The sequence below is a fragment of the Herpailurus yagouaroundi genome, unplaced genomic scaffold, assembly GCF_014898765.1.
Source record: "Herpailurus yagouaroundi ecotype Mexico unplaced genomic scaffold, PumYag 199, whole genome shotgun sequence".
Classification (NCBI taxonomy): Eukaryota; Metazoa; Chordata; class Mammalia; order Carnivora; family Felidae; genus Herpailurus; species Herpailurus yagouaroundi.
In genome coordinates, this window is record NW_024412430.1 from 5,722,931 (window position 1) to 5,795,019 (window position 72,089).

Consider the following 72,089-nt stretch of genomic DNA (forward strand, 5'->3'; position numbering starts at 1 on the left):
AAGTGACCCAGGCCTGGGCAGAGAGTCCCTTTGCCTCTGGCTACGTCTGCTCCCTTTTGCAATTCACAAGAATGCAGGCTGTGGGAGTGAGAGGAGCCAAAACAGGCACTGGTGTAATTTTGCTATGCTTACCAGCATCGTTCTCATTCCTGGGAGTCTGAGTTTTAAATAATTGTAATAAGCAAATGCATCCCTTTCCAAATCTCCGAGGCCTATTTTATTGTTCGAGAAATATAACACAAGGGCCTGCTGACGTCCTTGGAACGCCGCTCCTCTCCCTCGGAAGAACAGAGCAAGGGAAAGCCTGGCATTCTAGCTCTTTGGCCACTCATGTGGACTATGCCGTCATCCATGTCCATGGACTGCGTTGCTATCTTATCTACCTTTCCATTTGGGGATCAAGTGTTATTCATAATATATATATATTTTTTTTTTTTTCCGTTACTCCAAAACAAGAAGTGCTCACCCTCTGGTGCAGTGCCCTGGTGTGTGAGATCACATTATTGATGGCTAACTCTTGTCAACTCCTGGGGACGGACCACAAGCTGCCAGCAGCTGCCTGCAAACGGCCTCCACGTGGGCAGAGGAGGCCATGAGGGGATCCAAAAACCGAAGAGGATTTCGACACTCGGACTGTAATAAGTGAACGGTTTCTCAACAAACAAATAATATAGAAAGAAAGAATGCAGGAGAGCTAAGGTGGGGAGCGATGAACTCAGCACGACCAGGCTCAAAGGTACAAGCCTATTGCAAGCCTCTCTGGTCAGCAGAGGGAAAATGGAGCCCGGAGTCACTCTCTCCCGCTTGTCTGTGTCCTCCCTCCCTCTCCAACCCTCTCTCCTCGCCTCTCTCCCTCTCTTCCCTGAGTCAACACTTACATGAGCACCTTTTACCCAGATCCAAAAGGGGGGTGGCGAAGTAGAGTCAATATGAAAACCACAGTTCCTTTGGAGGACCTTGCAAAGAGTGGGAGCCTGATAGCTGAACGATGACAATCAGGGAGCCTGATAGCTGAACGATGACAAATGTCATAAAAGTGCTTTAATGAAACTAAGTGCCACAGGAGCCCAGAGGAGCAAGTACCTTGCTCACCACAGGGAGGCTTTCTCACCTTCTCCCAGGAGTCCTCATCTGGGGGAGATCTGGCCTCTCAATAGGCATTTGGCCATGTCTGAAGACATGGATGGTAAAGGACAAGACAGCAGGAGGAGAAAGAGAGACTTCAGGTGGTGTTATAGGTCTGTCAACCGCGAAGGGAGAGAGGGAAGGAAGGGGGATTGATCAGGATGAGCCACGGACCACAGTGTGGCCCTGTAAAGGTCATGGTCAGGCTGAGGAGTCCACGAGCACCTGCTGCCCTTCAGAGAAGTCCTAGAATCAGGCCCTTCTCTAGTTGTGCCTACCACGCTCGCTGGCTGAGAGCGTCTGGGAAGACCATGGCCTTGGCGCGAAGGCCACGATGGATCCAGAAGTCTGGCCGCAGAAGCTGTCAGCTCACAATGCTCCTCCCAGGAGGTGCTCCCCAGGAGGGACTGAGTGTGCACCTCCACGGCCACCCCACATAGACAGTGACACTGTTTCAGTTGCTAAGCCAGATTCATTATAGGTCTCCATCTTCCTTCCAGAAAGCTAGGCCGCTCACCCGCCCTGAATGAGGAGAGTGCACGACGACTCTAAATTTTCTTCCTAAAGCCTTTTTGTTCTTAAAGCTGCCGGCCTGATCTTTCGTTATGTGTACCTGTACAATACTAGCAAGAGACTTGTCCTTCTGTGTCACAAATTAAATGAAGCAAGGTCAGCACACACACACACACACACGCACGCATTTTTTATAATATCTATTATCTCCATAGTGCATTGCCTATTGGTTTCAGAAACCACCTTTCTGGGGCACCTGGGGGGCTCAGTCAGTTAAGCGTCCAACTTCGGCTCAGGTCATGATCTCGCGGTTCATGAGTTCGAGCCCCATGTCAGGCTCTGTGCTGATAGCTCAGAGCCCAGAGGCTGCTTTAGATTCTGAGTCTCCCTCTCTTTCTGCCCCTTCCCCACTCATGCTCTCCCTTTCAGAATGAATAAAAATTTAAAAATTAATACATATATTAATTATATAATTATATAAAAATTAATATATATATGCGCGCACACACACACACACACACACACACACACACACACACACATATAAAGAAACCACCTTTCTGCCAGGATTCAGGATCTTTCAGATGTTTGAAGAATCCTCTCTCGGCAAATAATGGAAAGCAGTACAGGAAATATCTGATATTTGATGTCATTTTATTTGGAAGGATACAGTGAGGCAGTAAAACTCCTCGACTAGTTTTGGCACCTCGACTCCTGTCTTGGCACCTTGATTTTGGCAGGCCGAAAACACCATCACGTGGGGAGCCATCTGCCTTCGGTGCTCGCCCCTCGAGAAGAAAACATCGTTCTCCTATCATGCTGTTGACTGCACTGGAGCCTCGTGGGTCCCTTAGGAAAGGATGCCCACGTACCCAAAACCGAAATCTGTGCTCACTGCGACCAGTCAGAGAGCATGCTGTCCCTGGGGTTAACGCAGCCCGCGCTCAGGCACAAAAAGACCCTACCCGTCACTAGCCAGTGTTTGGGCGCATTCACTGCTGGACCGCAAGGAGCCGCTCCGGTGTTGTGGGTTTAAGAATCGGGTGTGGAATATAAGGTGACCCCGGGTGGAATTTCTTAAGATCCAACCGCCGGGAAATAACTCTTCCGAACCAGAAGGGAGAAGGTAACAGGAGGAAGGAGACACAGTGTTTATACGAGCTGTGATGTTCAGGTTTCATCTTTTTTTGGTGACATTTGGAGGAAAGTAATCCTAGCATTAAACCTCGCAGTGAGAACGCTCCAGTTCGCACCCAGCTTCAGGAAATGCGAAGAGAACGGCGCGCAGTTTGGTCGGCATGCTGGTGGCATTTAGAAAACCCCATCCCGTTAACTGGTGAAATTCGCAAAGGGAAACGACCCCACGTCAGGTGCGTTCCTTTGGGGAACACCACACGCGCACGTGGGCGAGTTTGCAGGCAAAGTCCCAAGTTTCCCGCTCTCGTGTCCCAGAAACAGCCAGGGAGCTGAGGAAGGGGGACCCTCCCAGACTACTATTTTTCCAGAGGATTCAGCGTCTTGATTTTGTCTGGAAATGATTTCGAGGAGAAGACGAGTTACCGCACCACGCCTCATCAATGTCAGAAGGCTTATCATACACAAACGGTCAATAATGACTTTAAAAAGCGATTAGGAACCAGTTCCTTTCTCGATGCAGCACACACTATAGTAATAATCCAAATTGCCTGTGACTTATGGGTATATTTGGCAACAACCATAGTTCCCACTGTAGTGTGAAATTAACACCACAGACTGGAGCTGTGGCATTTATTGAGCACGAGGGAGCCGATTATAGCCTCATAAATTCAAAGGCAACCTCTGCTATTACTTAATTAGAATCAGTATCTATGCATAAATTACAGCAGCAATAACTAGTACTATTAAAGATTTGTCAGCTTCCTTATTATCCAACAACCCCTTATTTATCGGCGTAAACCTATAATTTAGGGAGGTTGTAAGTTGTCTGTAAAAATGGTTCAGAGGGGAAAATTGGCACATGGTATCCTGGAGGCCACTGGTGTTTTGTTTCTAAGCAAATATTTAAAATATTAATCTTATGCTGTTGCTTTAAATAATAAAGAATAAAACCACGAGATCCCGAATACGTCCCTAATAATAAATTTTTCTGGCTACATATGCATGTTTTTTATAGTACAGAACTTCATTTTAAAATAAGTGTTGTCTTGGTTCTTTTCCTCCTAGAATTGTTTTCTTTTTAAAATTATTGTAAACCAAACTTGATACACATACACACGCTCCTAACGAACATTAGATTATTACCCTCCAGATCCATTTGTATTCTTTGTTCCTGTGTCTATTACTTTTATGTAGTTGTAATCGATGTGCGCATTTTACTTTGGGTCTGGCTTTTTAAATTTTGGGCTTAACATTCTTTTCAAATGGGCGTGAGCCTCATCAATATAGTCCATATATAGCTCAGTTTTCTATCATGTTAATCTTCTAGAATACTTCAGAAAGATGAAATAATCATAGTCAAATATCTTTGAATCAGGCAAATATATATTCCAGCCTACGAGGTCATTTTTCGCCATAGGAAGAACCAATTATGATAAATCTATTAAACTACGAAACTATTTCAGGGAAACAGTTGATTGAGAATGTGGAAGAGGCTCATGAAATAAAATGAATTCATTTTTTGATGCTATCCTGTTTTTCATTTTTATTTTTTTTTAACATTTATTTTTGAGAGACAGAGTGAGACAGAGCACGAGTGGGAGAGGAGCAGAGAGAGAGAGAGAGAGAGAGAGAGAGACCCAGAATCCGAAGCAGGCTCCAGGTTCCGAGCTGTCACCACAGAGCCTGATGCGGGGCTCAAACTCACCGACTGCAAGATCATGACCTGAGCCGAAGCTGGCTGCCCAACGAACTGAGACATCCAGGTGCCCCGGTGCTATCCTGTGGTTTTAAATATCATTTGGCTAAATTAACAATTTTTCAACTGTATGCTTTTCTACTCTGTAGATGCTACGTATTTCATTTACAGAGTTAGAGCCACATAATTCACAAAATGAGAAATTGCATAGAAAGGAGCAGGTAACTCTCTACTTTCAATTACAGTCAATATATATTTTTTTTATTCTTCAAATGGATATAGTCTAGCCGTTAGAAGTTCAATATTTTTAAAAACCATATTTAGGGGCGCCTGGGTGGCGCAGTCGGTTAAGCGTCCGACTTCAGCCAGGTCACGATCTCGCGGTCCGTGAGTTCGAGCCCCGCGTCGGGCTCTGGGCTGATGGCTCGGAGCCTGGAGCCTGTTTCCGATTCTGTGTCTCCCTCTCTCTCTGCCCCTCGCCTGTTCATGCTCTGTCTCTCTCCGTCCCAAAAATAAATAAACGTTGGAAAAAAAATCATATTTAAAATTTTTCCTCTGTACAATTGTTTTTGGTTTTTTTTTTTTTAAAGATTTTGTCTGAATGGGGCGCCTGGGTGGCTCAGTTGGTTAACTGCCTGACTCCTGATTTCAGCTCAGGTCATGATCTCACAGTTCATGAGTTTGAGCCCCACATCAGTCTCTCCCTCTCACTTTGTCCCTCCCCTGCTCATGCTCGCGCTCTCTCTCTCTCTCTCTCTCTCAAAATAAATAAATGAACATTTAAAAAAAAGGATTTTATTTGAAGTGATCTCTACCCCCAATGTGGGACTTGAACTTACGACCCCAAGATCGAGAGTCACACGCTCTCCTGACTGAGCTCTCCAGGAGCCCCTGTACAATTTTTTAAAAATTACAGGGTAATCATTTAAAATATGGGATATACTACTGCTAATAGTAAATTATTATCATTATTGCTGTTATCATCCATCCCAACAAATGTTTTCCAGCCTCCCTTTCCTTGTTGTGGTGTGGGTACAGTGTGGGCATTTTAATGCTAGGAACATTAAGTAAACAAACGTTTATTCGGGGCAAATGAAAAGGTAAACAGCCAGTTTCAAGCCTGCACCTGACTGTACAAAATTGAAAAAAAAAAAAAAGTCAGGGGCAGGTTTGAGCAAAGGAATTCAACTACTAATATCATAGTTCATCTGCTTTGCTACATAGGGTGTCTATCTGCCTCCAAAACTTAAAACTAAAAACTAGGCTGACCCACCCACACAACGTACAGATGACAGCCAGCCAGACTGGGCTTCTGGATATTGTTATCACTATATACTGATGCCTGGACTCATGAATTTGGTTGCCGGAATGACAGAATTGGGTTGGCTCTGTTTAATCCCATCAAATACTTATAAGCTGTTATGATGATGAGTGGGGGAAAATATTGCTGGACTATGGCAGCTGTAATAAGTGCGTGGGTACAGAAACGCAGAGAAATTACTGTAGACAGGCTCAATTTATCCAGAGGGAGGGCAGAATGTGGAAATCTGCCTGCGTGGAATAATTTCTGGGTTTCTGGTATGACCTTGCTAGTGAAAAAGAAGCAGGAGAGCTTTCTGCTTTCATATTTTAAGCGAGAAGTCATCACCTAAGACATTGAAGGACAACATAATTGCAAACGATGTCGAGGGGGGTATATTTGAAGAAAGTCAGACCATCTTAGTGTTGGAAGGAGAGTTGAAAAAAAAGAGTTTAAATTTCATCCTACTTCCTAGTCAATAGAATCATTACACGCATTTCATTCGTAGTAGCGTTTGATGTGTGTATAAAGGGTGAGGGTGTGTTAATTTAAACCTGTACCCACAGAATTTCCTCCTCTTACTTCCTCCTTCCTCCAGAGCTTCTGGGATGTGTGTGAGGATGGACATGGCAGACGCCCGGAACAGATGAGAGAACGGCACATAACTGGGGCAGGTAGAGGGGTTGGGAGGAGCTGGGAGAGGGAAAGCAAGTTTGGGCAGAAATTCTGCAGAGTACGACTTTGGAGAGATACAGGAGAAAGAAGACATTCTTGGAGAAGGTCAACTGTGTGATGTGGTATGTAAATTCAAGGGACTGCTGGGAAGGATTTTCCTCCCTTAAAGGCTGGGTCTGAGTCAAGTAAGCATATAAGATGTCCAGTTAAATTTGAATTCCAGATACCAACGAATAGTTTTCTGCAAAGGTCTGACCCAATTACTGCGTGGGACGTACTTAGACTAAAAAAAATTTTGTGGGGCACCTGGGTGGCTCAGCACTTAGGCGTGTGACTCTTGGTTTGGGCTCCGGTCATGATCTCATGGTTTGTGAGACAGAGCCCTGTGTCAGGCTCTGTCCTGACAGCATGGAACCTGCTTGAGATTGTCTCTCTCCCTCTCTCTCTACCCCTCTCCCTCGCTCTCTCTCTTTCTCTCAAAAATAAATAATTTTAAAACATTGTGTTGTTTATCTGAAATTCAAATTTAACTGAACATTGTATATTTTTCTTTGCTAAATCTAGTGCTCCTACCACGAGGTAGAATCAAAGATAGACCTGTCAAAGACAGACAGGAAGGATGCCCAATGGGCATTATCTGTCTTCTCTGTTTATAAAATTCAGAACATAATTCTGGCAGTGTTACAGTTCTTTCTCTGGTTTGAAAAAATTAGATCTTTAAAGTAGGGACGATGAATGTTACTAAGTACTAGGCGTCTGGTAAGAAGGATAACATGTTAACATGAAATGATGAAGGCCCGAATGCATACAATTTAGAAGAACAAAAATCTAGTTTTTCAAAAGCTGACTTAATACAGTTTATCACCAAGAGCCATAAAAGCTCCAAATCATTTTCTAATTTATATAAAGTAGAAATTCTATGATGTGTCTTTGTGAATTTGCCTAAGTATACATCTGCATTTATTGAATTTCCAAATCCACAATATACTAGGAGAACTGGTTGTCATGTCAACGTTGATGTATTTTACCGAGTGACTATTTTATTTTTTATTTTTAAGAAAGCCAATTACGCAATAAAGTCAAAGAAACATTGCTGCAGAAAATGGACAAATAGGGATATTTTGTATGTCTTCTAATGTACATGGATTAATACTAACCAACCGCAGCCAGAAATATCCCTTCTGTCGTCTTATTACCGAAGATATGACATATAGAATATGAGCTATTAAAAGATATTGCCTTTGCTCCCCTGGTTCAAGAATTATATTGAATTCACGTTCAGTAAATAGCCACAAAGCGCACCAGGCTGTGTCATATGGGACGTGAGTGTCTTTCAGGTGAGGACACTGTTTCCGGGAGCCCTTGGCCCGTGATATTTCTGCGTATCTAAAACATTTTTTTGTGAAGCTTCAACCCCAACTCGCCCTACTATTTTTAGATGGATCATAATGCATGCCATCGGTTAGCAATGATGGTTTTTTCCTCTTAATAAGGAGATACCAGTTGTATATGCTGTTGCCAGAGAAGGTAGTTCAATTTTTACTGTCAAAGGGGCCAAACGCCTACCTTTTATGAAGCCCATTTCCCTTTGCTCTTGAATGTCCCCATGCCCTGAAAGTCGGTGTGACAGCCAATCACAGTAAGGTATATTCTTCCTGCAAGGGTAATGAGGGTTACACTTGTGATGGCAAATAATAATAATAAAAATAATATAAGAACGAAGGGGATGATGATGATGATCATATCAATAGCATCTATTGGTCTACTCAATTTTGGTCTACTCAAGCCTCCCTTCCCACCATTCTTTAGGTAATTGCACCTTCTATCCTTTGGGAATGGCTGCCTCTCTCCTCATACAGATTTAGTGCATGCGCCAATTACGCCGTGCAAGAAATTCACGCGCATGCATGTATTCATATACCTCAGAGACTGGCCCAGCCATGATCAAATGACTCAAATCAGAACAACCTGAGTTTTAGGAACTTACGGTTTGGCCTTCAAGGACACTGGAAGACACTTCACAGACACTGAGAGGAAAATATGTTCTCTCTTTCTCCTGGGGTTGCTAAACTGAGATTATGAAGACTTACAGTTATCTCTGGTCATGTCCGTCCCCATCTAGTCACTCATTTGCAGTGGGGATCGATCATAAAGCAAATGGACATTCAGAGAGCAGGGGTGACACTCTCGGACTTCCTGGCATCTCTAAGGCCAGTCCTTTGCCTCGACACACCATCCTAGTTCCACGACACACGAACCGGTATGTTCGACTTTTTCTTAAGCTAACTTATGGATGACTTGACATGGCTGCCATTGTTATCAAAATCTAATTTAGTGCCCTGTATCAGAGACTGCAAACTTGCAGCTTCGTAGGCATGCCCAAATTCCACGTTATGAGTGCCAGGACACCATTATAACCGTTATTCCCAAAGTATGCAACACATTGGATAAGAATCATAAAAAGATCATTCTTTTTGTCCATGGGCCTATTCCAAATGCACTAATGAAAAGAAAATACATTTTGGGGGATTGTCTCATCAGATTCTCTGGGAAGATTTTAATGGGCTAGCCATACACAGAACTCTGGCCCCCTAGGTAATGAGGCCATTCCTATTGTCAAGTCACGTAGAATAAGAATAGGGAGGGTGATTCCCTAAAGAGATGCTGGGTAGACCAAGGAAATAAATGGATCACTACAACAGTATCATTTCACTTATTATTATTCTCGTCCCTATCAAGTAAGATCTACTTTTGTTTTTGCAGATAAAACAAACACCGAAACAGCCTCACAAAAGTTCAGTCATTTGCTCTAGCAACCCAAGTAGTCAAGAAAAGTTGGATTTCAAACTCAGGACCATCTGGTTCCCAAACTCCCTCTCTCTTTCACCATGATGCTGTCCAGGAGGACGATGGCAAGAGGCGCTAAACTTCACTAGTAGCTGATTGTCCCTGGTGGAGGAAGCAGAGAAATTGTCATGTGGCAGCATGGTGGTATAAAGTCCACCCTGGGGAAGAATCTGCTTATCAGATTTAGAACCAATCATCCCCTGTCCAGAAAAGTGACTGAGGTCACTACATGAAAGAAGGACTTTAAACTGGTGCCTATGAAGACAGACATGGAGAACAGAGGAGCAGTGAGACTAGGTCATCAGATAGATGGTTTCGTACCGAATTAGTGAGGAGAATGGGTAAAGAAAAAGAAGTAGGATGACTCCGGGCAGCCCCTAAGGAATTTAACTCAGGAGGCAAGTTATAAGCACTTCTCTTCCTAAGATAATCCTAAAAGGTTATTCCCTTTCCTAGTAGTTCCTAAAGACGCTCTAAGCATTCATTTCCTACCAGAGTCAAGAGTGATCATCCAAAAATGGTTTTTACCATATTTAACCAGGGATTGAGCCCAAGACCCACAAATCAAAATGTTAGACTTCTAGTTGCTGGAGGCACAAGAGTAACCTGTGAAGGCAGTCAAGCCACCAGGGCAACAAGAAGTGGGTGGAAGAGGTGGGGCAATGGTTGTTTGCCAATTGGTAGGGCAGTGGTCCTATATTTTAAGGCACCGTAAGACCATTCTGGGTGTTTTCCTGCTGATTGGAGGCTTTTGGCTCTACCCTTTTCCTCATGAGAGCCAGGAACCAGCAGCTACTTTTCATTGCAATACCCTACTTCCTGCTGCTAGGCCTCTTGGGAGTCTGGTCTACCCCAGGTTAGACTAGATAGAAAGAGGTTAGAATCAAAACACACGAATGTTCAAATGTGTCCAAAGCAGGTTCTTAATGTTTTCTAGACATGAAGGCATTTCTCTGATGTTTGTTCTCATTAATCTTGCCTTTTTCTCTTTTGCTCAGAAGACCTGTCTTCATATTCACTAGGGGCTGAAGTTGAACAAAAGGCTTACCCCAGATGTTCGTGCATATCTCTGCTTGTGTACTTGAAAGGAAAACCTTCTAAAGGAAGCATTCTCTACCAGGTCAAGCCATGGGAGGAGAAAATAAAGTCTGAAAGGTTGAAATGAAAGACAGAGGTATGGGCAGATGCCCGAGGGAAGAGTTAGGATAAGAGATAGAAAACGACTATGTTGGTTACAGTTAGAGAGTTGGGACAGGCAACAGGTCATGCCTGAGTGGATTAGAAAAAATCAATAATGTATACAATCTGGTAATTATAAAGCAGAATCCGGGATGCAGGAAAGTATCTAGAAACCACGTTTCTAGGTGTTAAGTGGGAGCGAAGAGGTACAGGTATTACACCAGAGCTGTGATATTTTATGAGCTGAGCTGTGGACAACCTGGTGTATGAGCCCCCAGTGCACTTAACTTCTTGATGTTCCTATAGGTCTCCCCCCCCCCCAAAAAGGTGGATGAGGCCAAATTGGATTAGATTAGAGTGGATTGGACTAGACTGGATTGAATTGAATTGAGTTGACCTCCAGTGGCTGAAGAGACAGGCAGTTCCCAATAACCAAAACCAGAGAGTCAGAGAAGAAAAATCATATAACTTTCCACACTCTGAGAACAGGTTGGAAGGAGAAAAAGAAAACATTTGATTTCTTAATCACAAGATTTGGCCCCAAGTGTCTTGTGTTTAATGTCTGAAAAGACTATCTGGTTTGCCAACTTTCTGTTTTGCACGACTGCCCAAATGGGTTACAGCTGTTCAGTTTAAAAGCTCCTGACTCTAAACCAACTACATATCTTATTCTTATGATTTGAATGCCACATGAATCTTTATGTACTTTTTGGGGGGAATTTCGTATCTTCCCTTTCAGAAGGGACTGAAACTCTTCTTCAATGAGTTGACTCTACCTCAATGAGCCAGAGTTGTGCATGTCCCCAAATGCACTCTATGACTACAGGAGCAAGTCATGGTATGACCCTTTAAGGCTTCCACTTCTAGTGCCTTCTAGTTTTCTCCAGGATCTCAGAATATGTCTGCACAAGGACAATCCAACAATATGTCCAGCAATAAGCTGAGGTTCACCAAAAATAGAATGGAAGAGATTTTTCTGGTTTAGTAAAGGTTATTTTTGCATTTCTTCTTTCACTTTCTGCTTCTTTGTCCCTATATACAGAAGTCATCTGAGGTTTCCTTACAAGTCTTATGAACTTGAGATGTCTCTACATGGACCATCTACAATATGAGTAATGTTAGAGCTCACTTGGACAGGAGACGTGAAGTTTTATGGATCACATACAATCGAATACACCCAGAAAGAAAGGAAGACTAGAGCAGGGAATTTATAAAGTCCTGTTCCAGGGCCAGGAACTGAAGAGATGCTGCTGGAGAGGTCATCTGCAGTAGAATGTAGGATGAATTCTACCCTAAAAGTTATTTTAATGGCTATCAGTCCATTCCAGTAGCTTGGTAGACAAATGAGGTAAAAAAGCATAGGAAACTTGGATGTGTGGGAGAGCCAATATCAACAGAACCAACTGGGTGGCATCATCATCTAGGTCTATGTATGGATTCAGGACTCTTGCCAACTTTTTTTTTTTTTTTTAATTTTTTTTTTTCAACGTTTATTTATTTTTGGGACAGAGAGAGACAGAGCATGAACAGGGGAGGGGCAGAGAGAGAGGGAGACACAGAATCGGAAACAGGCTCCAGGCTCTGAGCCATCAGCCCAGAGCCCGACGCAGGGCTCGAACCCACGGACCGCGAGATCGTGACCTGGCTGAAGTCGGACGCTTAACCGACTGCGCCACCCAGGCGCCCCTCTTGCCAACTTTTTGAAGGATAAATGCCAGAAGCAAGGAAGGCCGACTGCCCCCACAATCACTTTTTTGGATTCAGAATAGGGTCCTGACTAGAACTAGCAATAGAACCCCAAAGAGAAAACCACAAGAGGCAGAGGGCAGGAGCAAGGTCTTAGTGTTCATACTGATGCTGCTTAATCTAAGGCATAAATAAACAGGATTAACATACCAAAATTTGTCCCAGGATATGGATGTCAGCAAATGACACTGGATTCTATGTAGCATCCTTGGAACATTCAAATCCCGCTTGAGGAGGGCCAAGGATATTCATAATTATTACCAAGACAGGAATTGGCATTATAGGTCATGGGCATTATGGCACCAACTCTGAGAGCAGTTAGAGAAGTCAGGGACAGCAAAACAAAGCAGGTGCTGCTACTTAGCTCGTTCCAAGTGCTGTGATGTAGATCAGCATCGAGGAAGAAACAGTTAAATATTAAGGAAGCAGCAGACATCCGAATTTAATACTGTGCATCTTTTCAATCAGTGATTTTCAAAATGTAACTTGCATAAGAATCATCTGAGGACCTTGTCAAATGTCAGATTCTGATTCCGTACGCCTAGGGGAGGGCTTGAAGTTCTGTGTGTTTGAGAAGTTTCCAGGGGCTACTGCTGCTGCTGATCCACAGGCCACGCTGAGAGTAGGAAGGGTCTAGAACAACTCTGGCTGCTCGTTAGCTTTAAACAATGCTGACGCCTGGATCCCATTCCCAGAAACTCGGACTCCATTGGTTTGGACTGGGCTTTGTGTTTGGGTGGTCTAAGAGCTCCCCTGGGAAATTCTTTTTAGGAATCCATTTAGAGCCACTTCAGTTCTCCCATGGATAGTAGCACAATGCTCTTCTTTATCTCTTTTAGTTTTTAATCCTCCCAATAAGTTTTCTATTCATAGTCCCAGGGGTTGTTAAGTATCCAAACGGCTAGTCACTCTGGGTGTTTTTTCCATCACGAAACATCTCAGGGTAATACATCTTGTTTAATTCTTTGTTCAGAAGTGATAACATTGTGTAACTCAGAGATTTTTTGTTTGTTTACCTTTTTTTTTTTTTGACCTCACTGTAAAAAGAACCTTTCAAAGTATTCTCAGAGTAATAGGTAGATGGAAAATTTACATGTTCGCATTCTCTTACAAGCCATTTCTTGCCTTCAGCAGTCTTCCTACAGCCCTCTTCTGTTGTGTTCATTTACTCGGGCTGCTTGGATTGTGTCCTAATGATGTGTTTGTTCTCTCATTACCCTCATAGGCTCCAGCCAACTCCACGAGCACATTCTTAGGAAGTTGATGTCTTTGTTTAATTCCGCATACTTCTCCTCTTAGAGCAAGAGGGCAGATGAGGACAGCTATCAGTTACGAGATGTGTGGAACACATAGATAATCTAGCTCTCTATTGAGAAAATCATCTGTGTGAAGAAGATCCAGTAACTTTCCACTTCCATCATCCATTCTCTTAAATCTTGCTCCTTCCCAACCCCCCTCCCCCGCCTCCTCCAACCCCATTCCACCCCTACTTTCTATCATCCCAGAACAGAACGTTTACATCATTTGAAAGGTCGGCTTCTGAGGACTTTGATTCTCTATTAGGCTGATTTTTTTTCTTATTTGCTGTTGTGCTGTAGCATTCCAGAAGCAAATTTATCCTAGACACTATGCCTGCCTACATCTGGGGTGGGCTGCCACCAAAAGGATTTTGGTTTTGGCCTTGGAGTGTGAACAGCTTGGTTTCCCCTAAGCAGAGATGAGTGAAAGATAAGCGTGGTTTTCTTTACAAGATTGTTTTAAAATATTTAATACAAAGATCTAAGGTTTTTTCCTCAGGGGACCTTTCAGCAATGTTTTCCAGACTACACATATTCCTCATTAGTGGGTTGTGAAATAAATTTGGTAATTCTTGACCAGCACTGTTTTTAAGAGATGGGAAGAATGAAGAAGAGAAGGCAAAATATCAGAGAATATCTCACATTCTAAGTGTAAGGGTAATCTTTTTCTTTCTTTCTTTCTTTCTTTTTTTTTGACAGAATTCCCATTTCAATTATATAACTACAAATTGTATTACTGTGAGCTGTGTTTAAAAAGATTGAAAGCCACTGTCCCAAAGCGATCATCTGTCAGCCCACCTTTATTCACGATCTTCCCCAAACTATTATAACCTAATGATAATTTATTATGATTTTAAGATCTTCGGATAAGACATCAGTCTGCTGTTTTGGCACAAAAAGACAGTCTGCACAAAAAGAGCCCTCTCAAGATGAAAACCTCTAATTTCCATTTTTAATCATATTGGGACATTGGATTTTATTTGGTTCACTTTCGTGCAGTCTCCTCCTGGTCTATCAGGCTTCCTGAGCAAAGACCTTTTTCTTTTCTTCAGTTAACATTTATTTTTCCCCAAACACTTCAAGACCCTCTTTAAAGTTTTTTATTGTTATTTTTATTTATTTTTTATTTTTTTGAAGCTGCTGTGTCCTTTTTAGGAGAAAGGAAAGATCAATGGCTCTTAAAATCAAAGGCTCAAAAGGAACTGAATTCCCATAGTTCAATAGTGTTCTGGACTGCCACTATCCCTGGGAGTTCACAAAGCCTTCCCAGTGGATAGAATAGTTTGAAGGGAATCAGATTGGATCTTCACCCTTCACATATTTTCCTTCCTAAAACTGAATAGACTGGGAATATATTACAGTCAAGCCATCCCATTTACAAATGCCCTCTTCCACTTTACAAAAGAGGCATACAGTCTACTGCATCTTAATATGGTGCACTGCTCCAGGGTGTTAAAAACCCATCAGACACCAAATGAATTCAAAACACTGGTCTAGGTCTGGGAAAGTGAATGACCCTAATGACTGAGTAACAAATGTACGTGCCTACCAGGTAGTTTCCAAGTCATGCTTTTGAAAAATTGAAAAGGCAAAACTCTGTTGTTGGATTGTAGGTCATTAACAATAATTTTTCAAAATATATCATGGAACTTTTGACAAATAGCTCAAAAGGAGCTCCAAAAAATTAGAAGAAGCTCTGAGTATGTGAATGGGGCTTGCCAGTTAGAAGGTTTTGCTTTAGGCTCAACAGATAAGGAACCAGCTATTACATTTGGACAGCCCCAAGTTTCAGATAAGAAGGACTTTGCTCTAGGGTCTTAAAACTCATGTTTAGAAGGTAAATTGAGAAAATTTCTAAGAATATAGAACAAAGAAAAATATGAGAGTAAAGAAAAATGACAATAAGGATTTATCTAGGAGGCCCAATGTCTATCTGATATAAGTTCTAGAAAGACTGAATAGAGAAAACAAGGGAAAATTTCAAAGAAACAGAAGCAATTTTCTACAGCTAAAGAAGAACATGGATGTCCACACCGAATGGGCCTCTTGGGTGCCCAGCTGAATGAATGGGAACAGCCCCCCAGATGCACCATCATGATATTTCAAAGGATCAAAAATAAACAAAAGATCCTAGAAGCTTCCAGCTCAAACCCAGGCCCCCACAACCAAAAAACAATGTGTCCCATCAACGACTAAATGCTAGAAAACTAAACAGGCTGTTGTCAATGTTCTGAGAGGACTATATTCAGCCAAACTATCAATCCTGTGCAAAGGCAGAATAAACGTATTTTGAAAAATAGAAGATTCAGAAATCTTCCCTCCTAGTATGCTTCCTAGAAAGTAATTTGAAGACATGTTGTGACATTGTAATTTATAATAAGAAATATATATATGGTCTTTGTCCTTGTTTCTGGCACAGATTTCTAAAACCCCTGACATTTCCTAAGTGAGGAGAGGATAAAGGTATCTCCTTATGTAAATGAGGTGACTTCTGGAAAGCACTTAAGGAAGGGGAATGGTTGGCAGGAGAACCAACCATGTGGTTAGAGGGTTATAACTTTCAGTTTCGCCCCCCTGACTTTCCAGGGAATGAAGAGGGGCTGGAGGTCAAATCACTTGCCAATGGCCAATGATTTAATCAATCAAGATTGTGTAATGAAGTGTCCCATAGAAAGCAAAAGAAAAAAAAAGACGTTTGGACAACTCCTGGGTTGATGAGCATGTGGAGATTTGAGGAAGTTGGCATACCTGGAGAGGCCACAGAGGCTCCACACCTTTCTCCCACACCTTTCTCTGTGCAACTCTTTTATCTAGTTATTCCCGAGTTGTATCCTTTTATAATTATCTGGGAATCTAGTAAGAGAGATGATTCTCTGCATTCTTGGAGCTGTTCTAGCAAATTAATCCAATCCCAGGAGGAGGTTGTTGGAAACTCTGATCTATGGCCACTTGGTCAGAAGCACAGGTGACAACCTGAACTTGCAATTGAGTTCTGAAGTTGGCAGTGGGGGTTGGTGGGGAGGCCTGTGGGCCTGAGCCCTTAACCTGTAGGATCTGATGCTCTCTCTTGATAAACAGTATCAGAATTGAGTTCAATAGTAGGATACCCAGCATGTGTCAGAGAATTGTTTGTTGGTGATGTGTGAGAAGCTATCCCCCCCTTTCTCCACCATACACACACACAGACACACACACACATCGGAAATTGTCTCAGAATGTCTTTTACACTCTGGGTAACTGAGAGAGTAAACCCAGAAAGAAGAAAACATGACATCCAAGAACATGACAAATCGAATCCAGGAGAGCAGAGAAAGGAAGAAAGTCCTGACATGGTAACTTTGAACAGAAATAGAGTAAACCTCAGATTCTAGGAGATCTCTTTGGGGGTGGGACGGGTAAAATGTTGAAAGGTTTCCAGTACCTCTCGACCTTTCTCATATCATGGCACACACACAAAAATGATACTATATAATGTATATCTAGTACACTGAAGTAAACGAAGAGGGTGTATGCCCCTGAAGGCCAACCGATCTGTGTGCCTTGAGCCTTGGGCCTGCCTGGCTGACCTGAGGGCTAAGGGATCAAGAACCTGGCTGACCTGGAATCCATTCTTGCAATCAGTTGCTGGGAAGCTATAAATTACACAACGTGATTAAAATCTTGGTATGACTTGGTAATAAAATAAGATAATGGGTGGCTTATTTTTCAGAGAATGAGAGAGAGAGAGAGAGAGAGAGAGAGAGAGAGAGAGAGAGAGAGAATATCCAGTCAAATTTTGGGCTGGAATAATTATTTTGTAGTGACATTGACCCATGAAGGAAAAACATGTAATCTGAGCACACTCTTCGAGTCTTCAGCAAAAAATATTTACAGAGTCATAATATGGTACTTGCTGATTTTCACCTTTTTAGAATCAAAAACATTACCATTGTCAAGGAAAGGGTGTAAAATGTAAATATTCTTAATATTGTCTGTATTTTTAAGACAAGCCAGCTAATGGAGGTTGAGGGATGAAAGAGGCTGAGGATCATGGAAAGAGGACTAACGACTTTATTTTATGAATTTGGAAGCTAAGATGTATTGTCCATTAAAGGGCGAGCCTTCCCTCAGATGTCTGTCATCTACTTCAGCTGCTGGCTTCTCAAGGAAATGAAATATCAGTCTTTCACCCTTGGGATGTCCTTGATTGAGAGAGAAGGAATGTGAAAACAAGTGCTACCTACAAGGCACCAAAGGGTGAAAATTAAAAGCAACTAAAAATGGCATTGGAAAGCTCCCAAGAAATGAAGACATGAGCAAGATTTCATATTTCTGTTGCCAAATTGCTATTAGGAATTCAATAAATGCTAAATGCTGAGAGAGAGGTTGAGAGTGAGAGAGAGAGAGAGTCTGTGGTCTATTAAATAAGAACCAAAAAAAATAGGTTTAAAAATCCCCTTTGAAAATTCATGGAGGGACTATATAATATGGAGAGAGGTAGGAGAGACGATAAAATAATTAAATCCTCATGATTCATGGCAGGAAGTCAATAGGCAATGCCTAAATTTGATACATCAAGGAACTGTATCATAAGCATATAATTTAGCATATGGAGTAACCACTAGAAGAAGTAAAAACTGAAGAACTTTTCCACCGTGTCCCCAGGACCTAGAACAGTGACTGGTTTACTGTATATACTCAATAAACATCTGCTGAACAAATGAATTGGCTGAATAATGGGCAATAATGAGGAAGGGAAGAGGGAATTTGATACTGATGCTTACGTGCTTTATAAGCCTGAGGGGTTTCATTTAGGTGCCTCTTTCCTTGCAAACAGAACTCCTATTTCTACTCCTCAGGGAATGTGATCCCATCTCTAACTAAGGGGTAAGTCCTGACTAGTCCAATGAAGGATAGGTATTATCTCTGCTTTAAATGTGTGGTAGAATTCTCCAGGGAAGCCATCTGGTCCTGGACTCTTACTCGTTGGGAGATTTTTGAAAACTGATTCAATTTCTTCACTGGTTATGGGTCTGTTCAAGTTTTCTATTTCTTCCTGTTTGAGTTTTGGAAGTGTGTGGGTGCTTAGGAATTTGTCCATTTCTTCCAGGTTGTCCAGTTTGTTGGCATATAATTTTTCATAGTGTTCCCTGATAATTGCTTGTATTTCTGAGGGATTGGTTGTAATACTTCCATTTTCATTCATGACTTTATCTATTTGGGTCCTCTCTTTTCTTTTTGAGAAGCCTGGCTAGAGGTTTGTCAATTTTGTTTATTTTTTCAAGAAACTAACTCTTGGTTTCATTGATCTGTTCATTACCCATGGTAATTCTATGCCACCAGCCAGTGATTGAATTAGAGGATGTCACGTGGCTCAGTTTTGTCCAATGAGATATTAAGGGAGGATTCTTGGGAGACTACTTGCCTCTTCTTTCTCTCAAAGTTATCCTGAATTTGATGCCTGGCCTGACAAAACTATCTCAACACCAAGAGGGAGCTAGTCTGAGGGAAAAAAAAAAAACAATGTCCACACAATGGCAGGGCATGGAAAGAACCTGAGTCCTTAAGGAATGTCAGCGAGCTCACAGTTCAACCATCTCTCAACATGATTTATATGCAAGATAATAAAATTTCCTTTTTGTTCCAACTAGTTGAGTTGGGAGCTACTGTCATTTGTTTTCAAGGCATAACAACAGATAAAAGTCTCTCAGCATTTTTTGGTAACAGTAAACATATGCCTGTGTTAATGTTTATGAAAATAAAAGATAAAATGAAACTGCATAATTTCATCCTATTACAATAGAAGAGTATTTTTAAAGATCTGTGTTTAAATTGTCATGTCCTCCCAACTTTGGTGGCCAGGTTTCCAGCCCCGGTCGTCCTCTCCTCTATTGTCACTCTGATTCTTGTTTTCTAAGACAAATTTTACAAAAGCTCTTCTCCTCCAGGCTGATAACCTCAGAAATTTCACAATAAACTCTAGTTGAAAGGGGAGACCTCTTCCTGGAAGCAAAAAGGAAAGCAGAGAACATGGCTACATTTGCCTATTTAGTTTTCTTATCATGGTATTTGTTCTTTCAACAAAGTGTGAGACAAAGTCAACAGCTGAGAGGGAATGGAACATAATGAGCGCAAGATACGAAGCAAAAGGAAAAGACGTGAATGAGTCATCTCGAGGACGAAAGGAAATAAATTACAGATGTAGAAGGAGTTTGAATGGGATATTTCCTATTATTTCAGAACTTCACTTAGAGCCCCAAAGCTGAGAGAAATCGAAGGGTCTGCTGGATACTTGTATGAAGAGTCTGCAAGAAGGTAGCAAAATGGCCTAGTAATCACGATGTTGTACAGCCTATATAACCGTGGTCTGAGAATTCACAAAGGAGGGTTGTTTGGAAAGGAATCTAGAGAAAAGGGGTTTAGAATGAATCAATTTAGGTTAACTGTACTGCCTTCTCTATAGACAGTAGAAGGTTTGGAGGGCCCCAAGGGAGCGATCAGAGGGCATCTTCAGTAAATAAAATGTAGAGCTACGGTTGCTTGCTTCTTGCTTTCACCTGTTCATGATGAGAGCACAAGAAAAGAGCTCAGTTAGTGGAATCATCCTGAAATGGGCTGATCCAACAGACCAAGCATTGTGCCGTTTGCTGCAGGGTAAGTGGTCATCAAAGCGGGGAGTCAGATATGAAGATTCTTACAGCATTTTTGCTGAAAAGAGTTCTCTCCCTTTTTTTTTTTTTAACATTTATTTATTTTTGAGACAGAGAGAGACAGAGCATGAACGGGGGAGGGGCAGAGAGAGAGGGAGACACAGAATCGGAAGCAGCCTCCAGGCTCTGAGCCATGGAGGGCCCAACGCGGGGCTCGAACTCACAGACCGCGAGATGGTGACCTGAGCTGAAGTCGGACGCTCAACCGACTGAGCCACCCAGGCGCCCCAAGAGTTCTCTCCCTTTAAGGCACAATGAACCCAAGGTTTAAAAGGCTGTTTACTTATCTCTTGGGAAGGTGGTGGAGAAGGTGGTGGGGTACGGAACCTGAGGTGGTAGGTTTCTCTCCACTGGGGGAGGGGGCCACTACAGACAACAGAAAAGCCAGCAATTTGAATATCTGACCTGACAGAGGTCAACTGACAGACAAGTGACAACTTCCGTCAGCCTTAGCTGAGTGAAAAGTTATTTCCTGATCTCCAATTCATTCATCTTCTCTTGATCTTGAGGCTTCCAGGAGCCCAAAGACACCTAACAAGGGTTTGGGGTGGGGTGGGGGTAGAGAGGAGAGAAATGGAGAAGCAAAGTGAAGAAACATTGAAAATGTGCACTCTGCTCCTCTTAACCCACTGAACATCCTCCTACTATGGGTTAGTCCTGAGTTGGGGAATAGGAGAAACTTTGAACTGGGTGATAAGCTTGAGTTGTAATTTAGACTGGACTACACTTTTTTCTTTGACATCAGAATGTGTCTGTTTATGGCTGAAAGTGGTCAGGCAGCCTAGAATATGCCTAAGATGCCATCAGTGGGCAAGGAAGAGAAATCCTTGTCACTGAGCTGGAAAGCAGTGGCTAGAGAAAAGTAAGGAACTTCCTGCTTTGTCCCTGGAAGTAAAAGCCTATTCATTAAACCTGTCATACTCAGTGAAGGTATTGTGACAGACCTTCCAGACAGCACCCATTTTGGGCTTCTAGTCATGGCTTTCAAGTGATGCCAGTCGGCCATATTGTGATTTCCACTGCTCTCCCCACCCCCACAAAAGATTCTGCTCCTCCAGTATAGACACAGAAACGAAAAGAAGTACGTTGGGTTTGACCAATGTTCAGATTTTGCTATATGAATACATAAGAAGGGAGTGAGGACAAGTGAGCTGAAGATGTTTTCAAGAAAGTAACTACAGTGAGTGATTAGGAATGGAATCCAAGTGCTGTGAAGGGGAAAATAGAGACAGCAGGAGGAATAGAGAAAAGGAGGCAGAGTTATGGGGCAAAGGCATGGACAAGAACTGTTAACAGTTTAGGAAACTACTAGAAATAACTGTTAGAATAAGTTATAGTCTCCAAGAATGATTTGTTTGACATGGAAACTTCAGAGGCTATGCAGCTTCCGATGGTGGCAAGATTTAGGATGAGCTCGTTGGATGACAAGCCATGGGAGATGAGGCAGTTAAGTAACTAAGTGGTTAAAAGTGTAATTTTGTGGACTGGTTAGAACTGGTTTCAGTGAGTATTAACTTTAAAAGAGTCGGACCAGGTTTTCAGTTTAACCCGGTTTGATCCATGCTGAACCAATAGATGTAACCCTTTGTAATTGTATACCTCATTGGTTTTATCCACCATGAACTAAATCTGCACCTGTTTTACCTAATTTAAAAATAAGTATGTTAAATTATGCAGTATATTAGTATGAAGTATTGGGGTTTTTTTACTTTTATTAGTAAGTTGGAAGATTAGATTACATTTATACTGACTTTGACTTTATTTAGAAAATCCACGCTAAAGTAAGGAATACTCCCACCAAGTTGGAGAATACTTTTTTCTAAATTTTTAAAAAATGTTTATTTATTCACTTTTGAGAGAAAGAGAGAGAGTGCACGCAAAAGCAGGGGAGGGACAGAGAGAGAGAGGGAGACACAGAATCCAAAGCAGGCTCCAGGCTCTAAGCTGTGAGCACAGAGCCCCATGTGGGGCTTGAACCCACAAACCATGGGATTGTGACCTGAGCCAAAGTTGGATGTTTACCTGACTGAATCACCCATGCACCCCAAGAATCCTTTTGAAGAAAACACAAAATGGTTTCACCAAGTGGGTCGATCCATTATCAAGATAATAAAAATCGTAAGAATCCATAATGCTTTCTTCTTTTACAAAACATGAAAGTTGTCCTGTGGTTTGAATTTATCTCTACAAGGCTTGACCATTTTTCTTAGTAAGAGAGACCCTCTATTCAGACTGTATATCATAAACCTTATATATCATTTCTGAATACTCAATTTGTCCATTTGATGATATTCTCAGCTATAAGCCTATATATTTGTGATTACCTTTACGCAGGCATAAAATACCTTCCTTACAACTAAATAAACTTGTTTGTGTGGGGCACCTGTATGGCTCAGTCAGCTAAGCAACAGACTCTTGATTCTGGCTCAGATTGTGATCTCACAGTTGGTGAGATCAAGCCCTGAGCAGAACCTCCTTAGGATTGTCTCTCTCTGTCTCTGTCTGCCCCTCCTCCACTCATATTCTCTCTCTCACTCTCTTTCAATAAATAAAGATTTTAAAAAATAACTAAGTGAACTTATTTGTAAATAGATTGAAGCATTGTCTACCAGTGAAAATATATTTCCATCAACACTCTGAGAATCATTTAACCACGTCATCATTAAGTAAAAATGCGGAAGAGATTGAAAGAGATATAATTAGATCTTCCTTTCCTCTTGTTCAAGTGAGGTAGGCCACATCTCTCTGACCTTCCCAACTCTGGGAAGCCATTCAAGCCATGAACACTATGTTTTAAGATCCAGATGCCTCTCCCTGATAGTTATAACCATACGGTACTAGAACATCCTCCACTCTGTTATACCATATCCATGGATATAGCCCATTTAACAATCATAAAGTATAGAGACTAAAAATGAATTTGAAAACATATCAATTTATTATAAAGCTACTTAACATCTGGGTGTTTTGCTAATCATATTATTGGTGCTTTTACATAAATGAATATTTTTTAAAGTATAGTTTTAGAGTCCTACATCTGAAGCACAAGAGATTATTTTCAAAGTACAGAGTCCAGGATCAAACCACAACCCAAATGATTTACACTCTCTGAGGGGGAGAGAAGGCCTGAGAACCTGTAATTTAAAAAAACTCCCCCAGCTAGTTTTTACACATGAGACAGTTTGGGGGCTGTCTTTAAAAATCAAGGTAAAGTATCCTCAGCCTAATAAATAAAGAATACTGGGGATTTAAGTTGAAGATTTTAAAAAGGGCATATATTGAAGTGTGTGTGTGAACTCAAAATTAGATAAATAAAGGCCGTTCAACAATTGTCCTTTGAAGTACTGAAATGGGCTTGTTTCTAGAGGATTTATCGATGACCTACCTTTACTGACAAATTCAAATGGAGAGTGGAGAAAAGTTGGATAATTCCATCTCCCTCTCTCTCTTTCTCTGTCCCAAATTCAAATCCCGCTATTCCATCAGAAAGCTTGGGTCTGAGTCATCCAAAAAAAAAAAAAATTCCCTTAATTCTGACTTTCCATTTCTTTATGTACACTTTGGATCAAAAAAGAAAAAAAAAAAAAACAGGGGGTACCTGGGTGGCTCAGTCGGTTCAGCATCCAACTTCAGCTCAGGTTCATGACATCACTTTCAGCTGTCAAGGCAAGGCCTGCTTTGGATCCTCTGTCTCCCTCACTCCCTGCCCCTCCCCACTCACTGTCTGTCTATCTGTCTCTCTCTCAAAACTAAATAAACGTTAAAAAACAAAAAAAGAAAATTATTTCAGACTCCTTCTTGGTGAGAAGTGAAAGGTTTTGCATTGCAAATCAGGGTTCAAGTACATTTAAGGGCATTTTGTTTCCTTCTGAATACTTCTGTTCAAATGATCCTCTTTGTCTCCCGTCTCCTCAGCCTTTCTTGGCTCTTCTCGACCTCGGTACCTCTGTACCCGACCGAGTAAAATCATGAGCGTTTCAGCTCTTGCTCAATTTTTGGCTTTTCCCAGCACTTACCTTCCTGCCCAAGGTCACTCACCTCATTTTTAACTTGCACAAACCTGTTCTATTTACAGAGATTAGAATTTTTTGCAGGCTCCTTGAAACCCGTTATCTGTACTCCTAAGTGTTTGTCCTTTCAAGACTTCATAGCTTCATTGGTTCCCCCTCTGAACCTGAGCGAAGTAGATCAACTATGGAGGGAGCATTTGAGGAGATGTAGAGATTTTTAAGTCTGGTTCCCTGCGCTTTTTAGAGAGAAGCCATTCGGCTTTTCAATCCTTTCATTTAGATAGTTGCCCTAGGAAGAGATGGCAGAATAATTCATTTTTAAATTGGCTCATCAGAAAATGGAAAGACTCAGTGGCCATTCATCTCATCTAAAACAACTCACTCCTCCCCAACAATCTGTGTGTGTGTGTGTGTGTGTGTGCACGCATGCACCTGTACACATGTTTATAAAACAGAGAGGAGAAAGAGAAAGAACATCTACCTCTGGTAAAGCACCATGATGACTGCCCTGGGATACACAATGATAATTACAACGCACTCTGTACTTTCAGAGGTGTTTTCCATATAAATTTGGAGGCAGATATGTCCACAGACACTAAGAGGAAGCTGGCAAAAGGGGCTGGACTGGAACAGCTGAGTCTAGGCTTCCTACGCACGCCAGCATGGAAAGAGCCAAGGCTTTAGGGGCAAATGCACCTGATTTCACATCCCAGCTCAGCTTTTCTGTGACCTTGAGGAAGTGGTTAACATTTGCTGAGCCTCAGTTTCTAGGTCTCTAAAGGACAGCAGCACCTAGTTCCTGGGGTGGCTACAAAAAAATAGAGATCAAGTAGGTAATGTGCCTAGCTCGTGGTAGGGGCTTAATAAATAGGAGTTATTATTATGGAAATAGCCAGCAGGTGGAAGTTTGCAAATTGAGCTCACTGCAACTGTACCTGGAATGCAAAATCAACAGGCCTGGACCCAAATGCAAATCTCCTTTTATTTCAAGAGGTTGGCTCCAAATTAGAATGTAGTTTTTAGGGCAGGGGTCTACTTTCAATGCTGTGTAAGCAGTATAGGCCATGGTAGAGACTTGGAGGTTAGCAAAGCATGTGAAAACAAAGAGCCAACTAAAAACCCCATAGTTTTCATTTTTTTTTAATGTTTATTTTTGAGAGAGAGACAGACAGAGTGCAACCACAGGAGGGGCAGAGAGAGAGGGAGACACAGAATCGGAAGTAGGCTCCAGGCTCTGAGCTGTCCGCACAGAGCCTGATGTGGGGCCCGAATCCACAAACCATGAGATTGTGACCTGAGCCAAAGCTGGATGTTTAATTGACTTGAGCCACCCGGGCGCCCACATTGCACCTTATGTAAAGGATAGATGTGTATGTGCTGCCGTAAATAAATGTCCGTGACATACCGATGTGTGAAGAATTGGCTTTTGTTTTACAAATCCATTCCCTCAGCTTCTGGAGATGGAAATGTATGTTGTGTGGAGACCATCATTCCCCCGTTTCAGTCAAGATGCTTTGGCCAAGAGGCAGGTTCAAGACTCAAGCTAAACCATCGGACACTTTCCTGGGAGTTTGAATCTCAAATGATATTTACACAAGCATGAAAAGGGACAGAGCTGATATGTGCCAATGACAGAGCCCTGAAGAGACTCCGTGGGCTCCTGCTACCACAATGCCCTGAACTGCTGGTTCCTGTCCTTTCCAAAGATCTTTACCTAACTCTTCAACCTGTGTTTCACTTCTTCCTTAAGGAAGAAATATGATGGGTCGCCTGGATATCTCAGTCGGTGAAGCATCGACTCTTGATTTCGGCTCAGGTCATGATCCTACAGTCCTGAGATTGAGCCCCACGTTGGGCTCAGCACTGGGCATGAGCCTGCTGAAGATTTATTCTCTCTCCTCTGCCCCCTCCTCCGTTCGCATGTGTGTGCATGCACACACACAACACTCTTTCTCTCTCTCTCAAAAAAAGGAAGAAATATGCTTTAGTACATGAATGAGCTTTCTTTTATGTCCCCTACATATGGATCTGATCTCTTAAAATTGTTTCCAATAAACTACTTTTCCTTTTAAGGTAGCCAGAGTAGACTTCTATGGCTTTTATACAAGAGATCCTAAAATATAGTGACAAAGTCATAAACATTTATATATTATAAATGTGTATATATATATATATACACATATGTGTATATATATATATACACAATATAATAAAAATAAATATAAAAACATTGCTGGTAGACATTAAACCCTGAAATAAATGGAAAGATATGCCAGGTTCCTGGAATAAAAGACTCAATATTTGGGGTGTCTGGTTGGCTCAGCTGGGAGAGCATACAACACTTGATCTTGGGGCCGTGAGTTTGAGCCCCACATTGGGTGTAGCGATTACCTAAATAAATAGAAAAAAACTTTTTTTTTTTTTTTAATTTTTTTTCCCAACGTTTGTATTTATTTTGGGGACAGAGAGAGACAGAGCATGAACGGGGGAGGGGCAGAGAGAGAGGGAGACACAGAATCGGAAACAGGCTCCAGGCTCTGAGCCATCAGCCCAGAGCCTGACGCGGGCTCGAACTCACGGACCGCGAGATCGTGACCTGGCTGAAGTCGGACGCTCAACCGACTGCGCCACCCAGGCGCCCCTAGAAAAAAACTTTTAAAACCCCTCAATATTATTATTATAAGTATACAAAATTATTTACTTTATAAATTTCACACGAAAATTTTTTTGTCATGTGTATCATTTTTGTAAGTAAAAAGCACTGATAATTTAAAAAAGAAATCTAGGTCACTGGGAGTGTCCTCTGAGATGGAAATAAATTTCTCCGGAATCCTCTCTTCTAGGTAGTTAACGGCTTTCAATGGGAAGGTGGGGGCAGCGTTTATAGCCAACTGTTATGACACCCCAGAGGGAAGCGGAGAGCCGCACTGATTAGGGGAGAAAGGAAGTCAATGGGGAAGTTCAAGAGTGCCAGTTACTCCATGTTTGGTTATTAGTTAAGCATGAAAAAGCCATCGGATCAAGAGACAACTGATATTGAAAAGAAAGTTTTTATAATCATAGAGGAGCGGACACACCATACCATGGGGGGGCGACATGGGGAAGAACTGGGGTGGACAGGAGGCAGAGGGAGTGGGGGCACTGTGGGCAAGAGCCCTTATTGTGGCTCACCTTTGAAAGACACACTTATGGACAAACAGTTGACTACCTTTAGGAATTGGCTAACTCTGGGAGGCGCCATCCCTCTGGGCTCAGCATGGCCCAGAGGGATGGCCCAGCTTGGATATCAAAGCACTGGACTTCAGAAAATAAAAGACATGGTTAATACACTTTACAATCTAGATGAGACTTGAGCTCCTGCCCCTACCGCAACCCTTAGAAGTTCAAAATCCTCCCTGGGAGTTCTGTAAATTTTCAAGAAAGCCGACATTGTATTCTCAGAGTAATCCTGGTCTCTGGGATTCTGCGTTTCCACAGGTTGTCTCTGTTCTATACCACGTAATCCCAAGGTAGAATGCAGTGTTCTCTTCAGTTTCCGGGGTAGGGGAGGTGGGGCCAGTTGGGGGGTGTGGTCACATGGAACCTGCTTTTGGGAAACCAGCAATCTTTAGTCAGATGGGTGAAGGTGGGTGCCAAAATGGGTCACATCATCTTGGGTCTGTCATCTTAGTGGCTCTTCTCTTTTCATGCCCCTCTCCTTGCCAGATTGCTCCCTCATAATTCCAAATGTTTCATCTTATTCCGTACAAAGTAATTTCCTTTCCCTAGCACGTTTATGCTCTAGCCACTGGGTCTTAGACACTTTCTTGTATAGACCAAAGTCAATTCTCATCATGTTTTTCCAAAAGAAGACAGTGCCTCTTGCTGTGAGGAGTTCTGGTATCACCTGTGAGGAACAAATTTTCTGCACCTCTCAGGTTCGCATGTAACATAGAGCAGGATACTAAGCTTTATGAAGGAAATATATACTGTGCAGTGTCCACAGGGACTAATCAAGAGGAACAGACTCTGGGATTTCGAGAGCAGGGACAGGATCTACCAGAGACTTGCCTTAGCCAGAGAACTTGCATAACTGCATATCCTTTGTTGATTAATTCCACAAATATTTATTGGGTGCTTACTGTGTGCCAAGAGGCACTCGGCTACATGCTAGGGAATTCAAAGATAAAGAGGACATGATCTGAGAAGCAAATGTCCAGGAGGAAAGATAGATACATAAACAGGCAGGAGACAGTGCTACAATGGAGGACTCTAAAAAGTTGGAGTGATTTGTACACATAAGCCCAAGCCTATCCCAAATATTTGGGGCCTAGGAAGTGTATCAGTGGAGTCCCAGGCATCCTATCTCCCAATATTTAAAATATAGAAATCAAGCTAATAGATTGCTTAAGAAAATATGCTCTGCTCTTCTAATGTGACCAAAAGAACTTCATAAAGCCTTAAGGCCAGGTCTGAGTTTGGATTTCTCAGAGTTCTGAGACCATGGCTCCCCGTGTGAGACCCTTGGCTTTCTTTCCACCTCTTTATCCCCCCGATTCCTTTTCATACTTGCTCCCACGCTTTTGGACACCCAGGCCACGTGCATAAGTTCCATCCTCAACCTCCACAAGCAGCCGTCCTTGGTCACCACTTAGTCCAGGCTGTACCCACCAGGGGTGCCATTTTTTCATTAGGAGCAAAGCCTAAAGGAACAGACCCTCCACAGGCTCCAAGTAGGGTCAAGGCCATTGAGACAGATATCCCAGATTCCTAAATATCAGAGGGTGGTCTAGAAGGTGCGGGGGGCAGGGTGGGGGTGGTGGGCAGGCGGTGCATCTTTGGACTGGCCTACCCCATTGGTTCCAGGGACTCTAGCCTGCAGTATGAGGCACGACCAGGTGAGGGCTACTATGAGGTTTTCTGGCATATGGTCACTGCCTGGCTTGGGTCAAAATGAAATATCGCTTAAGCTCCTTCATCGTGTTTTCTCAAGATGAATCATCCAAAAATGCCTGCGGCCTTCCAGCTGTGGATGCGCTGATTTTGTGTAAGGGTGGAACGAGTGTGCCGATTTGATTTTTAGCCCCCGCCTGATGGATCCTCGAAGATGTGTTATTTCTGGACTCGTGAAGCATTACAATTCTATTTTCCAATGGCGACATAGACCAATAAGCTACCACCAGGGAAGAGAGAGGAGGAAGAAATTCTTCTTTCTGGCTGCAAATCCCCGAGTCTAAGTATAATAGGGCCATCTTCGAAGACAAAGGACCATGTGTTTTCAAGCACTTCTTTCAACCAGACCTTTTCCTGTCAACTACCTATTTTCATTTACGACCATCTGCAGGCCAGACGCGTCTTGAATTGGTTTTTATCAGGGTCACAAGAAAAGAACAGAGCTCCAACTGAGCCACAGCAGGGCGATTTCTTCAGTGCAGGGGTGCCTCATCTGCCCTTCTGTCTATCTTGTCTTCACCTCAATTCCTGGTTTTGTTGGACCTTCTGCTTCTTTTCCAACCTTTCTTTTGATTTTTCCTCTCTCGGTGTCTACGGATCTTCCAGTGGCTTATCATCTCTATCAACTTCTGGCCACTTGCCACGCTTTGTTCTCTAGTATTTATACCCTGCTGACTTCTGTTGGCTCTCAGGCCTGATATATTGCTGTCTTGACCCCTAAGTTTCTTGTAGGTTGGGAAGACCTAACCCTCATCGTCTTACCCAGTTTCCTGACCAATAGCCCCCCCACACCTTACCTAGTGGAGTCAAAACAAGCAAGCGATGTCCTGAAGCAAAATGCCCTCCTCCATTCTTAATTCTCCTGTATCATGGCGGCAGGGATGGGAGGATTTAAGGTCTCATTTATTTGGCTGCCTCTTTTCCAATAACTTTTCCTCCACTCAACCCCAAGAAACCCATCTCCACCCCATCATACTGTGGACATCAATGTTATGTAAGAGCACTCCGTGTTACATCATGCATCTCGGCATGTGACCCTTTGACCATGACCTCGTAGTTCCAACTATTCCCACTTTGGATTCATCAGAAGCTCTAGTCTATTGACCCCTCTGTGCTAAGCAATCTTCCTGCCTGTTAATTTCTTCACTTCCTTCCTTATCCAGCTTGCATGCCATCATCCTTATTTCCAGACCACTCCCACTGATATCCCAAACTCCTTTGTGCCTTTGCATTTTGTCACATCCAACCTGGGGTCAACCCTGCTGTTGGGCTTTCTGTCTGGTAACGCTTAAGCCATCTGATAATTGCTAGAGAAGAATACCACAAAGCAAATTGTTATTACTACACATCCATAATCACTGACCTCAAATGAGCCCTCAACACTGCCCATCAATCCTACCCGTTTCTCCCAGCCAGCTGGCCTCACCTCTCCATTCTCCTCAAAACTGGGATGATGCCTGCACAGCCTGACCCTACTGTGTATAACCAACCATCTTTCCTCCTTCCTTCACAGAGAAAATGGAAGTCTTAAGAGCAAATTCCCTTAAATTTTAGCCACCAAGTCTGCAAACCTCCCTAATGTTCTCAGGATAATGACCAACACAAAACTGCCTGCCCCTCAACCCATCACCCCACAGCCTCGTGCTTCAGCCACAGTGGCTTTCTTTTAGGCTCCCTAATGTCAATGTCTGAACTTCCCTGATGACAAGAATCATTCAAGTTATTTGAGAAGATAAAATCTCTAAACCCACTTAGATAATACCTTAAGGCAACGAGGCTAGAAAGTGTATCAGACTTAAAAAGAGCTTCAGGTCATGCTTACTATCAGGAAATATGGGGGGGAAACAATCATCTCACCTTCCACAGGCTTTTCAAATGCTTTTCACAGTCCTGGATTTTCTTCCTCCTTTTCTCCCCCTGTCTCTCTTCCCACCACACCAGATTAATTCTTACTCAACTTCCAACTTTCTAGTCACGCAGCACATCAGCAGGAAAGCCTCTCTTCAGAACCCCCAACCATCCCCCACCAAGTTCAGGAAGCTTCCTTTGTCATATACTCTCATAGGACCACATTCCCTTCCTTTATGACCCTCACCCCATGCGCTCGTGTGATTATCCGGTAAGTGTCTCTCTCTCCCTACCAGACCGCGATGTTAATGTGCCATATATGACTATCACTGTTTCTACAATTATCTGGGCAGTACATAATCATTTCTTAATAATCATTAATACTAGAATAAATATATTAATGAATTAATTGGCTCGAAATTGACAAGAGATGTTAAAGATTAACAAATCCTAACCTCAACAGGAAGTATTCTAGCCTCTACTTGGATATTTTTGATATTGGGAAATCTGTTCTACGTGTTGGATAATGTTAGAAAACTCATTTTTCTATTCAATTCAAACCTGCCCCCGTGTAACTTCCCACACCAATACTTACAGTTCAGCATTTTTGGAAATATGATCTGTTCCTTCTCAATGACATTCCCTTCCAATACGTGAATACTCTTAGCATGTGTCCCCTCTGTTTTTATTTCTCCAACGTGAATAAATACATTTGCTTCAGCAGTTCTTGATTTGAGATGATGGTTCTCAGACTTAACTATCCCCTCTCCAGTTTGAGCACACTCTAATAAACACAGAAACAAGATAGAAACCACAGAGCCATGGAGCTCCCATGCTGTCAGAAAAGTAGCTGTAAATCATTACTTTCAGAAGATGAGGCTGTCTCCTTCCTTCCACTGGTTACCGTGTAAGTTACAAAGTCATTGCAAATTACCAAACTGCAGTATCTCCAAGAAGGGTGGTACTTATAAGGTGATGAATCCACAGGACACATGGGATTTATTACAAGTACTTTTATTAGAGCAATTTGTTGATGAGTGCCCAAGAAGGACAGACTGATCAGTAATAATAAAACCTTATGGAGATTACTCCCCCAAGTGCTGTCTGAGAGAGAAACTGAACCAGATCCCTTAACCAAATCTAGGTTTTCTGTACCTTTCCACTAGTAGTTTTTATGTGTCATCTCTGGAGAAATTTCGGATGTTTCAAATCTAAACCTTTATCAAGGCTGTGATTTATAAAAATAGCCATGGGCTTCTGTTTATCTCCAGTCACTAATCCTAGCCAGCTGCCGAGAAGAATTGGAGTTTAATTCCTATTACTCTCCCATGGCCCCCACTTCCCAGGCAGGTTGATACAATTATTTCTGGGATGAATGAGGAGGCTGTCACGTTGATTGACTGTTTCCAGTGCTCAGAAAAGGGAGATAGTTTGATCTTCTAGATTAAGAGAATTACATGTCCCCCTAATAGCTGGAAGCCTTTCCAAGGGTCATTCTTACAGGCTACCCTGAAAACCAGAGCCAGAAGGACCATGTCACTGCTTGGCTTGGGTCCAGGGGACCAAGTGCCACTTAAGAGAGAGTGTTGAGAGCTGCTTAACGCAGTATGTTTTAAGATAGTAACGCCACTAACTTAGAGTAAAATATGGCAGTAAATGACAGCCTGCAATTTGGGTATAACCTAACTGCTTATTGCATCAGATAATGCAGAACAATATCAATCCAAGGGCGCCTGGCTGGCTCAGTCAGATAAGTGTCCACCTCTTGACTTTGGCTCAGGTCCTGATCTCATTGTTCATGAGTTCGAACCCCAGGTTGGTCCCTGTGCTGACAGCACAGAGCCTGCTCTCTCCCCCTCTCCCCGACTTTCTCTCTCTCTCTGCCTCTTCCCCCGTGCCCCGCCCCCTGCTCCCACACTCGCATGCACTCTCTCAGGAGAAATAAACTTGAAACACACAAAAAAGAACAATACTGATCTAGTCTTCTTAAGCTAAGAAAATTAGAGACAAAGCTGGGGCACTTGCTATGGGAATGAAACAGAAATGATTCACAAGAAAACCCACAATCAGAATTGACAAAAAGTGCCACTGCATCATACTCCACAAACTTCACAGTGCCCCCCACCCAACCAACCCCCCTTCCTTTCTTCCATTTCTTAACTTCTTTCTAAGAAGTTTTAAGCATTTACATAATTAGAAAGTCAAAACTGAGTAAAAAGTGAAAAGATCTCAAAGAGATCTCACTTCTATTCCAACTCTCTCTCTCTATGCCCACCCATCTCTTGTAATTATTTTTATCTGCCTCTGGTTTATACTCTTGGATAACTTCGTACCAAGAAAAACAATTATATTTATATTTCACTCATCAATATATCCTGGAAATCACTCTACCAATTCACAGAGATCTTCTTTGTCCTTTCTCACAACCGCAGAGAACGACACTGTGTGAATGTGCCATCATGTAGCCAATAAATCTCTCACAAATGGACCTTTATATTGTTTCCAATATTTTGTTTGTATAAATAACGCCACAGTGATGAATCTTCTGCATGTGTTTCTGTTTTTCATGTTTGCGGAGTGTATTTTCTGGCCCAAATTCCCAAAGGAGAAGGTGCTTTGGAAAAGGGCGAATGCATACACAGTTGGGTTAGATATTGCCAAATTGTTCACCACGGGATCGTGCCACTTTGCACTCAAGAGAAGGAATGGTTTTGAGTGGCAGAGTGTCTGGAAGGGAGGGGGACAGGGACAGAGACTGGAGGAGAACTCTTTTCTGAGGTCCTTTACAAACCCCTTTGCCCTGGGCAGCCCTGCTCTGTGATGCAATCTCTTGCCAAGAATGTTTTCCCCTACGTTTGCTGTTGTACATTCAGGAAGCCATTGAGAGCCGGACCCAAGCAAGTGGTGATCCCAAAGCTGTTGTCCACACCCAAGGGTCTTCTGTCTCCCTACATCCTTTCCCAGGCTAGGTCAACCCAGACATGGGGAAAAGCTCCTAAGAGCCTTCGCCATCCGTAGCGCCTGTGTTTACGGACCATCCGCCATGTGCCACACGCTGTGCTAAGCTCCTGTGGGCTCCAGATGCCACCCTTTGTCACCTTGTCATTCTGATTTGAAGGACGCATTGTTGAGATCCTGACTGGGCATTTTCCTAACGAGCTGCTGCTGGGAGCTTAGAGGGAGGACCAGTCTGGACGTTTCTTCCCCGGAGAGGCTTTCAGATTCCTTTTCTTCGCATGCCTCCCTTCAGTTAGGATTTGGGGGAGTGAGTGTGGAGAAGGCGCTCAGAGCTGTCCAGCTACCTGAGTCCCAGCCCTGGCATCTGTGGGTCCCTCCCGCCACAGCTCCTGCCGCTTCTCAGAATTGAATTATGTTCTCTTTCCTGGGGTCTGGCCTGCAGCAGGGGCTTTGCTCTTGAAAAAGGCGCTGTTCACCTCTGGCCTCATCCCCCCGTCCTCCCATATCTACTATTGGCCATAGTGGTTGGCATCATCAGGGGCTTGGCTAGAGGAAAAGATGGTTTTCTTCCTTCGTATTTGCCTGTGGCCTGCCCAGGGGCACCCCCATAGTGACCAGCTATGATGTCAAGTGACATTTTGGAGAGCAGAAACCAGCAGGGACCGTTATTGAACGTGGACCTACTGGCAGCATTGGGCTCATGGAGAGTAGGTTTGGGGCTGGGTTTCTCCCAGGAAGACGGCTTGCTAGTGAGCCCTTCGCTTCCCACCCAGGTTTCTCTCCTTTTCCAGCCTGCCTTGCCCCGCCCCCTCTCTCTTCCAGGCTCCTGTTCTAGACCTCTTCTCCCAGGGCTCTCAGCTCTAGCCAGAGGGTGCAACATCACAGGCTCCTTCTCTCTTCTCCCCCATATCCAGGCTCAGCTGGCTTCACTCCTGACAGCAGTCACTCCAGACCCAGGAGAAGTTAGCCAAAGTGGCTACCCTGAGAGACGGAGTCACATGGTTCACTGAACCCGCCCCACCCCCTTCATGCCCAGCATGTATTTGTGCAATGCCTGGGCCCCAGAGCTTGTCGGGAAAGATGGAGGGATCAGCCAGCCAGCAGCCTTCTTGGAGACCTCCAGGAAGGCAAGCTCTCTCCCCCCACCCAAGTTACCCTGCCACTCACTTTGGAAGTCGGGGCTCAGGCTACGACCGCCAACCCAATGCTCACATTTCTCTATCAATCCCAGAACTTCAGGAGTGTGCTCGTTACGACCAGCTAGCTCCACACAGATGTGCGAGGCAAGCAGAGCGAGAAATGAGCCCTGTGTGTAATTGTATCATACAGCAGACACCTCCATCGAGGTCCATTGGTTTAAAGGGACAGGGGGACAGGGAAGGAGGAGGGATGAGACCGTCACCCCCTCCCTAAAATAAAGCTCGTACCTTTGAGATTGTACCTTTTTACCCTTGAAGTCAAACTAATAACTGTGTCTCGTATGGAGGCATTTGCTGGTTTTCTTTGGTGTTTTTTCTAATGCAATAAACTCATTTCTGCCTGGGGGAAAAAAAAAGGACTTCCTTTCTCTCAGGTCCCTCCTCTATGTTTTAGAACATCTGCGTCCACACCACCACCCTCTCCCCCGTGCCCACCATCTATTTACTATCAGCATACCAATACCATAGTCACACCTCCCATTTTTAGAAAGAAACCCTCCTCAAGCCCTCATCTGTCTCAAGTTACTGCCTAGTTTTTGTTTCCTTCTGAGCCCAGCTTTTCAGAAGTGTTATTCGCATGTCCTCATCTCCCTTGGCATAACTCGATCCATTCCAGAATGGCTTTCTCCTCCGATTCCAATCCTCTCTCGTTTCGAATGGCGAGCAAACGCCATACCGCCTATGCTCGTGAGTGTTTTCCTCTCACCTCCATGATGCTGGGGCAACTTTTGACACCGTTAATTCCCCTCCTTGAACCGTTCGTGGGTAGCTTCTAAAATCACGGCATCGCTGCTTCCTCTTCCCTTCCTGATTTTTGCTGAAGGTTTTTCCAGTGGGACCTGCTTTTGTGACTTCCCAATAACGGACTTCCCTAGGACTCAGAACTTCACCATTTTGTTGTCTCTTCTGTCTCTAGTGATCTCATCTGTTCTTGTGGCCTTTCCTAATGATGCCCATATTTCCTTTTTCTCCAGCCAGCCCTCTTCCTTGAGTTCTAGACTCATGACTTGACAGATCTGCCTTGTCGCTTTACCAATGTCTCAGTACAGCGTGCCCAAAATGGAACTCACAATTCCTGTCCCTAAATCTATGTCCCCAACGCTTGGGGCCATCCTTAATTTTGCCCTTTCCTTCAGTTCACTAGCAAATTCCGATGGTTCTATCTCGAAGATGTTTCCCACTCAGTGGGGTCTCCCCACTTTCCTTGCCTCCGCTGTAGGCCATGTGTCATGATCTCTTGGCTGAACCACTGCATCATGCTATTGACTGACCTTCCCCTCCATCCATGCTTCATCAAATGGCTGAAGAGATGTTCTAGACATAAACCAGGTCAAGTTCAGCAGCTCTTGCTCGGACTCGGAATAACCAAACTCTTAAGGCCCTTGCATGCCTGGCCTTTGAATATTTATCCAACGGGCATCTCATCCTACCGCTATCAGCTGTATTTACTTCCTTTCTGTTACTCAGATGCACCTGGGCTCTTGTCTTCCTACACTATGTAGTTTCTTTTTGTCCTTGAGATTCAGCATAAATGTCACTTCTATAAGAAAGCCTTCTCTGAGCTCCTTCTAAACGACCTAGCTACTACCTTATTATTCTCATTTTCATGTTTGTTTCATTCATAATACTCATTGCTGTTTGCTGGGGCTTTTTGGCCAGCTGCCTCCACTCTATAAATATTTGCTGATGTATCCCCAAGACCTACCACGTTGGCCGCAAATGATAGGAACCCAGTAACACTTTTTGAATACGCGGATGAATTAATGGATGAATGTAAACACCACAAGAGCAGGGGCCATTTCTGCTTTGTCCTCTCCAGTGTTCTCATTGTCCAGCATAAGAGAAAAACTCAATAAATATGTGTTGAATTAATTACATAACCCCTATCTTCCAGCCAAGGAAACTGAGGTGTAGCAACCTTAAGCAACCTCCTCCTGAGCACTCAGGCAGGAAAGAGGCAGAGCCAGGACTTACACCGGCATGTCTGACAACTCAATTCTGAAAATATCGGTGCCGGAAGGGACTTTGGATTTTATTTTATCTGACAGCTCAGTTCTACAAATGGAACAAATGAAGGTCAGGATAGTGAAATGACATACTCAACTCATCTGGCTTTGACCGATATTGTAGGACCAGGTCTCTGACTGGTTAACCTGACAAACTTTGTTAAATCTCCTTCTCCGTCCTGCACCCTCCATACCTATATGCAGGGCTGGGGGGCCTCGACGGCATTATGGCAGTACTCCTAGATTTCCGTGTTCTTTGCAGCTCAGAATTTCTGACCCTTCTTTTCTCAATTTGCTCCTGCTCCTCCCCCACCATTTCTGCCTTATTTTAAGATTCAAGGGAAAGTTACATTGCATGACACAGGCTTTGTTCTCTACTCTAATAAGACAAGAGAAAAAAAAGTAAAAAAAAAAAAAAAATCACCAACATTCCCAATCTTTATGTACCTTGGGAAGAACAAGAGTGCCACCTGAGAACCGCCTAAAGGAAAGGCAAAATTTATCTCTAGCTCCTAGCCATAGGTGAAAAAGTCTGTCTGTAAGAGTCATTCAGAAGAAATATCATGATCAGTCCCTGTAATCAGGCAATAAATTGGAAAAGAAGAGGGTAAAATAGTGTTCATGGCAATACTGAATATAAAATTCCTTGGTGTGTATGCAAGAAAATGAATAACCCTACATTTCTGCGGTTTTCACTTTAACTGCTGGCGAAGACTGACTTACAATGCAAGAGGACAAACCATTCTTATTTACACTCAAAATGTCAAATCCATTTGCACTCAAAATGCCATCACCTTGCAGAGCTCTACCAATTTAACCTGCACAGAAAATAAAAGCTAAAAGCAGACTATGAGGAGACCTGGAATATTAAATCTTGCTCTCTTTTCTCTGCAGCCTTGATCAAACACCCTGATCTGCTGCAACCCTTCCAAGATGGAGTGTTTTGAATTCTAAAATAGCTTAGCACCAAATGTGTCATAATTATCCGAAGCTATATTTAGAATGATGAAATTTGCCATGAGATCTGAAATATGCTTCAAATGTCAGTCTTCTTTTTAATTAATATGCCAACCCACCTTTGCAATAATCAAGTTTTACAGTCTCCCAGCGCTGGATAACTTGGATGCTGTGTGTGTGTGTGTGTGTGTGTGTGTGTGTGTGTGTGTGTGTGCGTGCGCATGTGTGTGTTTGAATCTTACAATTATGATAATGTAATTTTTCAATAGACCCTTCCTTCTCTGCAGATTGTCAGAGAAAATCTGATTTCATCCCAGTGGTGTATTTTGTCTATAAAACCAAATGATGTGAAATGAAGTATTCTGTGATAATGGCCACAAGTTAACAAAATCATTTTAAAACCATCACATCTACCACCCTTATGATCTGATATTTATTGCAAGAGTGCAACGTGTGATAGTGCTTTGGCCAACCCATTTCTTTTTACTTAAATTCTTGGGTAATGAATCTGGATGGCTTGGATTTAAAAGAAACACATCTTTTGTTTTTTAAAATGGATATAGCTTTTGAAAACATTGATCAAATTGGAACGTGTCACCCATTTCACACTCCTTTTTATGTCTCTCAGGATTTTTCATTGAATTTTTGAATATTCAGTATTTGATCGAAAATATTTAAAAACAGTCTCACGGAGCCCTAAACTGTAACAATTCTGTTATCTTTTCAAATTGCATTGTATGAATGGGAAGCTGATCTGCCAATACTGATTTTCTTACCTTTACAGACTCATTTGGTGAGAGAGACAACCGTTTGCTAGAAGCTTCATTCACATCTTGAGACTTGTCGGCCAAGGCAAAAAGTAAGATATCAGTTGTAGACCAAGTGAGGTTGCCTGAAAAACCGAAAAAATACAGAATTGAGAGTGTCCAGAAACTTTTTTTTATCAACCAGACAAAGCAATTTTATGTTTGTTACACCTAAAAAAAAATTGGGGCTTCTATTTTATATATTTTGTTTATTTCAGTTTACGAGTAATTTATTGTACTTTAAAAGATATTCTTCGACAATTTGGAAATTCAAGAACACACGCTTCCCCAGAAATGGTTGGAAAATTATATCATAGACAAACGTCTAACTTTACTTTTTACAAAGAACTGTGTCACTAGCAATAGAGATCACAAACAAACCCGAAAAGCCCTTAGTGCATATGAGAAGCTGTTGGAATATGCTGTCGGGTCAATGATACTCACTTGGTTCTTGCTCAACTGGCCTGAAATGGAACATGCAAACGTTGGCCTCAGGTGGCTTAGGCATCACAGTGTTGCCAAGAACAGAAACTCCAAACAGTCTTTCAGTAACAATTCTCAAAATTATAAGGCGGAAGGCTTTGTTCCATTCTTAAGTCATGATGTAGGCTTCAGATCTCTCTTTGATGTGGATGAATATCTGTTCACCCTTTATTACCTCTAAGAAGAAGACAACACAATCTTTGTTAGAAGAGTACAGTAGTATTTAAAAGCACCCTACTGGGGAGTTTATGCTTATAAATTTATTTATCAATCAATATCCAATTTATATGTACCAGATAAGACACTAAGTGGGAAAACCTTGCCCTCACAGGGCTTGCAGTCTGGCAGGGAAGACAGCACCAAGCAAGCAATTACATAAACACGTTGAAGATCAAAACTGTGATGAGTGCTATGCAAGAAAAGGAAAGGATGAAATTTACTGCAGAGGGACTCGAACCTAGTCTAAAGGATTAGGAAAGACTTGCCCAGGGGACCCAAGGATGACTAGGAAAGCAGTGGAGAGTAGCAGGGTAAGCAGTCCAGGCAGAGAAAAACTAGGTCACTTTTTACTGCCATGGAACCTATTTTATTGGGTATGTATTCATTCCTCAATGCAAAACCCTGGCTCCCTATAATTATGCTTTAATCATTAAAACCTTGCTCTTAGATTCTGCATCTTCTCTGAAGACGTTTTTGCTATTTCCCCCCTTAACATCCACTCAACTCTAGACTTGTACTTTCCATCAGTTCTATACAAACAAATCTGGGCATGACTTGGGTATTTCTTTACCGTGTGCATCATCTAAGGCTTGTGTTTCCACAAATCCTCTTGCCTTACCTTTCAGTTGCTGCCTCTCAAATCCCCCCAGGAAGACTCTTAATATGCACTGAACATTAGCCTGGCAGTGTCCATCTCCCCAGCTCTTGCCCCATCATTCCTAAACACGGGGGTGGACCATATGGTCTAGGCTCAGCCAAGTAAGCAACGCACTTTCCAGATCCATTGTGATCAGCTTATGAGGACCCACAAAAAAGATAAATATCTCCGATGTGGTAGGAAAAAAGACTAGGTGGAAAGAAACAATTTTTCCTTATGTTGTTATAATCCTGACTACAGATTTTCTTTTTCATTGACATATATTTGACATATAACATGGTGAAAATTGAAGGTGTACAGGTCTATATAAATTTATATGAAATAAATATGTATATTGCAATATGGTTGCCATTATAATAATCACTAGCACCTCTATCGTATCACATAATTATCATTTCTTTTTAGTGGTTGGATAATAAAATTTTAGTCTATAGCAAGTTTGATGGTTATAATGCAATATATTTGTTTATATTCACTCTACTGGGCATTGGATCTCTAGGGTTTACTATTTGCTGCAAGACTGTACCCCTAAACATCTCTCTTATCCCCCTCCCATCCATTGGTAATCCTCATTTTACTCTCACTTTTTACAAGTTTGGCTCTTTCAAATTCCACATAGAAATGATATCATATTTTCTTTTTTTACGTCACTTATTTTAAGAGAGACAGGGAACCAGTAGCGGAGGGACAGAGGAACAGAGGACCCAAAGCAGGCTCCGTGCAGATAGCAGAGAGCCCAGTGCAGGGCTCCAACTCACGAACTGTGAGATCATGACTGAGCCGAAGTCGGACGCTTAACCAACTAAGCCACCCAGGCACTCCTAGTATTTTCTTTCTCTGTCTGACTTATCTCACTTAGCATAATAGCCTCAAGGTCCATCCATGTTATTGCAAATGACAGGATGTCCTTCTTTGGCACAGACTTTCTTGAAGCCAGACGTATCCTTAGCATTTTTCATTAGCTGAGATAATGACTTTCCCCACCTTATGTTATTTTCTTAGTGAGGTTTTTTTTTTTTTTAGTTTCTTCATTTATTTAAAGAGCGAGAGTGAGAGCAGGAAAGGGGCAGAGAGACAGGAAGAGAGAGAGAAAATCCCAAGCAGGCTCCACACTGCCAACACGGAGCCCAACACAGGGCGCAAAATCACAAACTGTGAGATCATGAGAGCCAAAACCAAAACCAAGAAGAGTCAGACGCTTAACCTACCGAGCCACCCAGGCACCGCTCTTTTGAGCTTTTGGGTCGGGTTTTCTTTCATTTTCAAATCAGAGTCTGCGTGTGTGTGTGTGTGTGTGTGTGTGTGTGTGTGTGTGTATAAAACCTGTGTTGGTCTTCTGATTTTTGTATTGAGCACTAGCTACATGGAACGCTCTACCCAAAGTCCTGAAGTATTCAACAAAAGGCAAAATTATTATACTTCAGGAAGAGTGGAATGTCAATTCGCTCCAGCCAAAGGCCACCAAGAACATACCTGTGGATGAGTAAGCTGAGGGCTCTATTAGCAAGGGAGAGGACATACCATGAGGAACGTGGGTGTCTCAACAAGAACCTGTTAGAAAGGACTCGTGGTACTTTGAAGGAGACACTAAGGAAGCTGGGGCTCTCAGGATTCAAGCCTCTCGGAAAGTGGCCACAATTCTAGAGTCGGCTGTTCTCAATAACTCTTGTCTACAGGGAGGGCGGACTAGGATGACGATTAGGCCATAATCGGTATGGAAGTAGCACCTCCTCCTATTAGCGAAGAGAGGGGATGCTTGGCGTTTTGTGGGTCGCACAGCGATTTTATTTTTCTCTGTGCCCGACAAAATCACAAAGTCCTGAGCGTTCTCACTTGATCCGAGGCTCAAAGCGATCTGGCCTGATGCTGACATTCACCGAGATTATCTACGTCCAACAGGAGAACAAGGTGCCGCTGTGAGCACCAGGCCAGCTTCTAACAACTCTGGGGCCCGGCTGTGAGCATCACGCTGGTGCCCGGATGCCAGAGGCTGGCGTTTTGTTGTGCTTTTTCTCCTTCCCTCTTGGAGGTTGAGAGATGTGGAGTCACAGCGAGAGGGCTCCAGACCCCTTTTGGGTTGAACCTGGCTCTTCCGTTCCTAGCAGCCACTCCATGCGCAGGCAGAGTAGGAAGGTGGCCTCCTGATTCTGGTTGGGAAGGGCTCAGAAAGCTCTGGTAAAACCCCTTAATTATTCTGCAGCTGAATCATGCTGCCAGACTCCCCTGAACAGAGATCAAAGGCTTGTACTTCCTCATGAAAGCAATGGCATAAAATTCAAATTCCCCAAGGAAAGGCAACACATTATTCAACTCTTACCTCTCCCGATAAGGACAGGTGACCCACAGGGCAGAGAGTGTTGTCATCGTGTCTCCAGAAGGAAGCACAAAGGAATTCTGTTGCTTGACTGGGCACAGCATTGATGGAGGAATCCTAGGTTCTTTCCCAGACACAGAGGGCCACGTAGCTCCCCTTGATGATTTTCTGTTCTCTACCATCCACCACAGAAAGAAACCACCCAAAGACAGAGGAATGGCTCTGCTGGGTCCAAATCAGCTCACCTAGGAACCAGGAGGCTGAGCTCCCCACTCGAGGAAGTGTAACAGGCTTGCCAAACCCAGAATCTTTCTCCCACAAAATGTAGGGGCCTATCCTTTACCTACACTACAAACTGATCTTTTTAATTTCCTGGACTTCTTTTCTTCCTGCTCCAGGATACGTCATCATGCCCTAGTCATTTCCCTGGGCCCTCAATAATGACGTCAGGCCAGAACAGGTGAGAACTACTGAAAGAATTTGATGTCCGCCAGAAAGTTCTTTCTATCCTGCCACCTGTCATCATCTCCTGCTTCTAAAACAGGGGTCAGCTTCACTTAGCCACTTTTTTCCCACCTGCCCAATGAAGAAGAAAGGACCGGGGTACGAAATGCAAGTGTGATTTATTATCTTTCTTGTATTGCCAGAAAGACCTGTTCATGCTGAATGGCCGGTTTCACCTTCTTTATTCTTTCTTTCCAATGAGTCTCTCCAAACTGGAGTAAAAGTGATTCATTCATTTACTCATTCAATACAAAACACTTAAGAGCCTACCATCGGTGAAGGGCACTGATATCAGAGAGCTTCCTGATAAATAAAGAGAACAGAAAAAAGCCTGGGAGCCCTCAGGACGGGGTGCTGGTGTCTCATAGGGGGAGACAAAGGGCAAAGAAAGGAGATCACTGTCTCTCATCGCTCCCTCCGTGAGCCTGGGGTCCTAGTGGAATGCTCCCTGTCAGCATTTATGATCCCTCCACCGGGAGTCAATGGATGCAAAACTTCTAGGGAAAAGAGACCCTCAGGATATTGAGGATATGAGTGGCTCTGGCCACTGGGGCGGTGACTTGGGAGAATTTCAACTCTCCTTTGGGAACCCAGGACAGTTACTGTGCTACCGTGGAAATAAAAACTAAACACTATAAACAAAAAATGTAGCTCTGAAATAGTATGGTCCAAGAAATCGTTGAGGTTTGGAATGAAATATGTTTGTTGTAGGATAAGAATAGGTATGTTAATCTCATGCAATTTTGTCCCTTGGGTTTCTCTGGCATTTTTAAGTGAAGTGGTCTTATTTTCAATAACCTTAATAAAATTTGAGTTTGAGAGAAGCGTAAAAAAAATCCATATTTCATCCCAGGTCAATGTTCTGCTCTATTTTAATTTTTAAGGCAATGCGGGGGTGGGGGGGAAGGGTGCAAAGAGTAAACCAAAGGTGCCAATGGTGAAAATGGACGTGGGGTGCGCGATGTACTTCGAACCGCGTGCACTCCTAACCCGAGTGAGATTTTCGTGGCTCGCCCCCAGGGGGGAAGAATGTCATGGTAAAAGTTGTTTAAGTTGTCCTCAAAATGATGATATATTTAGAAGGAGGAAAGTGAAATTCGTACTATAAACTTCTGTGGGCTCAACCGGTATGTTATTCATGTGCTCTTTTTCAGTTTTATATTCTTTATTTTTAGAGAAAATTACAGCATTTTAGGTCTCTGAGAGGGAGCAGCCACAGAAAGCTACAGTAAGTAATAGCCAGCTATGTAACTCAGTTTCAATCTGCCTTTTGCATATATCTGCCCCATTTCAGTCTGCCCATGTTTCTGTTATTCATCTACCGTTGAAGAAAACTCCCACTGGCATCGTACACAATGTCCATAGGTATTATAAATATCCTCTCATTTTTTTTCCCACTGAGGGATAAAGCACGGGGTCAATTCAAAGTCAATCTTAAATTTTTAAGGCAGGCACGTATATCATTTGCATACAGATCAGCAAGCTGTCCTTTACTTAGGGAAAGATTTACAGATACTTTAAAATCAGGCCTAATCTATAAAACAAACAAGCACAGAGCTAGAGCTAAGCCAGAGAGAGAGAGAGAGAGAGAGAAAGACCAGATCAGATTGTGATAGCTTTGAATGTTTGTCACAGAAGAAATTTCTTTCTGTAAATTGCTTTTGGTTAAGATTCCAAAAGCCCCGATGGGAACTAAATTGGGGACCCCGATCTGGGAAGGGCTTGTGAGTAGCTCTGAGGTGCGAGGCATCATTGATTTGCCACTTAAGTTACCACCACAAAATGTAGGTTTGGGGTTTTGCTGTTGTTATTTAAATAAAACCGCTTTTTTTTTTTTTTTTTTTTTTTTTTTTTTTAAATGCAGTCATCTCCAGTTTCATCAACGCAAGCTTGCAATTTGCTTTGGTCAAACAGAACTCACGTGTAAAGGGCATCCCCTGAAAGTCATTCCTGCTCCTCTGCCCACCCTGAGGCGAAAATGCACCATCCCAGGAAAAGCCAGGGCAGATGGCCTGGACGTAGGCACATGCCATGCTCCCGGGACTTAATCACGAACGTGGCTCTCTCAGATATGCTAAGGGGGCTGCCTGCGTGGCCCAAAAACAGAATTTTAGGGACAGGAAGAAAGAAAAGGGCAGAAGAGAAACAGCTACCACAAAGAACTGCGCTTAGGGAATGTTTGGACGTTTGGGAGCCAGGCCAGACCCTGGAGACTCAAGGACTGTTGCTCTCCTGGGACTTCCCTGCCTGCGTTCTCCCCTCCCATCCACCATATGGCCACCTTGAGGTTGACCCTTCCCTCTTCTCTGGACACATACTAGTCCTCATTTAAACCCATCTTGCAGAAAGGATCAGCTCTTCCCACTTCCTAAGGTGTCAGTGATGAATCCCAGCCTAAAGGGTTAATTCCTAAAGTCAAATTATTAGTCTTTCAACAACTACAAAGAAACACTCCCCCAGTCAGGGCGCCTGGGTGGCTCTGTTGGTGAAACCTCTGACTTCGGCTCAGGTCATGATCTCACACTCCGTGGGTTCGAGCCCCGTGTCGGGCTCTGTGCTGACAGCTCGGGGGGCCTAAAGCCTGCTTCAGATTCTGTATCTCCCTCGTTCCCTCTGCCCCTCCCCCACTCATGCTCTGTTCTCTCTCTGTCTCTCAAACATAAACAGTAAAAAAAAATTTTTTAAAGAAAAGAAATACCCCCCAAATTGTAATTACAAATTACAAAGTTAATTACAAAAAAAAAAAAAAAAATGAACAGTATTATTTAAAATTACCGGAAAAAAAAAAAATCACAGAATTGCAAAATTAGTTTTCAGTTACAAAAAAGGAAAAAGGACAGTTTGGTTTTCTATGAGGAAGGGGTGCAGGGCCTGTGCTAACGTCCTCCAGACATGATCTGCATGACTCAAACGTGTTCTGGAAGGGCTGTTTTCCTCATGTTGGTAGGTATTTCACATACATATGCACAAAGACAAAGGCGGCTGAAACTCTAGAGGAACGAGAGTGCAGAGCTTCCCTGAGCCGTCGGTGTGCTTATGTGAACTTTGGGCCTCTAAAGAGCGAAAAGTATATACATCATTTCCAAACCTATTTGTCATAGAAACTGTTTTGAGGCATATATCCATGTTGTAACCCCTTTTTCCGAGGCCATGTCAACTCAACCATGAAATAATCAGACACAAGTACATTTTTTAGATCACTCCTTGAATTTTTCTAGAGCCTTCCTTGAACACCTTATCATTTGCCCTTCCATTCTTACCTCCTTCCTGTCTTCCTCCGATTCCCCCTGCCCCGCCCCCGAATCATTTCATCTGGTCCCTCTAACTCTGTGTTCAGGATGTCATTCAGGCATGATCTCTTCCAGAAGTGTTCCTTGATGTCTCACGGCTTCTACCCTTTGTTAGTGTCCCAGGCTACAAGTTACCAACAACTCGGTGGCTTACAACAACTCTCAGAGTTGTAGAGACCAGAAGTCTGAAATCGAGGTGCTGTGGGGGAGAGGCACACTCCCTCTGGAGTCCTCCCTCCGGAGGACAGTCCTTCCTTGCCTCTTCCAGCTTCTGTTGGCCGGAGGCCTTCCTTGGCTTTGGCGACAAAACTCTAATCTCTGCCTTCATCTTCACACGACCTTTTTCCCTGTGCCTATGTCTTCCCTTCTTCTGTCCGTTGTAACGACACTGCCATTAGATTAAGACCCGCCCTAATCCAGGCTGATCTCAGCCCAGATCCTCAATTCAATTACATCTGCAAAGACCCTTTTTCAAAATAAGGTCACATTTACAGGTTCTGGGTGGACAAACCTTGGCGGGGGTTGGGGGGGGGGGAGCGTCACTCAACCCACTACATACCCCGGGCTCTTTCACTTATGTCCCCATGCTTTCTCAGTACCTTTGGCATGCGTTTATCACGGCATTTCCCGTCCTGTGTTATAACGACTTGCCCCCTGTCCCCATCACACCAGTCTTTACTGTGGGGTCCTGGGGGGTAGCATCAGTGCCTAATCTGTCTTTGAGTCTCTATCACCTATGCAAATGGAGTTTCTGTAAATGTCTGGATGAACAAACAAACCTGTCCCTGAAATAGCTTTTTGCTCTCTTAAGGCTGTTGCTGGATATCTTCCTTCCTTTCCCTACATGGTGGTCATATGATAGCCAAAGATCTCTAAGTCATCATTGTTCTCACATAGTTACGTGTTATTTTTTCTAATTTTTATTTGGGTACAGTTGACACACAGTGTCACATTAGCTTCAGGTGTATAACGTAGCGATTCAGTTTCTCTATCCGTTGTGTTGTGCTCACCACAAGGGTGGGCACCATAATCAGTTGCCTTTTAAAAAATGTGCGAGGGTTTGATTCATAATTTTGCCATTTGGTGGCAAATGCGTGCCTTGTTATAAACAGGCGGCATCAGTGCGCTGACATTGGCGTCATTGTTTTTACTCATGTATCGAAAAGGCAGAGAAATGCCTTGAGAAGTGCGCATTTTTGTCCAAAGCACCAATTCCTACGCTGTTCGCCTACCGCGATTATTATCCACCAATGGCATGGAAACCACAAAATGCCGGACAGGTTGGTGGCTGTCTTATTTGGGGGTGACTGAGGTTTTTGCCTGTGAGTCTTTGCCTCAACACGACAGGTCCCAGTAGGCTATTTTCTATTGGGAAATACAGACATTTCTAAAAAAAAAAACTGTTCTTGGCCCTTCAGAAACTGATGACCAATTTGGGGTGAACAGAAACATAAACAGATCACTTTGGTGCCTTGAAGTGAGAGGTACCATGTGCACGGTGTGGCCTTTTTTCCATGGAATCCACATAAGGCAGAAGTTCGAAACCTGTCCAGCATGGAGCCTTCGAGACTCTTCGATGCGGTTCAAACACCTTAGCGTGATTTCCAAGGGTCTTTTTCTTATCTCTTCAACCTCATTTCCCCTCCTCCCAGAACATTCTTCAGCCACGCTGCATTACTTATTCCTTCCCAATATGCTATGTTCTCTTTCTCCCCTAAGCCTCCAAATATGCCATGAGCTCTTCCAATGCCATCATCTACTGCTTCCTCCCTGCTTCCCTGCGCCCCCCCTTCTGTCCACACTGCTGGGGTGTCACCTAGCCCATTCACTCTGTGAATATCAACCCAGATGTCGCCTCCCGTAAAAGCTTTCTCTGAACTCCCTAAAGCTTTCTCTAAACATCCCTCCTGAATCTGCTCTTAGAATTCTTCCAGGCGATCCTTCAACCCTCTGTGCAGTCACCTGATTATCTGCCTCTTCCATTAGATTGTGAGTAACATGAGTTTAGTGGCCACATCTTGTTCACCGTCTTGTCCTCAGGGCTAATAAATGCCCCTGGTACATAGAAGACATCAGTACAGACTTGCAGAATGAGGGAAGGAAATGTCTTCCAGAACTACCTGAGTGTTTGTCTGTCAGGCTTGGAAAGTGACCAACCCAGTTCTCAACCTCCTCTCCTTCTCCCTGCAAGATCGAGCTCACAGCAGGGCTGTGGGTCTGTGTGAGAGAACCCCCAGCAACACCCAGCAGAACGCAGCCACTCATCTGCTTCTATACGCTTCTTGCCATGAGACAAAGATGATCTATTTTCTGACTTTGATGCTTGTTGCATTTTAATGAAAATAAAAATACCATTTCCTTTTCTCACATTAACGATGAGAGGAGGCTTCCGGATACGCAGAGATGCCAAACTTTCTTTCCTTGTTTCTTTGCCTCTCATCCCTCATTTAGATTCCATGGCTTGTTGCATCAGAATAAATCATCAGAGCCTGCCCAAACTTAAGCAGCTGCTAGCTTTTCTGGTTTTTCCTAATGGCTGGAGAGGCTTTCTACAGAGGTGCTCTAGTATGGGGAAGGCTGCTTCAGGAGGTTTGCTAAATGCCTGCAGAATGTGGTTACGCCATGTAAACGGCATTCCTTCATTTGTTTATTCAACAAAAACTTTCAGAAAGAACAAATGAATGAATGGATGGATGGATGGATGGATGGTTGGACGGACGGACGATGTCTTCCAGAACTGAGTGCCATTTATGTATGTACTCCCCTCACTCCGGTAATCAGCAGTCTGACCTGTACCCTGTTCTGGAAAAGGTGGAACATCTATTAATCTTTCTTCACGATCCATCATTTTTAAGAACTAAAACTTAATCAACCCTGCTTTTTGACCCTGTGATGATTAGGCAGCATCTGAGGCTAGTATCCTTTTGTTTCATAATCAAACAAACTTTTCATTCTCTGAGCCATGAGTCAAATTATCATAGATTTTTTTTTTAATTCTGGGTTTATTTATTTTTTAAAGACTCTTCTTAGAGCACATTCTCACCAGCATTTGGTGTCATCAGTGTCTCAGATTTTGACCATGCTGGAAGTGGTATCTATCTCTTTGCTGTTTGAATTTGCATTTTCCCGATGACATACAAGGCTAGCACAGAGTTTTCAAGGAAGATCGGTCTTCCTCCCTCCAGACCCTAGTTAGAAACTCCAGCAGGAAGGTTATCAGTTGCCTGATATGAGGGTCAAGATAGAAAAATGGTGATAACAGGGATTTTAGATATGTTTTTTCAGGTTCAGACCCTGACTGATAATTCACCCAGGAAGGAGCACACTATCCTTTGACAACTGTAATAACATTTTGTCAGATGACTCTTTTACATTAATAGAAAAATTTTGTTTTAAAATATAAACTTGAAAAAGACATGTTTGGGTACGAGAAAGAATGACTACAAAACAAGGTAATTGGCCTCTTTATTGCTGTCTCTGGATATCTGCCCAGAGAGGAATACATTCCGTGGGGCCACAGTTTCAAATCAATTTATAGTCCTGGTGGTCTGGATGGCACAATAGATTTCCTACTTGCTACTCGATCTGTGAAGCCCAGACGGTCCTAATTCAAAGCCAGACTTTACTAAAAATCATTCCAATAGACTAACTCCTGTGACCCCAAGCGAAATGAATTTAGAAGTCATAGATAAAATGTTTTGTGAAGGCCTATGATAATTAAACATCTAATGAAAATGCATTATGACCTACGGTTTTCTGTAGTGGGTGGAAGAAAGAGGTGTTCATCTAGGTCTTTGGCAAATAGTACTTTGGGTGCTGTTCTCAGGTTAGAGATCTTTGTTAGACATATTGGAGTGTCTAATTGTAATAAATATCTGTCTGTATCTGTGAAGATGTGTTTCCGAGCCTTTGACATGCATTTAATTTGGGATCCGTAAGTTCACACCACTTAACTTTACTTTATAGTCTTCAAACTAAATTCTTACCGACCGGCTGCTTTTAATTCACAACTTGCTACGATGGAAAGGTGACCCCACTAGCCAGGGCTCTTTAGAATATAATAGTAGGTATTTTCACAGGCTAGTAAAAAAAAATTTTATCTTTATCAAGAATTGACTGGGGCACCTGGGTGACTCAGTTGGTTAAGTGCCCAGCTCTTGATTTCGCCTCAGGTCATAATCTCACAATTCGTGGGATCGAGCTCCACGTTGGGCTCTGCACTAACGGTGAGGAGCCCGCTTGGGATTCTCGCTCTCGCTCTCGCTCTCTCTCTCTCCCCTCCCCCACTCATGTTCGTTCTCTGTCTCTGTCTCTCTCTCCCTCTCAAAATAAATAAATAAACTAAAAAAAAAAAACACCTCTGGGGGAAAAATGAAGAAGGGACTAACTAAGGGGAAACAGGCTACAAATGAGATACGCCGTGATATTCACCATATTATCCTGAACACAGAGAGGAAAGGATTTCAGCTTCTGTCATGGGTAAAATGAGAGTGGTCTTTTCAAGACAGAATGCTAGGCTCTCCACATTAGAACCAGGTTTTCCTCTGGAGACTAACAACCTGTAGCTCAAAAAGGAAAGCTATTAACAACCCCTTAGCTGCAGTTCACCAGGAGCCAGACCAGAATCAGTTTTATTTCACTCCCGCTCTCCACGAGACATATAGCCACTTAGGACAAAAAGTTCATCTCACTCTCGCTGTGCTTGAAGGATCTCAGCCTCATGGATTTCACTAGTCTATCATAAGCTAGCAGTAAACAAGTGTCAGGAGGTGGCCAAATAAATAACACAGAAGTTACTCACAAAGAGTGTTGATACATCTCTTGTCGACAGGCTGCATGGATATAGATATCGGGATCTTGCTCTATGGCCCATTAGCAAAGGGTCTTCTATATGCCAGGCACTTAAAGTTGCTGCAAATATAGGTATTCTTCCTGCCCTCGATAAGTTGATAGACCAATGGGACGTAGAAGTAAACAAATAATTACAGTAGGATGTCTACAGGTGCCCAGAAGAAAGAAGATGGATGTTTCTTTCTTTAGGATGGAAGGCATTTACCACCAGGCTAAAATTCTCCAAACTCCACATATCAATAGCAACAAAGACACCTAAACCCTCGCTATTCGAAGTGTGGTGCCCAGACCAGCAACCCCGCTGTCACCAAAGCACGGGTTGGAAAGCCCCCAAACCTCAGGCCCCTCTTAGTGACTCAGTCTGCATTTTAACAAGATCCGTAGGAGTTTCATATGCCCATTAATTTTGAGAAGCACTACTCTAGAACAGTGTTCCTCAGACTTCAGCGTGTTTCAGAATCATCTGCAAGGCTTGTGAAAGACAGCGTGCCTTATGCCAACCCCGGCGTTTCTGATTCAGTGAGTCTGGGTAGGCTCTAGAACTGGCATGGCTAATAAGTTCCCAAGTGATGCTGATGCTGTGACCTAGGGATCATTTTGATAATCACCGATGTAGATCATATCTAATACTGCATCCAGAGAAAGATGAGAACATGAAACATCTCATAGGCGATTAGGAAAAACTACACTATGACTCTGATATCTTGCATACTCAGGAGCAAATCTGCTCCTTAAGGGACGAAACTCCCATCCTGTGTACCCTGGCCATATTATGCAAAGGTAAAGGACGATAAGTCTTCTACTTGCCACTTTAGCCCCAGTCCCTAGAACAGAGTAGGTGCTCAATAATATTATGCTTTCTTTTTCCATGAGGCAAGTTAATCATGGAAAGTCATCTCAAATGCCGAATAGTATGGACAACAGCCCAGGTCAGTCCAAAATAGTTTATATTCATAGTTGTTCAGACTGAACAAGCTGTCCACGATTCGAGTCTCCAGTGGCCCCCTAAAAGTTCTACTACCTGAAAACCTCTCATAGATGTTTAATTTGACTTTTCAGGTCAACCACATTGTCCAGTGGCACATCACAACGGTCTATGTACAGGAGAGAAGCCATGAGAGCTTTGCCCACATCCTCCAAGGTCTAAGGTCATGGCTTTTCAAGGATATGATCCCTTCTACCTTCATTTTTGTTATACTGAAAATTTCATGAGGGATACAAATCGTGACTCCTCGAATGTGCCATGACTCCATCGGGTGTTTATTTATCCCACTTATCTTGCTTTTTCCCCCCATTTCTTCTGCCTGTTCCAGCCTACACGAGCTCCAGGAAGTAAGAAGCTAGGTTGGACGTCTTCCACCTGGCTTTCTGGACGTGTCTCCTTATTATTCAACAATTCCAGCCAGTTACATATAATGTAATATGATTTATGGTATGCTGAGTGATAAGGCCGAAACGTGCATTTATCTCAGCAGTTAAAAATGGGTAAAAATAAGAACAAGAAAATAATATCCTCACCCACACGAAGTAAATCCATTACTCGAAATACTATTGGTATTTCTCATACGCTGAAGATACAGTCCATCTTCCTTCTTTTGTTGAAGAAGTGCAGAGGTGTTTTTTTTTCTTCCAGAAATGTTCCCGAGCTGTCCGTTATAGTGCAAAGCCTCTAAAAGCTTAAGCAGTGAGGGAGCTATGAACTCTGCTATCACTTATTTATTCAAAGTGATTTTGGAAAAGGCAACTGACTTTTATTCATATATCTTATCAAACCTTCAGAATCGCCATCTTTGAAGGACGCGCTGTTGTCTTGGCAGAAAAAAAGGAAGAGACTAAAACTGCGTTAGCCACAACTCTCGGATGACTGCTGATTGAACATTCCACCACTGCCTCCCTCTTCCCCATATTAGAAGGGGAAAAGCACGTGATAAGGAGGGGGTGGGGCTTGTATACGATATGCTCAGCTTGGCCGTCACCAATGCGCGCACTGTCCATCCTACACCCGCTATCATGGCCGCAATAGGGCTAGACATGCTCGGTTTAGGTGGGAATACACACACACGTACAGACACACACACGTGCACACTCAGACACACTCAAGCACTATGGATGTTTGTGGAAGAGTTAAGAACCAACTTCTCTCTTTTTTTTCCCCCCCTAAAGGAAGAAATCAGGGGCTGGAGAGAGTTTTTACATTATCCCTACAATTACCTAACTTGCCCCCTTCTTTTTGCCTGGGCCGGGCTAGCCGTGGGGTACTAAAAACTGAAACAGACCCTTCAAGGCTTAATTGGTATCACACGGCCAGAAGCTGCTGTTAGTTGTTAAATGTTATTGCACTTTCCTTCTCCCCCTGACTTTTTCTTTTCTACGATGGCTAATTGCCAAGATAAGTTTCCTCTAATGACACACCTTTGTCCTTTGCCTTACTCCACAGTGTGACGAAAATAAAGAGGAGCCCCACTGAAAACAGGTGAAACATTGTACACTGATCTGGTGGTATAAACCACTGTCATTTCAATTCTCTCATGACCTTTGTGGCACATTTTATGCAAAGAATAAGGAACAAAAATATCTTAGAGAAATTTCCTGAACTTCTTGTCACATTCGCTTGGGCATTTTCTGGTGATATTATTAGGGGTGAGAAAGGGTGGGGAAAAATAAAAAAAAAAAAAAAAAGAGTAAACTCTAGGAAGTGCTCTTATAATGGAGCCCGTTTGGCAATTTAGCAAATAAATCTTACCCAGATCCAAAAGGAAGCTGGATTATGGTGAATTCTGTTCTAGGGGTGAAGTATTAAAATGAGATTTTAAAGTATGCTCATTTTACACAAATGTATGAACGTAAGCCAGCAAGGATATAAGCAAATTCAAATCTTTCCTGGCCCTTTTGTCTTGGGAACTCTTCCTAGAAATCACATCTTTTCACTGACTATAATATTACCTATTTGGCCACCTGCCTTCCGTTCTACAAAAACAGTGACTAAAACTTGCCCAAGAGCTTAGTCTGCAGGCTTTATTTGCCTCCTACTATCCCAATGTGTGTAGAAGGAGAAACTAGGAAGATTTGGAATGAGCAGGAACAATCCACAAAGGAATAGACTGACGTCTGAAGAGTTGACCCTGCAGACATACCTGCTTCAAGGCAACAAGTGATATGTAGAACATGGAGTGAAATGGGTCCTAACCCTCTATCCCAAATTTGGTTTGTAATCTCAGGGGCCTTTTATTTCCAGTGGAGCCATGGTGCTGTGGCGAGAACAAGGAACCGTGCATCTCAAGTCCTTTACTGACCCCGTTGCATCACTGAAAGATACTCTCTTTATCTAGAAAAGGAAATTACTATTACCTACCCTAACTAGGCAATTGTAGGGTTCAAAATTCTTTATGGATGCGAATGTGCTATCCCTGGTGCTATCACTGCATTCAACTAAACTTTTGGAATGCAGAGATTTGCAAAGATTTCCTTTTTTCCTCTGAGACTTTCCTCAGAGAAAATAAAAGTGGAGAATAAATACATTGTGTTCAGTAGCAATAAAGTAGACCTTCAATAAAATCGCCTTTTATCGCTACAACAGCCATTCTGGGCTAACTCTACTCTAAAAAAAACTACAACCCACGAACACAAGAATTCATACAGGAAAAAAAACTCAACTCTCGACCCCAGCATACATATTTACTTAGGAAATGTCAAAGACCTATGAAAATTTAAGGTGGTGAGTTATGGCACATAAGCGTTCTCAAATCATCCAGATTCCCAAGAATTCTTTCTGGACCACGCACTTTGCTCATTAATTACAAAAAAATATGGCATTGCACACCACAGTAACTGCTCTGGAGACGTCTTCACTTGATGTGTGAAGAAGAAAAATGATCACGGGTACAAGTCTCATCCGTCCATTTTCTCTCATCTAATGTAATCCCTAAATGGGCCTTGCGATGTTCAGTGGTGTCATTTTACATCTTATTTATGCCCTATAAAAAACAGGGAATTCGGGTAGTGTGGTGTGCGTGCTGAGCAAAATGACAAAGCTATCAGCTTCATACAATAATTCCCGTAGTCTACACAGTATATATCAAGGCATTTCGTCCCTGTGAATTATATTCTCAAGGCCCCCGCTGTGGTCTTCTCTTTGTAGTGGGCTTGTTCATAAAGCTTGAAGCTGTTAGTGTTTGCAGAGGAGAGAAGATGAATAAGTTGTAAGAGTTGTATGGGAAAATTCTTACTCTCAGCAAAAAACTAGCCTATTTATGGAACAATTTTAAAGGGCGAGGTATTTTTCTTTCTGACCTTTAATGGCACACACACACAAAATCAATGTAGATGATTTTTCATGGAGGAAAGTGTAGACTTTCACTCAAATTGGTGCCAATTTGGAGTTGTCGTTGCACCTTCTCGTATTAGAATGATTTAAGGATAACGAGTTTCTAGTTTCACCTTTGTACCGTGTTCTTACCGCTCACTCAATGGTTTGAACAGAGGATGTCACTCAATGTGCGCTGAGATCTTGGCAATGAAAACATCACCTGGGTCTTCTGAAGGCACTGGGCCAAGGTCAGAACGTGCCGCACCACTCTCTAATGACGGCAAAAAGCTAAGAAAACCGTTGTCTCCCCGATCAAATGCAGTCCTCTCAGGACCTCGCTTGGGCGTTAAGGTCAGGGATTGGGTGCAGGGAAGCCCGAATGATGTACATTAGAAGATACGATTGCTGATTTGTTTAATGTGTGCCTTGTTATTTCTAAAATGAATTACACTTCCTATTATCAATGAAATAAAAATAGATAACTCACACTCAGATAGCATTGAAATCTGCTAAATTAACCCACCTACTCCAAAATAGTTACTTTCCATTGCTGGCGAGGTTGTGGGGAAAAGGGCAGGCTCATTCGTAGCCATGGAAGCAGCAGTTGGATGGCCGTTTATGCTTTCTGATCCACTTCCAGAAATTGATCCTATGGTAGTATTCAAATGGCAGCATACGGGGCGCCTGGGTGGCGCAGTCGGTTAAGCGTCCGACTTCAGCCAGGTCACGATCTCGCGGTCCGTGAGTTCGAGCCCCGCGTCAGGCTCTGGGCTGATGGCTCAGAGCCTGGAGCCTGTTTCCGATGCTGTGTCTCCCTCTCTCTCTGCCCCTCCCCCGTTCATGCTCTGTCTCTCTCTGTCGCAAAAATAAATAAACGTTGAAAAACAAAAATTTAAAAAAAAAAAAAAAATGGCAGCATAAAGCTATAAACGTTAAAATGTTGACTGCCATTATTACCTCTGGCCGCAGAATTTAAATGAACTTGTGGATCCATCCAACAATAGGGGAAGAGTGAAGTCAATTTAGTAGTTTAACTGCATAGAATATTATAAAGTCATTAAAAATAATTATGAATACTATGTAACAGCCTGGAAAATATTTATGACGTTCTATTAATTGAAAAAGCAGAATATGAAGTTACGATGATTGCTGTTATTACAACTACAGAAAATAAGCGCTCAAACACTCAAAGAGGACATACAAAGGTGATAAAAAATGCTTCGTGGTAGTCTGACTAAAGGTACAATGTTCAACATTATACTTATTTTAGTGACTTTAAAATTATTAAAAATTAGGGGAGAGATTTGAGTCTGCTAAACGAACCTTGGATGAAGTCAAGCAGTTCATCTGTCTCTTCCCCCCACCCTCACTTTCCAGCCTCTGAGGCAAGACTATCTGCCTTAAAAACCAGATTCCACCCATCTAGCAAGGAATACTGGGCAAGTCATTTAGCCCTGGGGTCCTCAGTTTCCCACCTTAAAATGGCGATGATAACCGTTCCTATCTCATAAAATTATGTAAGGATTAATAATTTTATACAAAGTAAGTAGCTTGAGACTTAGTAACTGCTTGGTACAGTTTAACTATTATTATAATTTCGATAGAACGTGAATACTTTGGGGAACTTGGGACTAAGGTTACCAGAGGAAGCTGCTTAATTTAATTTTAAATTATGAATGCTCCTTCCTTTAGATTGGTGGAATGCTGTGAGAAGGGGAGGGTAATTACAGGGAGGTGTCATTCGTAACATGTCAGCAGTTTCTTACACATTGGTAAGCCAAAGACGGTGTTGATGGACCAAAATAGTCAAGAAAACTTTTTGCAAGGCAAATTTAACCAAAAGCACGATCTATGACAAGATAAACAAAAACGGAAATCTCTTTATACTCCACCTGGGAGTTGCTGAATAAAATTACAGATGCAAATTATGCTCACAGTCTGAAAATGCACCAATCTGTTCTGGTTTGCCTTATTACACTGCTTCTCTCCCCTCAAATTGCCATAATGTGTGGCCTTTTTTGACGACATTGATTAACCTCATTTTATAATGTATGGCTCTGTTGATAGAAACAGATTCACATCAGACATTTATCGTCAAAGCAACTGGACGGTGCTGCAGATTTGAGGACGGCAGATTGTTCTTTCTCGGCGATTTACAACCTGGTGCTTTTTTGTAGTTTCCACCACCAGATGGGTGTTTTATTTCTTCCTGGATTTGTAGGACACAATGCTCAGGTCTGGATGGATCGTGTCATTCATCCCCTTGTCTCCAAACAGTGGGTTTCACACAATTAGGCTTTTCTTTGTCCCTGAAAGAGTAGGACACTACACTATCTTAGGCTAGTTAACCTCCTTTACTTCATGAGGTTATTCGCTTCAAAAGAAACCTTTAAGGGGCGTCTGGGTGGATCAGTCGGTTAAGCGTCCGACTTAGGTCCAGGTCATGATCCCGTGCTTCTTGGGTTCAAGACCCGCGTCGGGCTCTGTGCTAACAGCTCAGAGCCTGGAGCCTGCTTCAGATTCTGTGTCTCCACCTCTCTCTGCCCCGGCCGTGCTCATGCTCTGTCTCTCTCTTTCTCAAAAATAAATAACATTTAAAAAAAATTTTTTTTAATTTTTTTTCAACGTTTATTTATTTTTGGGATAGAGAGAGACAGAGCATGAACGGGGGAGGGGCAGAGAGAGAGGGAGACACAGAATCGGAAACAGGCTCCAGGCTCTGAGCCATCAGCCCAGAGCCTGACGCGGGGCTCGAACTCACGGACCGCGAGATCGTGACCTGGCTGAAGTCGGACGCTTAACCGACTGCGCCACCCAGGCGCCCCTAAAAAATTTTTTAATAAAAGTAATCTTTAAGGAACCACGGATGGGGAGAGGGGAGAGTCGAGGGGAAGGATGACACAGATATATAAACAATTACATAATATACAATTTTTTACCTCTTGCACTGGCAAAAATCTAAAAACTCTGATGCTATGCTCTGTTGGCAAGGCTGTGGGGAAGCGGGCACTTACATATTTTTGGTGTGAATATAAATTTGTACAACCCATATGGAGGGCTTCTGGCAATAACCACAAAAATTATAAATGCATGTACCCTTTCAGTCAGCAATTCCATTTATGGGAATTTATTCTACAAGGAAACCCGCACCCTTGTGACATGACGTAAATGCAAAGTTATTCCTTGCAGCATTGTTTATAATACAATAGATCGGGGGGATAAACAAATGCCCATCAATATTATGCAGCTTGGTAAAAAGGAATAAGGACACAAAAATAATAAAGATCTTTAATATATGCTACCAAGTGGAAAGAGCAGCACGAAAACAATAAATATGGCATTCTTTCTATAAAAGGAGGGGAAGATCTGAAAACATATTTGAATTTGCTTGCTTTTCCAATAAAAACTCTAGACAATACTTAAGGACCTAACTTAAAAAAAAAAGCTGTTACTTTGCGTGGCTAGAGGCAGAATTGAATAGTTGAAGGATGGGTGTCTGAGGAAAAACAACGTGAACTGGTTTAGTGTTTAAAAGAAATTTGAATAGCACTATTCAGAAAAGAATACACACACATACACACACACACACATATACTATATAGAGAGAGAGAGAGAAAATGTGCTAGAATTTATTCTCAAGTAATGTGATAACCACCAAAAAAGTATCTTAAGCCACTATTCATTCACCCTCCTAGATCATTTTATGAGCTCAAGGATTCATCCGTTGGCTGGTTTGTTGCGAAATTCCTTAAGAAGTGTCTATTATATGCGCCACACTGCTATATTAGTACATAACACGAGCCAGGAAATAATTGATATTCCCTTTCCAGTTCCAAAGTACACTCAGGCTCTGGATCCTATTATTCAAACAAACCGCACTTGGTCCCTGACCTGGTCTCAACACAGGCTTCTCTCAGGGAAGGCTCTGCAAGGAGTACATGGAGGCCACTAGACTTCTTCTTCCTCCTTGAGGCCCAGGACCACCTGGAGATACGTATCATCGAGAAAGGGGACTTCTGGATTTGGGAGGGGAACAAGGACAAACCATGTCCACAACTCCCGAAGTCAGGCTACCCAGCGAAGTCTAGGAACACCTTAGAGTCACTTATTGAAACGTAGGATACCAGTCTTCCCACCCTTCAAGAGCAAGGGGGGCAAGTGACAGCAGGTGCACAGGCCACAGCAGCCACGCATCCCCTGCCTGGAGGCACCAGGGGCAGCAGACATGGAGCCAGCTCTCCCAGAGGGTCTTCGCCTGCAGAGAGTCTAGGACTGCCCTCACCTTTGGTGGCTCTTCCCCAGTAGCGTCTCCTCTGTCTCATTCAGGGGCCATCTCTTGGTCCTCAGTCCTAACGCAGGTTAAGGAATCCCTACTCCCTCCCGACCCAGAGCTCACCCCGGCCCACGGACACTCTACGGGTTGGCTGACCCCCACCTCTTGCCCAGGCATGACCAAGACCCGGCTTCCATCCTATTCTTGCTTGTCCTACCTCTCCCCCACTGCAGATGGAGTAGCCTTTTCTGGAGCACGGAACGAGACAGGTCTCTCACTCCCATTCGAAGTGGACATCTTCAATAGTTCCTACTGCAACAGATGTTGCAGAGTTCAGAGGCTTTATTGCCTGTTGTCTAAAATTCTCCGGGATCCTTAAGTCTTCTCCCAGTAGGGCCTTGCCTCCCAGGCCCGTTTGCCGGCTTCCATCTTCCAGGACGTTTTACCAACCGGTAAAAACCAGTAATGTTGGCAAGCAAGCAGGGCGCCACCTTCTCAAAAGGTGTGTTCAACACTGGGGGGCCCTGGACCATAGGGCTGGAGTGTTCCTGGCCCAGGTGTGGTCTTGAGGGGAAATCAGGGACATCTCAGCCAAAGGGCTGACACGGGCCTTTGCGGCCATCTGAGTGTAAAGGCCGGAGCAGCAAGGATCCTGGGGAGATTGAATTGTCGCCCAGGAAAATTCCCTGTGAGGGGCCCAGAAAAGTTTCATGTAAACCGCCATTGAAGGGTCTCAGGCATGGCCTAGAGAAGAACTTAACAAATCACATAAGAAGGGGCTCTGAAAGCTACCTCGTGATGGCACTGGACTGCCCCTGAGAAGGACCCAAGTGACTGGGTGAACCACTCAAGGAGGGGTTCAGGGAATGAATTCTCGAGGGGCAAAGGGAGAACCTAGACCCCGGTTCTAGAAAGCCACTGGATGGTGCCCACTTGGTCCGTGTGGCAATACTTGGAGCATTTCCATCAGAGACGGGCCCCTGGGCTGAGCTTTGTCATGGCTTGCTGCCTGCTTTGCTATTGGCCTCCAGAGAGGTTGGCCAGCAACCTCTGGATGTCGTCTCTACCTTTGGGGTTGTGTCTTTCATTGTCAACCAGAGAGCTCTCCTCCAACTTCACCTGAGAAGAACCTGTTGCTCAAAGAGATGTTTCATCCATCCAGTTTCAGCAACTTCTCACAGGAGCACATCCTCCAACGGGGATCATCTCTGCTTTCTGGAATCAATGATGTTTATCCTTCTCAGACACATTTGTTGCTTCTAACAAAGAAAATGGAGTCTTTGTTCTGTGTTGATATGGGTTGAGGCTTGGGTTTCCCTGGAGCTTGGGCTTTGAGAAGGAAAGGTCAGCTTCAGTTTTACCCGAATGTCTGCCCTGATTTCTAAAGCATGGCCAAGTGCATGGAGGGAGGTCAAGAGGGGCCTGGCATAGCCATTACCATCCAGGACCTCTTCATGTCAACCTGCTCGTATGACCTTTGAGAATTTTCATCTAGAAATTCCATTAACTCTGGTAGCCTGAGCCAAAATAAGCCTACTCTTTTCAAGTTTGTTTATTTATTTTGAGAAAGACGCAGCACGAGTGGGGGAGGGGCAGAGAGCGAGGGGAGACACAGAATCCTAAGCAGGCTCCACACTGTCCGCATGGAGCCCAGCGCGGGGCTGGAACTCACAAAACTGCGAGATCGTGACCCGAGCTGAAACCAAGAGTCGATGCTCAACCAAGTGGGTGGCCCAGGTGCCCAAGCCCACTCTTATCTTGCAGCCACAGGGACAGGTTTGGGTTTCTTTAGGGATGCCAAGGGGTTTAGACAGGGGCTTGGGGCTGCTGCATCCTCACCCCTACCCCGAGCCTCAGGGTCTGTTCCCTCCTTCTGTCCAAGAGGCTCAGGAGGGCGCAGGCTATGGTGGACTTTTGGGGGTATGGCCATTCTTCAGTGCGGGATGGGGCTTAGGGTGACGGTGATGGGAGGTGGCTATTTCTCTCTGCAGGTACTTCTCGTCTACCTCGACCTGATGTGGATAATTTACCTTTGTTACAGGTTAATTTACCAAACTGTAAATTGCTGTCCGTCATCCAGGAAGATGAAGCCTTCACTTTTTCCTCTCAGTTGCTAGAAAGTTCTGGGCTTCTGGATTTAAGGCTTGTTCACATTTTTTTTTTTTTTTGCCTTCTGGTCCTAAACAAGTTGTTAGGCACTTGCTCTACATGTCTCCCCCCAGGCTGTCTTGTAGCAGGGAGGTTAGCTGCTTGTTCCCAAGAGGAAGGTGATGGAATCGGGGTTGAGGGTGGGGCTCTGGGTTGAAAGAAGGGATGTTACCCGAGAGTGGCAAGAGCTCCAGGGACTTGAGGAAGGGATAAAGGGGTCCCACAAGCAGAAGGTGCCTGAGGAGTCTACAACAGTCCTGATAGGGAGAGCGGATGTTTTTGCTGGATTAAGTGACCCGGACGATCTCCCTTTGTTCCCAGATGAAAGACACCGGGAAAGTGAAGGTATAAAAGCAGCATATGAGGACGCCTCGGTGGCTCAGTTGGTTAAGTGCTCGACTTAAGTGGCTCAGGTCATGATCTCACAATTGGGGAGTTTGAGCCCCACTTCAAGCTCTGTGCTGACAGCTCAGAGCCTGGAGCCTGCTCCAGATTCTGCGTCTCCCTCTCTCTCTCTCTCTCTCTCTGCCCCTCCCCCGCTTGTGCTCTGTCTCTCTCTGTCTCTCAAAAATAAACAAATGTTAAGAAAAGTATTTCAAGTGGCATATAAATGCATTGGTAAGTTTCTGCAAGCTTCTCAGGGTACAGGGTGCTCTGCTTTGGAGGGGGCGTTAGACAAGTCTCCCTTTAATATCCCTTTCCAGGGGTGTTACTGCACGGAGTCCAAGGGTGGTCATTTCCACAAGTACAAAGGCAAACCTATCAAATGCTAGACGTCACCTGAGAGTCGGCTCTGACCTTGCTGTGGGGTGTCTGTCTGGGGTAAAAACGCCTTTTGACCAGATTGGCGTTGGAAAGGCCAAACTCACTCAGCGTGTACTTTACGATTATTTTATTCCTCATTGTGTTTTTTTTTTTAAATAAAATACTTGTGGGGTATCTACACAGAACGCTGGGCCCCGCACCTGGTCCCGGGGCCAAGACCAGCTGTGTGAATTGTAGGGCCCTGTGCAAAATGAGAACGCGGAGACCCTTATTCAAACGGCAGGAAAAAAAAAAAAAAAAAGCGTTGCCAAAGGTACTAAAATATAAAAATTTTCCTTTCCTTGTGGTCTCTCAACTTCTGGTGGTGTCTTTAACTCTGCTATTTTATATGCTTCTAAGGAAAGAAATATTTAAAATGCCGTTTTGGCATGAATTTTTTGCCATTTTTCTTTATATTTTGCGATTTTGTCTTAAGTGCAGACACAGGAGCGTTTTGCTCACACGCAGAATCACAGAAAACACACAATACGTATTTGGTAGCCCGTCTATTTGTCTATGTATTTTGCCTTTAGCAGCATAGTGGAAATGCTTCACAGAAGTCACTTGACTGTTTTTATTTTGCTTCTTGATGTACTTGTTTGACCACCACTGCACCAGCAGCAACTGTGGAGTGAGGAAGGACTGAACTGGAAAGGTACTAGGGGGCGTCCTGCCCTTCCTTCTTCTGTGCCATCATTTTTAGCACAGACAGGGTCTAACGGAGGAGAGTCATAGGAGTAAAGGATACGACAGGGTTTTGTTCATTTTCTGTGGCTACTGTGACAAATTACCACAAACTTACTGACTTAAAACAACACGGTTATTATCTTACAGTTCTGGAGGTCCGAGGTCTGAAATGGGTCTCACTAGGCTAAAATCAAGATGTCGGCAGGACCACGTTCCTTCCAGAGGCTCTAGGGAGGGATCTCTTCGTTTGCCTTTTCTGGGCTTCAGAGATCACCCTCGTTCCTTGGCTCATAGCTCCTTCTTCCATCTTCCAGGCCAGAAAGATCTGGCCAAGTCTTTCTTCCAGTTTCCATCTATCAGGTTCTTTCTCTTCTGCTTTTGCTCATGAGGACCCTTGCGATTACACTGGGTATAGTCAGAAAATCCAGGATGATGTCCCCATCTCAAGGTCAGCTGATTAGCAACCTTAATTCTACCTGCAACCTTAATTTGCCCTTTGCCATGTAACCTAATATAGTCTAGTTTACAGATAATAGGATGTGGACATCTTTGTTGGGAGGGCGGGGGACAGTACGGAAACAGGCATCACTCTGCCTGCCACAGGACTCCTTGTTGGTTCTTGCTCGTAAGAATACCACTGCCTTCTTGCTATGTTCACAGCAAATTCTGGCTCCAGTGGAAAGTAGAGTGGCCTCTTGAGGCTGTCGTGTGCCCACTTGGCCATAGACATAACACACTTACTTTGTGCTCACTTTTAGTCGTGCTGAACTCCCGTGCATAATGGGTGCACTGACATTCTGTGCCCATGGGCATTGCACACGCTGCACACGCACGGAGCAGCTATGACACGCACGGGGCAGCTAGGAATTGTGGAGCTCCATACTTACTCGTATCTAGTCTGCGGCTCCCTTGTCCCATCAGACTTCGCTCACGGAACCCAGATTGATTCAAGGATAACAGTGTCCAGAATCTTAGATGGTGACAGCAAACTTTGAACCAAGCACAGGGCTTCTTTTTTATTATTATTTTGAATGTTTATTTTTTTTTAAGAGAGAAAGAGACAGAGCGCAAGCAGGAGAGGGACAGAGAGAGAGGAAGACCCAGAATCCAAAGCAGGCTCCAGGCTCTGAGATGTGAGCACAGAGCCGGACGCGGGGCTCGAGCTCACGAACTGTGAGATCATGACCTGAGCTGAAGTCGGACGCTTAACCAACTGAGCCCCTCAGGCACCCCTGGTACAGGGCTTCTGAGACTACGAAGTTCACACACCCCTGTCCTCTTGAATTCTAGCAGCATGACTGACCAACCAAAAGTAATTTTTAACAAGTTCATGTTAAAACAGTAAGACTTGAATATGATAACAACAGAAAGAATATTATGATTTTCAGCAGATCTCTTAATTATCAATCGTCACTCGCAGACACAAACACACATACTCCTCCTACTCAAGATGTTCGTATGCGCAGTTGTTCACACTCATATGGGCCACTTGTGGAGAAAGAGGAGAAAGAAATGTATGAAAAGTCTGGAGCACCAAGTTTTTCTCCTATAAATCACAGCCACGATTCATAATCTGCTATTTGCAATCAACTACTTACTCATGTGTATCATTTTCTTCAAAGTGATACAAGAAACCTTAGTGGAAATACTTATGGGTCTTTGCACACAATTTTGGCACAATTTGAGTTCAGAATCTTTTTCGTTTTGTAATCCCCTCCCCAAACTGTCATAATTGTTGGCCATCCACAATTAATTCATCAGGATATTTTTATTTTGTGACTGGTCTTTATGGAGTCTTTTTTCAAAGCATTCAATTATGTTTTCAGAGGAATAATGACTTCTTTTTTTTTTTTACTTACATTTCATTGATTGACTTAATATTTAATTAAAGTTATAATTACATAAGTATAACTGGCATGAATATTTAATCAAATGATACCATTTGCTAAGTATTACTGCCGTATGAAGTTTAAGAACAAAGTGAAGTGACTTTGTTAAGCTCGTGACTTACCTGCTGGGGGGTTGGAAGTACTCAGGCTCTGAGAGATGAGCCAAATAGACATGAACAAGGAGCATGGCATGGCCACCAGTCAGCATGTCGTACGTGGATAGTGGAGAATGTCATTGGATTTGGAAATGGGGTTGAAGGGGAACTGTTTTCAAAATACTCCTATTTCAAAGAAATGCCCCCAAAAGATTCTGCTGCCTTAGATTCTTTATACAAAATTCAGGCTAATAAAGTCCCTTGTTTATTCACTGTCCTCTTGGGGCTCATTTCCTCTGTAAGGCTTTCCACACTCCCCCATGTATGAAACTACTCCCTGCTTTGTCCTCTTATAGTCCGTCACAGCACCGATCACGTAGTATTGAATTATTTGCCTTTCTGTCTTACTCCCTACTTGAGAAGATGCTCCAGAAATATTCTAGGACATTTCTGGTGTCACAACATGTAGTTGGACCCCGAGATTCTCTTTTCTCAGTTATGTAGCCTTACTTTAAACAAACAAAAAAGGATTCTATTATCCAGCGTTCTTTGAAACAACTCTTTTTCACTAAGTGATATTTTTGAAACCTGCCAATGTGTGTCCAGTGTCCATGTCTGGAACGTGGCAAATTCCTTATGTGTTTGCTACTATTATCTTTTCACCTCTATATTAATTGTGATCTTACATGTCTTTTTCCAATATTTTCGCTTCTAATCAGTTTTTTCTTATATATCTTTAGGGATTGATCTGTAAGTAGAAATTCAATTGCTAACTTGCTGGTATCCTCAGTTTCCATTGTAATCTATTGGTATAGCAGCCATTGTAAACCTTCTGATTATAACTTATCATTTTAGTGATCACTTTTGTATGTTGGTAAGAAAAGTAGAAAAGGCAATATTACCAGCTAAAAAAAAAAAAAGTTGACAGAATATAGCATACGCAATTTACCCCAAAGGACATAATGGATCGAAACGGGCAGCTGGAAAAAGAATTCTAAGTAATGTTCTTGTTATTAGACTCTGATTTCACAGGACCAAATATTTCCTTCATATTAAGTGGCATGAGAAAAAAAAAACACACGCTCTTTAATTTAAGTACCAATATTATAAGAAGAGCTAACAGATTGTAGTTTGAGCTGTGATCCTGTCTGGAAGTATACATCTGACTAATTGCATTCCACAGCATTAGAGCCCAGCATTGCTTCACCCTCAGGCACATCCTACGTTCGCTAAAACCTGAACCACCCTCCAATCTGCGTACTTTCCTCAGGCTAGTTCTTGACTCTTCTGGCATCATTCCCTGATCTGATATACTCTATCATCTTGGCCACATTTCAGTCTCCTTAGCCTGGAAATACGTCCCCAACAACCCCAGGCTGATCCAGCCAAACAGAAGGATCCAGCTACTACAAATCCTTATGAGGACAAAATTCTACCATAATCTACAAGCTCTGCAATCGTATATGACAGCCCTGGGTGCAGTGTGTAGAGTCGAATTGTCATACAGTTCTTGTCCTTTCTGGGGGTACCCCCAAATCCTGCTTTTGGTTTGTTCACTTGTGTCTTACTTCTCAGAGCTTTGGTCACCTGCAAGAACTGCTGGGTTGTTTTAAGTCTTATCATCTGACAGTAATATCGTAAGAAGTCATGGTGGAAGGGAGAAAAGCGATGAGTGTGACATAGCCTAGGCAACTGAAAAGGAAGACAGGAGAGTCAAGAGGGAGAACATGTTGCACAGAGTAAGGACCTGTCCTCAAGACACTTTGTGTGGTTACCACCCATTGGTGCTTCTTTGGCATTTCAATTAGCCTCAGTATCCATATTCTCAAACCAAAAACATGGGGCAGGAAAGTCATGTAGACTGTAGGACAGAATATTTCAGTCATGATTGGCCTAGAAAACGTGGTGGCATACATGTAGACCATTTACTTAATTCTGTAGAGCCAGATGAACACTGTCCTACTAAGCCTTGCCTACTAAGCACAGCTTTTCCATAGTTTAAAGGGTGGAAAACACATGAATCATTTTTTTGACACAACGATGATTATCTGGATGAGATTCTTCTCTTGGGGCTGTAGGTTTCATATGTGCACAAAGGTTGTAAGAATCTTGATTTGATATCAGTTAGAGAAATGCGTGCCCTGATACGTAAGGTGGCAACTTTGTGGACCCACAGCTGGCTAGCAAAACATTCGTAGAGGGTATGATAGGTGTGGGGGTGGGATGGAGGCACCAGTGAACCTCGTTTTTTTGGTAGTATTTTGATGAGGATGAAAACTGAAGTTCTCCTTCCTGAATTGCCCAGTAGCAATAAATAATTCTATCATCACTGCTTTGAATCTCATAATACATTATCCTTCTTGCAACTCTATATTCTTTCTGAATTTTTCCATCCCTCCCCCTGCCCAACCAAAACCCAAAAACTTTGTTTTTTTACCACTCATCACATTAATTATCTGAGCTGCCCCTTCATGAGTATACGGGAGAATACACTGTTGAAGCTGTTAGTCAGCTGTAGAAAGTAAGTGAGAGTAATTCTCCCTAGGTACTATGGAAATAAGGTGCCCAGCTATTAGGATGTTGCTAATAGAAGAGCAATGGAAGCATTCTTCTCAAGGTCAGGGACAATACAAGAATGCGCACTAACTTCATGATTATTTAACGTGATATTAGTGTTATTAGCCAATGCAATTAGACAAAACAATTAGACCTATGATGGTAAATAAATGATCTATAGTTGCAGATGGCATAATAATATGCCTGGAAAATCCTATAGAATCAGTGATAAAACTACTTCAAAAAAACAGATGTAAAATAACATGAAAAAATTAAAGCTTGCCCATACTCCACTAATATCTAAATAGAAGTACTAATGGAAGAGAAACTCAATCTACATTAGCAATAAAATGAACTTAAAAGATAAATAAAGAACTTAGAAATAAACTTGAATAATGTTCAAAATCTATGTAACGGAAACTATAAAACATCCTTCCTCCTGTCTTGTTCTCATTTGAGTATCTCCACATCATCAAGATATCAGTTCTTTGGAGTTAAAATACCAAGAAGTTGTTTTTCAGTGCTGAGCAACTAAATTAAGTTTATATTGAATAAAAAGCATGCAAGAATATAATTGGAGGGCGAGCCTGGGTGACTCAGTCGGTGAAGCATCCGACTCTGGATTTCAGCTCAAATCATGGTCTCACAATTTGTGAGTTCAAGCCCCTCATTGGGCTCCACGCGGGCAATGTGGACCCTGCTTGGGATTCTCTCTCTCTCTCTCTCTCTCTCTCTCTCTCTCTCTCTCTCTCCGCTCCTTCCAGCTTGCTCACTCTCTCTCTCTCTTCCAAAGTAAATAAATAAACAAAAAAATAATACAACTAGGAAAATGCTGAAAAAGACGACCTATGAGAGGGGACTGCCCTACCAGATATTAAAAATGTAATAAAGGCACTATAACTAAAACAACAGAATGGTACATGGAGAGATGACCAGACCAACAGACTAGAAAAGAAAGTCAGGAAGTGGACTTAACATTGTATGGAAATCCAGTGTATAATGAAGAGGGCAGCTCATAAGATAAAGGTAACTTGCTATGGAGCAAACATAAACTTTAAAAAAATTACATTGGGAAAAAAGGTAAGCCATTTGAAATAGATGAAATTTAAAATGTGATCCATTCATCACAGCATATGCAAGAATAGAATCTAAATCAATTAAAGATCTATATGGAGAAAAGCTCTATAAATAATAGAAGAAAATGTAAGTAGAGTCTATAATTTTGGCGTAGGAAAAGGCTTTCTAAGTATGGCTGAAAATGCAGGTGGAATAAAAGACTGACAAGTTTCACTACATAATTTTTTAATGCATGGCAAACAAAACAAACAAAATCACTACAAGTAGAGTCAAAAGAAAAAAAGACAAATTTAAAGATCTTTAAAACATGTATCATAAAAAAGAGGGGGAAAAGACCAAAACTGATGTAAATATTAGTAAAAGACATGTATAGATGCTAAAATGGCTTTTAAACACATGAAAACATATTCAATTCAAACTATACTTAAGTGCCATTCCTCATCCATCAGATTGGCAAAAAAAATTAAAAATACTGAAAAAGTATTATATTGGAGAGGTTGTGGATAACAAGCACTTTCTTTTTTTAATGTGTATTTATTTTTGACAGAGAGAGAGCTCAAGTAGGGGAAGGGCAGAGAGAGAAGGAGACACAGAATCCGAAGCAGGCTCCAAGCTCTGAGCTGTCAGCACAGAGCCTGACTCGGGGCTCAAACTCATGAACCGTGAGATCATGACCTGTGCCAAAGTCGGACGCTTAACCGACTGAGCCACCCAGGCACTCCAGGTAACAAGCGCGTTCATGCATTGTTAGTAGAAATGAAAAATAGCACAATTTCTACGGAGAGAATTTGACGATATTGAGAACTACGTATGTGTTTACCTTCTGAACCAGTAACTCTACCTCTTGGCATTTACTCTGAAGATACACTTCGAAAAGTATGAAAATACATATCCATATGATTATTCATTGCCACATTGTTTGTAGTTGCAAAATACTGGAAAGAACCTAAATATCTACACAGGAGATGAGTTAATAATGACGCATATACACACTGATATACTAAGCAGTGGTAAGAGGAACAAAGAATGAGGAAAACCTCTGCAAGCTGTTATGGAAGGTTTTCAGACTGATAATATTAAGTGAAAAATAGAAAAGTGGGAACAAAATTTAAAGGAGGACACATAGGAAAAACTTATAAATCTTGTCAGTGTTTACAAAATGCAACGCAGGAAGATTAAACAGAAACAAAGTTGATTACCTACAGAGGTAGTTACTATGAGTCCAGTTGTATTCACCTCAAATCCATGGGCTGAAGTTCTAAACTCCAGGACTTCAGAATGTAAGCTTGTTTGGAACTCACCTCTTTAGAGAGATAATCATGTTAGAATACGGTTATTAGGATAGACTTTAATCAATTATGGTTGGCGTCTTCGTAAGAAGGAAAAATTTGGACACAGAAACATGCACAGAGAGAAGACGATGTAAAGAGACATGGAGAGGGCGGCCATCTCCAAGCAGAGGAGAGGTGCCTGGAACGGATCCTTCCTCACAGCCCTCAGAAGGAATCAACCCTGGTGAAACCTTCATTTCAGATTTCTAGCCTCCAGCACCGTAAGGCAATAGGTTTCTTTTGTTTAAGGCACCCAGTCTGTGGTTGTTTATAATGCCAGCCCTAGAAAATTGATACAGATATAGTAGTGGTAGTAGTAAGAAGGATAGGATGTGTTCCACGTGATCAATTACTCCTTAAAAAAATCACCGTAGTGGAGTAAAGCAACAACTATTTGATTTGGTGATTCAAGAAGTACTTCAGGGAATAGTGTGCAACAGCTCATCTCTGTTCCACAGCAGCTGTGGCCTCTCCCGGGATGGCTTGAATGACTGAAGGGCTGGGACCACTTAACTGAGGCACGATGTCTGGGTTGTTCTTCCAGTGACACCTGCTGGAGCAAGAAGGCTTCTTCACTCACATATCTAGTACCTAGAAGTAGCTGGCTGAATAACTGCGGGCAGGCATCATTATTTTCTCTTCATGTGACTAACTTGAGCTTCCTCACAACATGGTGGTCTCAAGATACTTGAACCTATTACATGTGACTGGCTCCTCTCAGAATGAACATACCAAGGGTCAGGAATTAGAAGCATTTTTCCCACCATGTTATATTGGCTGAAGCAATCACAAGCTAGTCACAAGCTAGTCACAAGCTAGTCACAACCTAGATTTAAGGGAGGTAGAGAAGTACATTCCATCTCTTGATGAGGGAGTTGCAAAGTGTCATTGCAGAAGAGCATGTGGGATAGAAGATATTGCTGCGACCATTTTTGGGAAATGTGAGAAATCATGGAGTAGAAGAGATAGGACAATAAGTAACGTTTCTCTGAAATAAATAAATAAATAAATAAATAAATAAATAAATAAATAATTTTAACTTTGGAAAGCATTTTAGTCTTCTAGAACAGGGGTTAGCAAACAAGAGCCACAGGGAAAATATAGCCACATGTCTGTTTTTAAATAAAGTTTTATCAAAACTCAGTCATGCCCATTTGGTTATGTATAGCCTATGGGTGCTTTCATGATATACCACTAGATTTGAGTAGTTGCAATAGAGGCTGTATGATCCATAAAGCCTAAAATATTTAGTGTCTGGCCTTTTACAGAAAAAGTGTTTTCAACCCTGTCCTAGAAAGTAAAAATAAATAGATAAATAAAATCCACAGAGATGGGGAGAAAAATAAAATAAAATTGAATGAAAACAGAGAACAAATGGCCCCAGCTGTATTCCAAATGAATAGCAGAACCACACTACCAGGGAGAAAAAAGAACTAATTAAATTGCCTTTTCAACTTAATAATTTGACTGTCTACCCTCAGCCTATAGAGAAAAGAACATTGCAAACTGATCTTGAACTCCTTTTGTAGATTTGGGTTTTGTGATGATATTGGTGCAGAAATTCTGAAACTAATTTATGTGCATTGTAGAGTTGAGGAAATGATTGGGAAAGTATTGCTGATGTTAGAAGTGCTGGGTTATCTCTACAGAAGAAGGAAGCTACAAAACAGAATGGAGAACCAC

At 42.8% G+C, this 72,089-nt stretch overlaps 1 long non-coding RNA gene across 1 annotated transcript; it reads right to left on the reverse strand.

Annotated features, from left to right (window-relative positions):
* Positions 1 to 2,275: 2,275 nt before the first annotated feature.
* On the reverse strand, positions 2,276 to 39,576 carry LOC121013612 (uncharacterized). The gene is made up of 4 exons (XR_005782805.1): positions 39,366 to 39,576; positions 38,892 to 39,007; positions 8,013 to 8,101; positions 2,276 to 3,166 (listed from the first exon to the last, which is right to left on the reverse strand). It is a non-coding gene; the product is annotated as an uncharacterized LOC121013612 (long non-coding RNA).
* Between the last annotated feature and the right edge of the window lie 32,513 nt (positions 39,577 to 72,089).